General features: G+C 50.7%; 3 protein-coding genes across 9 annotated transcripts in view; 2 read left to right on the plus strand and 1 right to left on the minus strand.

The window, feature by feature from the left end:
• The window catches only part of Tchp (trichoplein keratin filament binding), a 14,062-nt gene extending 4,726 nt beyond the window's left edge, over positions 1-9,336 (plus strand). The window contains exons 6-13 of the mRNA XM_028765445.1: positions 897-1,070; positions 1,853-1,965; positions 2,142-2,208; positions 4,104-4,276; positions 5,069-5,150; positions 6,343-6,528; positions 7,188-7,331; positions 8,169-9,336. Coding sequence (XP_028621278.1) covers positions 897-1,070; positions 1,853-1,965; positions 2,142-2,208; positions 4,104-4,276; positions 5,069-5,150; positions 6,343-6,528; positions 7,188-7,331; positions 8,169-8,201 — 972 coding nt within the window. The 3' untranslated portion in view covers positions 8,202-9,336. The remainder of the gene's footprint in view (positions 1-896; positions 1,071-1,852; positions 1,966-2,141; positions 2,209-4,103; positions 4,277-5,068; positions 5,151-6,342; positions 6,529-7,187; positions 7,332-8,168) is intronic.
• Positions 9,337-14,506: 5,170 nt separating this feature from the next.
• Git2 (GIT ArfGAP 2) lies at positions 14,507-60,327 on the minus strand. 6 transcript variants are annotated; one of them, XM_028765453.1, is made up of 20 exons: positions 60,133-60,306; positions 56,504-56,637; positions 54,353-54,465; positions 53,747-53,852; positions 51,952-52,038; positions 51,717-51,847; positions 49,013-49,107; positions 40,136-40,181; positions 39,122-39,173; positions 36,398-36,470; positions 36,050-36,147; positions 35,017-35,128; positions 32,184-32,326; positions 30,456-30,605; positions 25,920-26,168; positions 24,174-24,263; positions 20,805-20,887; positions 20,142-20,330; positions 18,006-18,069; positions 14,507-17,364 (listed from the first exon to the last, which is right to left on the minus strand). In XM_028765453.1, the coding sequence occupies exons 1-20, from the start codon at positions 60,182-60,184 to the stop codon at positions 17,152-17,154; spliced, it is 2,280 nt and encodes a 759-aa protein (XP_028621286.1). In that variant the 5' UTR covers positions 60,185-60,306; the 3' UTR covers positions 14,507-17,151. The 6 variants fall into 6 exon arrangements, with proteins under 6 accessions (XP_028621286.1, XP_028621287.1, XP_028621290.1 ...); XM_028765454.1 differs by having other exon boundaries at positions 39,122-39,170; positions 60,133-60,271; XM_028765457.1 differs by lacking the exon at positions 30,456-30,605 and having other exon boundaries at positions 39,122-39,170; positions 60,133-60,327.
• Positions 60,328-61,896: 1,569 nt separating this feature from the next.
• The window catches only part of Ankrd13a (ankyrin repeat domain 13A), a 33,170-nt gene continuing 25,670 nt past the window's right edge, over positions 61,897-69,396 (plus strand). Inside the window, exon 1 of one of the 2 annotated variants that reach the window (XM_028765380.1) lies at positions 61,897-62,101. In XM_028765380.1, coding sequence (XP_028621213.1) covers positions 62,006-62,101 — 96 coding nt within the window. In that variant the 5' untranslated portion in view covers positions 61,897-62,005. The remainder of the gene's footprint in view (positions 62,102-69,396) is intronic. The other variant, XM_028765379.1, reaches the window with a different exon arrangement.

Here is a 69,396-nt window from a genome sequence, read left to right on the forward strand (position 1 = left end):
ATGTGTGTGTGTGTGTGTGTGTGCGCATGTGTGTATTCACATGTGTAGGTGTGTGCACGTGTCTGTAGGTGATATTTCCTAGGAGCTAGCCGTCTTTTCTTGACAGATGGTCTTTCAGAAGTCTTTAACTTTCCCAAGTAGACTTCCGAGGACCTACAGGGACCCATCAGTTCCCATTTCCCTGAGACTAAGGCTACAAGCATAGAATCTTTTGCCAGCTTTTTTAAATTAAAAAGCAATTTAAAATTTATTTTCTGTGTATGAGTATATTCCCTGCCTGTATGTCTGTGTATTTCAAGCATGCCTGGTACCTTTGGAGAACAGAATAGGGTGTTGAATCCTCCGGAACTAGAGTTATGGACAGCTGTGAGCCGCCATGTAGGTGCTGGGAATTGAACCCGGGTCCTCTGGAAGGGCAGCCACAGTCAGTGCCTTAACCATGGAACCATCGCTCCAGCCTCAGGTTTTTATTTTTTTATTTTATTTATGTGTTTGAGTGTGTGTGTACCACGTGTGCTGGTAACTGAGAGGCAAGGTGAGGGCATCAGATCACTCGGAGGAGGATTTAGAATGTCTGTTAGCCGACTGATCTGGGTACCAGGAACGGAACTCGGCTCATGCTCGGAAGAGCAATGTGAGCCCTTAACTGCCAAGCCACCTCCCGCCCAGCATCATAAGCCTGCATCCCACACACTGGGCCCTGGCTTACTAAGTGCAGCACCTCTGGGGTTGAGTCCACAAGATGCATGCGACATTTCGTGTCTAGGTTCATCGAGTTATCTTGTGGCGGGAGGGAGAAACCTGGCGTGGCTGAGGCCTGGGGCTTCCAGGCCGAGCTTACCTGGGCTCTGCCGGCCAGCTGAATGGCCGCATGTTGACACACTGTTCCCTTATAGCAAGAAGCCACTGAGAAGCAGGAGAACAAGAGGGTTGAGAACGAGTATGCCGCAGCCCGCAGGGAAGCCGAGGCGAGGATGAAAGCCGAGGAGGAGAGGAGGCAGCTAGAGGGGCGCCTGCAGGCCGAGGCGCTGTGCCAGCAGATGGAGGAGCTGAAGCAGAAGGAGATGGAGGTGAGGGGGACCTTCCTAGCGCTGCCCAGCCACTCACCATGCTGATACCCGGGAATGGGGGCATTTAAAAGGCCATTCTGAACAGACCCCAGCAGGGATAAGGGTTCTGTGAACCAGATCCAGCCTGTGTGTGTTCTTCTCATGTGTGCACCTCACTCATGGTTCTGCTGAGACGCTTCACAGTGTGCCTCAGACTTTGGAACATTATGGTCTAAGACATACCTGTCCACTCGGGTGACACACCTCGTCAGGGCCTTTTCAGATCAGGGTTTTTCTAGTGGGACATGCTAGCATACAACATACAGCGTTCCACTAGTAACAGGTTTGGGTCTCAGTATGTAAGTCATGAGAGAGTTTGGTCCTGCCTTTGAGGACACTGTGGTCTCCTGAGAGAGCTGAGTCTTCTGTTCAGATGGAGGGAGGTCTCTCTTTGTTGGTCTTGCTGTTTCCCTTTCCCTGACCCCATTGTTTTAGTAACTAGAAATGTGGCGCCTCCTCATTCGAGATGTAGAGATAGCGCCCAAGCCAGGACTTGCTCCCCTCTGGCCTCACACGGCTGCTGTGCTGGCCAAGGAGACCGAAGCTAGGTTACTAAGTGTGGGCCAGCACAGGAAGTCTCTCCGGCTGGGCCAGCCTTGTAGGAATGGCTTAGTTGAGGAGGGACTCAAGAGTCACAGTGAGGGGGCCATGAGCATCAGGGTACCTGCCAGACCTGGAGCTGTGCGCCAGGACAGTCTGATTGCCCCCCACCCCCTTACTTGGGTTTACCGTTGTAACCATAGGCAACCAAACTGAAGAAGGAGCAGGAGAACCTGTTGAAGCAGCGCTGGGAGCTGGAAAGGCTGGAGGAAGAGAGGAGGCAGATGGCAGCCCTCCGGCGCAAGACCGAGCTAGGGTGTGTGCGGGAGCCGGGGCTCTTCCCAGCAGGGCGGGCCCCTTGCCTTCTCAGACTTCCCTGGGGTCCCCTGAGACCCAAAGGGGGTGTGGCCTGCGGGGAGGTGTGGCCTGCGGGGTGTGGCCTTAGGGAGTAGCTGTTAATTGGGACTGAAGCTGCTCGACTCCCATCTTTAGGAGCTTCTTGAGACGGCAGTACAACGCGCAGCTCAACAGACGCACCCAGGAGATCCAGGAGGAGCTGGTGAGTGAGCCGCTGTGTGGAGTTGCCGCCGTGCCGGTAGGCTTTCTCCGTCCTCTGGGAACAGCACTGCCACTGTGTAGGCAGGGCCTGAGTGCACCCTCGCATTGCTTCCCAGATGGGCGCAGAGCAGTGCTGGTGGACGGTGCAGAGAGGAAGAGAGCTTGCAGCATGGGTCCCTCGACAACTCTACCAATGCCGTCTGTACCTGAGCGAGGCGGCTCCCTGCGGCCATGGTGGACCGCATTGTTTTGGGTTTTTGTTTGTTTGTTCTTGTTTTTTTTTTGTTTTGTTTTTAAATTTATATGAGTACACTGTAGCTATCTACAGACACACCAGGAGAGGGCATCAGATCCCATTACAGATGGTTGTGAACTCAGGACCTCTGGAAGAAGTCAGTGCTCTTAACCATTGAGTCATCTCTCCAGCCCTGTTTATGTGTGTTTTTGAGACAGGGTCTCACAGTGTACCCTTGGCTGGCTAGGAACATGCTATGTAGACTAGACTGGCCTTAAACTCACAGAAATGCATCTGTGTCTGCTTCCCAAGTGCTAGGATCAAAGGCATGTGCCACCATACCTGATTCATAGGTATTCATTTAAAATAAATACGTAAATGAAGGAAGGAAGGTGGGGAATGGAGAGACAGCTCGGTGGTTACGATCACTTGCTGCTCCTGCAGAGATTTGGTTCCCAGCACCCACATGGTGCTACAAGGCTCGTAACCCTCCGAAACCCTAGTTCCAAGAACCTAATGCCCCTTTGCAGGCATCGGGTATACGTGTGCACATGCATCCAGTCAAAACCCATAAACAGACACTGAAATGTTATTACTCGGAGTGTGGGGGAGGCGTGCATGTGCTACCCACCGTGCACACGTGAAGGTCAGAGGAGAACCTCGAGGAGGAAGTCCCTTCCTTCTTCCAGGCTCTCGGGTCTGTTTGGCAAGGGCTTTGACCTGCTGAGCCATCTTGCCGGCTCAGTCCGGCTCAGTCCTCAGGTAGTCATGGGAAAAATAGTGGAGAGACGCAGATGTTAATTGGTTTAACTCGAAGTCACCTCGCAGAGTGGGTCCGGCCTGTTCCAGTCTGGTTTGATCTGTTCCAGTCTGTTTCTGGTGAGGCACAAAGCAAGGTTCTCCTTGCTTGCCTCGGTGTCTGTAGCGTGCCTGCCTCGGTGTCCTTCCTGTCTGCAGTGATGCCTGCTTCCGGGCAGATTCTCCTGGTCTTGTTTACCTCACACCCACAGAGGCAGTTCCTTCTGAGCATGTTTCCCAGGGCCGGTTCAGTTACATTTTGCTCACAACTTTTTAGCAGGAAAGGGAAGCAAGTGTACGCTGGTTGGGCTTTGTAAGGTAGCTGCTTGGTGTTCCTGTCACGAACAGTTTCCTGACCGTCTGCCTCCTCTGATCAGATGTGGGTGTCCTGTCACACTGTTCTGTTCCACCCCAGAATCCCCCCTGCTTGTGCTGCAGTGTAGAGTTGTGTAGACGTGGGTGACAGGGCACTCCCTGCCAGTGAGCATTCTGTGATTTCTGGGTCTCCCCATTTACTGTAAAGTTGCGGTGAGCCGTTTGTGCCTGTGTCTGTTCGAGTTCTGCTGTAACTTCTAAAATGGCTTCTTGCCACATACTGTTCTAAAGTGTGCTGTCATGCATGTCCAGGGGCGTATGCCTGTTGTGGTACAGGTACTAGAAGGGGTCACTCCTTTTACTGGCAAGCGGATGGTGTGGTTATCAGAAGCACTCCAGCCCCTTCCCGTCTGCCTGAGAAGGTGTCAGACCATGCATGGCTGGGTAGAAGGGGCTGGGTGGGAAGGCGGGCCCACTGTGCTGGGCCAGGGCTCTGACCAGCCCACCCACAGGCCACGCCCACCCACAGGCTCCACTCCTTCATCTAGGAGGCTGATGGGCGGATCCTGCAGGCACTCCTGGAGAAGGAAGATGAGCTGCAGCGGGTGGAACTGGTCAGGCGGGAGCGAGCCCAGGCCGATGCAGCCTGGATGAAGCAGGTCATCGAGGAGCAGCTGCAGCTGGAGAAAGCTCGGGAGGCGGAGCTGCAGCAGCTGCTGAGGTGAGGGGACAGTGCTGGGCCGGAGGCTCTGTGAGATGCCCGCGGTCCCTGGGCGGGCGGGCCACTTTTGTTTTGAGATTTCTGTCCTTGTAACTCACTCACCACCCCCAGGGAATATGTCTTTGCTAGTGGCTTCGGTAGTGACCTGGTGTTCTTCAGGGTGGGAATCTATATGGTTCTGAGTAACAATGTGTTCATGTCAAGTCTCAAGACAGCATGAGGAGATTGCTTCCAGTGTGGAAATGTTTAACGCTGCTTAGCTCTGTAACAATTGGTCTGGATCCTAACACGCTCCTGATGATAGTGCCGCCATGGTACCTTGGCTGGTCAGTACCTCTTCAGTGATCTCCTTAGCGACCCGGGACTGGGACTGCTGGCCTGTGTGCCCAGCTTTGGGGCCTAAAAGTCCAACCCATAGATGGAAATAGCCCAATGATAGGCAGTCTACACCGACGTCCAGACACCCTTATTGGCTCCTGACATGCAGTCAAGCGGTGGGTATGTGGTCATGGAGACCAGAGGAGGTTGCTAGCTGCCTGGAGGTAAACCAGTAGTAATCCCGGGAGTGTGGTGACCGGGCTCAGGCACAGGCAATACCCTCCTCCTGTCTCTGGCTTGATGGTTTTATTACCTCAGTGCTAAATCATGACCTAAAATACTTCAGCCGTGTCCTTAACTGTCATTGTCGTAGGAAAGCTGGTGTGGATGCGCTTGGCGGCTGCGTGTGCCCTCCTATCCATCAGCCTTTGGTGACGGTGTGGGGCCTCTCTTGTTCCTTTTGTGTTTGTCCAGGGAGGAGGCCAAGGAGATGTGGGAGAGGAGAGAGGCAGAGTGGGCTCGAGAGCAGACGGCGCGGGACAGACTGATGAGTGAGGTAATTCCAAAAATCACTCTTCCCCACCCCGATCATGGATTTGATTTGGAACATTCTCACCAGCATGTCTCTCAGCACCCACAGCCTCGGCGTGCTCCTCCACCCTCGAACGGCCTCCCTAGGGGCAGCAACTAGCAGTGGAGCAGCGTCTGTGAGGACTGTAGGGACCTAGCTGCCAAGTCCTTGTCACGCATGCACTGCAAGCTGTGTCAGAGTGGGCAGGGACAATCACTTCTGCATGTGGACACCGGCCACGGCTGGTGGTGCTCGTTTTTGCATAAGGCAGCCTGTGGCTTTCCTCTTCCTCACTTCAGTGACCCCTGCTGGTGGCCACAGTTATTGTCCCCTCCTTACAGGACACGTGTTGGCAGGTCTGGTGGCTTCTTGGTTCCTGGGCTGGGGCTGGACATCACAGTGCTCTGGGTCAGGGTTCAAGTTCCAAACAGCAGCAGGTGTCTGCTGCTTGGAGCAGTGGAGGGGTGCGTGGCTCCATCCCGGCGGCGACCTGTGTGGCTCGCCACTGCTGGGCTGATCTCACTGTGTTTCTCTGAAGCTCTCCCTGCCTGTGGAGAGAGCTCCCCAGAATTTTACTGTCTTCCCCAAAGCCCTGCTGTGCCCTGTAGGTTGGTATCTTTCAGGGTTTCTATCGTGATAGGCTAAAGCAACTTGAGAGGAAAGGGTTTATTTTGGCTTACAGCTCTCAGGTCACAGTCTGTCACTGAGGGAAGCCAGGAATAGACACAGAGGCCGTGGAGGAGTGCTGCTCGCTGGCTTGCTCCTCAGGACTGGCTCAGCTTGCTTCCTCATACAGCCTGGGGCTCCATGCCCAAGTGTGGTACCATCCATGGTGGGCTGGGTCCTTTACATCAGTCATTAACCAAGAAAGTTCCCTATTGACGGCCTGTAGGCCGCCCGATCGATGGAGGCATTCTCTCACTGAGATTCTTCTCAGATGACTCCAGTGTGTGGATGGAGAGGTAGAAAAACAAATGAAACTAAACAGTAGAAAACTGGCCAGGACAGCTGGGATGGGGGGAAAGAGCAGTGGGCCATACTGGGCCTGTGGCTCAGGCCTGGTGTCTCCGCATTAGGGCGGGTTAGGCTGGGTGGGTATGGATGCTGCTGTAGTCAGGGTTAGGCTTGGAGCAGATGTTTTAGACCGAAATCCAAGCCTTCTCTCCCTCTTGGCCAGGTTCTGACCGGGAGGCAGAAGCAGATCCAAGAGAAGATTGAACAGAACCGGCGAGCGCAAGAGGAGACCCTGAAACACAGGGAGAAACTCCTCAGGAGTCTCGAGGAGGGGAAGCAGTTAGCTCAGCGAGCAAAGGAAGAGAGTGAAGCGCTCAAGTCTGCCAGGAAGCAGGAGCTAGAAGCCCAGGTGGGGCCCAAGGGCAAGGGGAGCCCCTACAGGACAGGACCCTGGAGGCAGCTGGCTCTGCAGGGTTCTCAGGACACTGCAGGGCGGAGCACTGCGGGGCGGAGCTCCGAGTCCCTTGATTCCGTCCCATTGCGTGCACAGCTCCACATCCCTTTTGGCTTCTGTAGCAGCCCTGACGTTTTAAAAGAATTCTCTGTGTGCGCGTGTGTGAGCGTGCGTGCGTGCGTGCGTGCATGCGTGCGTGCGTGCGTGTGTGTGTGTCTGAATTTGGGTCTGTGCATTTGTGTGCGGTGTCCAAGGCGGCCAGTAGGAGGCACTGGATCTCCTGGAGCTAAGTCAGAAGCAGGTGAAAGCCACTCCCCTGTGGTTGCTGGGAACTGAACTGTTTCTCTGTGAGAGCAGTTTGGCCTGACCACTGAGCCGTGGCTCTGTGGTGCAGGCTTCATTCGGGTTCCTTAGTCTGCGGAAACCAGGCTGATGTCACTGTCCCTTTTCTTCTGCATTCAGTGTTGTGACACGGTTCACAGTACCATCTGCATGGCCTTTCCCAGTCCTCAGGTTCTCGTCCTGGCTGCTAGCGCTTGTCGTCAGTGTCCTTGCCTGGAGGAGGGCTGTGCCCTATAGGCCCTGTCTCTGGTGACTCTGTTCTTGGTGTCCAGGTTGCGGAGCGCCAGGTCCAGGAATGGGAAGCGGCCCGGCAGGAGGAGGAGGAGGAGGAGGAGGCCAAGCAGGCAGAAGAGCTCTCCGATGCTCTGCTGCAGCAGGAGGCGAAGACCATGGCGGAGGAGGGCTACCGGCCCAAGGTGGGTACCTGCCATGCGGTGAGCCACCATGGCCCCATCCTGAGCTCTTCTTACCTCCTCCCTGTCCGTTTGTCCCCACTGGTCATCGGCTCTGTTCAAAGGCTGCCATTCCTTGACTGGACCTCAGATGGTCCAAGAGTTCTGCTGTGGTCCCTCCTGCTTCAGCCTTTGCAGAGACCAAGAGGCTGACTGCTGATCGTGTGCCTGCCCACTCTGTTGCGGGGCAAAGTGCAATCCAGAAGAGCCATGGCCGTAGCTGGTGAGAGGTGACAGTGGGATCAGATCCCCGCTGTCCAGTGAAGCTGGGTGACCAAGAGGTCTATGCCTGTCTCCCCCTTTTCCTCTGCTCTGTCTCTTTCTGAGCATCTTTATGTGTGAGCACCGAGCAGGGCACCCTGGAGCACGGAGGAGCAAAGGCTGTCATGCCTGTCGTGAGGGACTCGCTGACTAGGCTCTGGAGCTAGGGCCACCTGGCCCTGGAATTCTGAGGGGTGTATGCTTCAGAGAGAGCATTCTTTGCTTCAGAACCAGAGGCCAGGGTAGTGAGACTGGAGTAGGTCTTCCATTTGCTGTAGAGCCTCAAACCCCTGTAGAGAGACGGCTCCAAGCACAGGGAACAGCATTTCCAAAGTCACCCGAGCATGCATCGTGTCTCGGGATGTGCTTCACAGAGCACACATGAGTGTCTCGGCACTCTCAAAGAGCCTCATTTATGGCTCAGAGTCCAGGCTTTCTCAGCGGTCCGTGAGATCTCACTTGTCGGCTCCTGATAAAGGGAGTCTGTTCCCGGGGCTCCCGACTGCTGGCCTGACTAAATGTTCTACTTTCTCTCCTCAGCCTCACGGACACCACAGAATTGCCTGGGACTGACGCTGAGCACAGAGAAGCAAGCCGACTTGATACTGCTCCAGACAGTTATACAGCGTTGGTTCTGGCCAGGGCTCAGGGTGCTGCTGGCTACTTAAGCCAGGCCTGTCAGGCACATCATGGTCCATAGACGCCAGGATGCCGTGCTCACCCAGACAGGCCCTGCAGACTCGTGTACAGTGCCGCCAGAGGTCGTGCAGTGCTTTATAAGTAGATATTAGAGTTACTCTAAGAAGTCATAGTCCATGACAGGATACGTAGGTCTCTCTCTCTCGTCTCACCTGTAGCTGTCAGTTCAGAGAGGACCAGCCAGAGGGAAGCGGGAGCTGTTTAGGTTTTAAAATTGCTGTTTAGACATCATTCTATTGAAGGCTCATAGGTCTTGGTGGAGTTATTTCCCGTTATGAGCTGTGTAGTCCCCCAGGGACCACTTGTGTATCGTGGAAAAGCTGTCAGTCTAGAAAGACAGTGACAAAGGAGCCCTTGTGTGGAAGTGTTGTGAGCCACCCCTAGGGGCTGGGGTGCTTAGTGTGGGGTACTTAACCTTTAACCTGTGTGGGCCTTGCCCCAGCTCTACGCCATCAAGAAGAAAAGAATCCTGTACAGCACTTGAGCCCAACACGTCCCACCCCTGAAGAGTCCTCAAGGTCACTTGGTTGGTTAACCTGGTAAAGGCAGGGCCTCCACTAGGGACCTCCTGAGTCTGGGCAAGGCCTGTGTGCAGCCCCCATGGGAATTAAGTGCCCAGAGGAACAAATGGCCCTGGAGAAATGGCAGGAGACTCAGAATCGCAGATGAGCACGTCCCCACTGTTAGATCCCAGCTCACCTCTGCAAGCCGCCGTGGGTCCTTGTAGTGACAGTTGCATCGTTACAACTTGTATCTTTGTATTCAAGATTCTGCACCTCTGGCTGACTGTAGGGTGTTTTCCCTGGTTATGGGAACCCAGAATCACTTAGAGAGCCGGGGTTTGAAGGCTGCGACACTTTCCTTCCACCACGGACCCGGTTCTTAGTCTGTTTCACTTCCCGCCACGGTTCTCGGCTGTGGCCATGCACTGTTTAACAGCACACACTTGCGAGTATTCGCTCTTTTCATATGCTCACTAATCGTGAAGTAAAGCTTGCCTCAGGTGTCACTGCTGCTTTCCATCGCGGTAGGCCGGATGGCGCTGGGTGTTGCTGGCATGTCATTATGTAGGGCAGGACCCCCGTCTGACTCAGTTCCTCTAAGGAGTATTCTGTATAGAGATGGGATGCGGTTGCTATGGCCAAGGAATGATGGACGCTCTGTGCAGACAGCCTGTCCTCCAGGCTGCTCCCATCCATCTCCCTAGGGGAGCTGGGCCTTAGCCACAGACACACAGACGAGATGGCACGGCATGAGACAGACCGTGCTGCCACAGGAAGTCAACACAGCCCTGTTCCTGCTGCCTGGGTTTTCGGAGCTTTCTGTTGATGAACCAAAGCAGGCTGCGACGTTCTCCATGACCTGGCCTGGGTCAGCCATGTGGAGTCTGACACCTCGTCTTTATTTGAGGAAGGGGACCTTTATGGTCACCAGGACACAGTCACGCTTCTGCGAGCAGTCCTCACACCGTTGCTTCCTTACTCACTTTCCTTCAGTTCCACCTTTCTCTATTGAAATTGGCTTTTCTAAAGCTCCTTGCAGGACTCCAGATGATCTGCACATCTGCAGCCTTCAGAGTCCGGAAGACACAAGGCTGCCTGTGTGCCGCCCCACAGTGCTCATCCTCGGATTAGCACACCAGCCCGCCACTCCCGTGTTCCTTTCCCCAGTCACTGCAGGCATGGCATTCGTGAGAGTCCTCCCGCCATGCATGCCTGAGCCCTGACTCCCAAGACAGCGCCGAGCACTTAGACCTAACCAGCCGCGCCACCTGCTTCTCCCTGCCAGCCCAGAGTTATTTCTGAACCCCTGGGCTGTGGATGGAAATTAGTTTCTCAAGATGGCTTAAGGGTTAGAAGCACTTTGTCACAAAGCCTGATGTGTTCAGCACTTGAGACCCATATGGTGGACGGAGAACAGACACTTGTGAATAGATACATGTGTGTGCGTGCATGCACACGCGTGTACACACACACACGCTGTAGCTGGTCTTTGCTACTTTGCAGGTTCTTTTTCCACCTTCATCCCCACCACACCCGTTTCTCTCCCAATATTAACTAGTAAGGGAAGAGGAGAGAGAGATCCTGAAGCTTGTTGCTTTTGTTTCTTCTTTGGACACAACTACTAACAAACCACAACCAGCCTCCCTGAGTGACCACCAACCACACCTCCCAGGGTGGTAGCGTTTACACACCCTCTGAGTAGTTCCCAGAATCCCAAACATCACACAATCAACAGAAACTCTGCAGCTGGCAAAACCACGCCTCTGCTAGAGCACGAGGCAAATCAGTGAGCTGGGAAGACAGTCAAAAGCAGTCCCACACCCCCACACCTGCGATTAAAATGAAAGCACATTCTTACGTTTTTTCTGTGTTTTTTAAAGAAATCAAAGTTCCAGAATTATCATGATGCACACAGACCCACAGAGCAAGTGAGTTCCTCTGAGCTTAACTGCAGTGACGCTGGCCTCTTCAGACATAACCTCAGGAGGGTTCACCACCTGAGGGTTCAGATCCTGACACCTCCCAGGCCTTTCAGGGTGACATGAGGCAGGCCTCTGGTTTTCAGTCGCCTCCACATGGGTACTTCACGGGACCGCAGGCTTTCTCCCACTCTCACACCATCACTCTGGAGCCTCGGTCTCATGCTAGGCAGTCATCAGATGAGTCCAGACTCCATCACAAGCCAGAATTCCGTCTGCTCTGTGTCCTCCGCTAAGTTGATGCCATCTGTCCTGGCACCAGCCCAGAGCCCAAGTTTCTCCCACCTCATCCTTATTGATGGAGATGTGCACTCCCCCTCACCCCATCTTTTCCTCAGGCTGTAGTCAGCCCTTTTACAAACTCAAACCTGCAGTGACAGTCACCGGCCTGCAGTAGCCTCCCAGAAGCCCTCCTGGGCCACGCCACCCTGCATCCTGCCCCAGGAAACAGGAAACAGCCTGGGACCAAGTTACCATGCAGGCCCTGTGAGCACCCATTCACTAAAGGTGCCCACCCACTCAAACAGCAGAACGCTCCCAAGCCAAGCTCTAGAGACACAGTCCTGTCTGGGTAGCTTAAAAAGTTGCTCAAAGAGCCGGGCAGTGGTGGTGCACGCCTTTAATCTCAGCACTTGGGAGGCAGAGGCAGGCGGATTTCTGAGTTTGAGGCTAGCCTGGTCTACAGAGTGAGTTCCAGGACAGCCAAGGCTACACAGAGAAACCCTGTCTCGAAAAAAACCAAAAAAAAAAAAAAAAAAAAACCCAAAGTTGCTCAAAGCAATCACAGAATCCCAGTTTTTAAGGAAACAAATCTGCATTACGGTGGTTTCTAACAGGATAAATGGTATTTTTCATTCCGGCCCGTGCTGCCCAGGCTGGTTTGTATGGTTTGCTGGAGATGGAATCCTGCCAGGGCTTTGTACATGCCTGGCAAGCACTCTGCCTACTGAGCTGCTTCTCCATCCTCTTTTTTTTTTTTTTTCATTTTGTGTATTTGCCTATACTTTTCCACAGAAAAAGAACAGCTGTAGCCTTTGAAGTGAAAGAAAATGTAATTTAAGAAACAAAACGGCTCTTGAGATGGCTTAGCATCTAATCTGAGCCTGATTGCTGAGCTCAATCTCTGGTTCCCTCTTGTCCCGCTCCATGGACAGAGACAGACAGACAACTGGCTGGTTCTGTATCAACTTGACACAAGCTGGAGTTATCAGAGAAAAAGGAGCCGCAGTTGAGAAAAAATGCCTCCACGAGATCCAGCTGTAAGACATTTTCTCAATTAGTGATCAATAAGAGAGGACCCCCCCCTTGTGGGTGGAGCCATCCCTGGGGGTGGTGGTTCTGGGTTCTATAAGAAAGCAGGCTGAGCAAGCCAGTAAGCAGCACTCCTCCACGGCCTCTGCATCAGCTCCTGCCTCCAGGTTCCTGTCCTGCGTGAGTTCCTGTCCTGACTTCCTCCAGTGATGGACTATGATCTGGAAGTGTAAGCCAAATAAACCTTTTCCTCTTCAACTTCCTTTTGGGTCATGATGTTTTTCTTTTCTTTTTTTAAAAAAAAAAGATTTATTTTATGTATATGAGTACACTGTCACTGTCTTCAGACACACCAGAAGAGGGGCATCAGATTCTGTTGTAGATGGTCTTAAGCCACATCTGTGGGAGATGCAGGATGGGGAGCAAGAGCCAGGTGATCACGGGGGGGTTGGATGTGAGGGTGCTGTCGAGATCACACCTATGTCTCCGGAGCCCTGCCCCACGACTACTGTCAGCATATGGAAATCGGGTGTGAGGACTTGCAATGCTTGCACAACACCGATCCAAAGTATAAAGCTCAGCTGCCCTTTCTGTTGGCTTCAGCTGACACCAGGCAGTCCTGGCGCACCGGCCTGAGAGCTCAGCCCAGACCCTGCTGGGGAGGCCCCAGGCTGATAGCTGAGAGCCTCAGAGGGGCCCCAGCCATGGCATTGAGGCTTCCAGAGGTGCTGTCAGTGGCTTCTTTGCCTCAGTTATATCAACTGTCAGATTCCTCACCTTCCCCAGGCTGGGGGAAGTTTGCCTCCTTGTGTGCTGGCTTCTTCTGTCAAATGGAGACGCACCTTCCTCAGTAAGTTACTGTGAAGACCGCAGAGGTTTATTTTGTGTGCGTCTGTGGGTACATACATGCCACAGTGCACTTGTGGGGTTAGAGGGCAACTCAAAGAAGTTGGTTTTTCTCTACCATGTAGGTTCTGGGGATCAAACTCAGGTTGTTAGGCTCTGAGGCAAGTGCTATCTCACCGGTACTCCAAAGTCACCCACGTAATGAACTGAGCAGCACCCGACAGTCAACAGCAGCTGGAATTATGATGTCTGATTGAGAGCTGGGGATGTGCCATGAGGTGTGTGGACCCCACAGTGTCTGTCTGATGCAGTACAACGCCTTCTGGTATGGTGTAGACCAGCAGCAGCGGCAGCGGCGGCTCCTGTTTCAGCACCTACACCATGCAGTCAGAGATCGGGGAGTGTGTGTGTGGGGGGGATTTGGGATAGGCTCAGTAGCTCCTCAGGCTTCTTGGGAACCTGAACCTGGCCTAGGAGGCACTCTGGGTGTGGGCTGTTGGCTCTCACCTGAGGGTTGTGGGCCCTCTCTCCTGGCAAGCTGGGCCACATGGACTGTAACATTCCACCTTGCTCAGACCTCATTTGGAGAGGCCCAGGAATGGTTCATTTGTCCCCACCTCCTTACATCTGGAAGTACCAAGTCACTTCTCAAGACACGCCTGTGGGGCTGAGGGTGGCCCCGACAAGCCCAGGTCCACGGCCCCCACACACACCTGTGCAGAGGAACTTTTCCCGAAAGGAAAAGACTGCTGGCCTCATTCTATTGCCCGACTGCCTATGCAGAAGGGGTGACGGGGGTAGGCAAGCGTACCAGGTAAGATGGACACACGGGCGAGGAGCTGGGCATGGTGGCGCATGTTTGTAATTCCAGCACTCAGGAAACAGAGGCAGGGGGATGACAAAGGCAAGACCCTATGTCAAATACAAAACAAACAGACTGTAGAGAGCACAGGAAGGAGTCTAAGCTGGGTGTCCCAGGGAATGAGACTTAAAACACCGCGTCTCCTTTCAGATACAGGGACATGGGAGCTTGCCCCCACTGTTTGAGAAAGTATTTAATCTTGGTTTCTACCCCGCCTTTGTCATTTAAGTTCCTGGATGAAAGACACACCTTCATATGCACAATAAGCCTTAAGCAGTATAAAAGCTGGGCAGCTGTCCACCCTCTGTGCTGTTAGAATCTATTCCCTATCAACAACCCCGAGTTATCACTATGTTTCACCTGGGCTGCTCTAATTCCATTTGGCCAACCCCCAGAGTCACGTTTTCTTTACTCCTACCCCATGGCTGCTCCTCCGCCCTCCTTCTGCCTTCTTCTTTTCCTCATGGCTCTCCTCTAACCCCAAACCCTCGAAACCTAAACCCCACCTATGTCTCTTCTGCCCAGCTACTGGCTGTTGGCATCTTTATTCACCAATCAGAACTAATTTGGGGGCAGGGTCACTTAGTGCCTTCAGTGGGAACTCTCTCTTCTCTGGGACAACGAGGTCTTGGGGCCTGCACTTAGCATTACAACAGATAACAAAAGACCAAACCTCAACACCCCCCACCCCCAGTCTAGAAATACCCACCAGCTGGAGGGAAGCACATGACCACACACTTAAAGAGACGATTTATTGCAAAGCTGGTGGGCACAGATTCCAGAAGGATTTTACAGGAGAGGATAGTAGCTTCAGAACCAGGATGCTGACTGAGAAGCTACCACAGGAGGATGAGCGAGAAGTTAACACCGGGTAAGCAATGTGTCTTCTTTTCTCTATGCGGCACGTTGTAAGAGTGTGGGTTATATCAAACTGGGACACGGAAGGGAAGGAAACTGGACTGCGAGCCCACGGAAGCCGCGGAGGATGAAAACATGCTACTTTCAGGCAGGGTTCTGCGACGGAGGTCACTGCAGGCAGGGTAGAGCCCCCACACTGTGCAATCAGAGTCCCGACTGTACACAACACTGGACTTAGTCTTTGGCAAGTAAGAACCATGGTGCTGAGGCCACAGTGGCTTCTGAGAATGGAGCTCGGGGCAGGGCCTGTTCCATTAATTGTATTTTCATCCTCTCTTAGAAAGCAGGGTACACAGGTGGGAAGGCAGAATCCCAGAGAGGGGACAGAGCAGCCTGATGGGATGCAGAGCTCACTCCTGCGAGGCGATGGGACCCACATGCAAAAGACGGCCAGGGTAAGCGTTGAGACAAAATGCATTTGCCTATAGGAGCAGTCTATTCTAACCCAGGTCTGTGGGCTGTGGGGCCCTCCTGCTGTCTCCTCAGGCCTCTACTTGGGAGCTTCAGCCTGAGAAGAACATGGGACTGACTGAACTCTGGTGTTCTTGAGAGCATCTGCAAACGCTGTATGTACTGACCCCATGCTCCTTGATTTCCCATGGGCAGTGTTCTCTGTGGCAGGTCTTTGCGTTTTAACGGGAAGACACTGCTCTACCTCTAACAGAGGCCTGTTCTCCCTGGGGATGGTGGGAACTAGCTCAGGATTGGAACCAGCTCCAGGGAGCCCGCCAGGAAGAGCGGTAGTCCTTGAAGCACAGAAAAGCTTGTCAGAGACGATGCCCGAGCTCAGACTGGCAAGCCCCTTTCTAAAGGCCCCCTTGACATCCCACAGCCAAGTGGCATTTAGGGTTGTAGTATCGATGGGTGGGCAGGGCTCTGGAGTGCTGACCCCTTCCCGTGCCACATAGTGTGGGTGAGCTGTGCTGTGGGCCTGACTTTGTGGTGATGCTGTTTCCGGGACAATTTGGTCATGCTGAGATGGGGATTTATGAGTCAGGCTCAGCACAGTGAGGTCACCTCGCTCCGGTCGTTCTATGGGAGACTGATGGATGCCTTCCAGGGCTGGCTCATCCAGGGCTGGCTCACAGGTGCACTCATGTGCAGGTTACAGACCCTGGTAGAGGCTGTGAGAGGCAGCGAGACGCTACAACTCATGTCTGGATTGACTGGCCACATTTCTAATTAGAAAAATGTCAAAAAACAACCCAAATTTTTGGTACCTTAAAAAGCCAAAGTGCTGGCAGTCATAGGTCTATGTTCCACATCAGCATGAGGGGCATGAGTGGGAGAAGCTGCTGTCCTCACAGGCTGGGGAAGTCCCCAGCTGCTCTCAGCTGTGCAGCTGGCTGGCATCATGGCCTCTGCCTGCTCCCTCAGGTCAGGGCCTGAGCTCCACCGGGACAGAAGAGCTGCAGTAACTGAAACGGCCCAGGCTCTAATAGTCAGAACAACAAGGTGCCTTCAGCACAGCAAATGCCAGTGCTGCCGTGGCCTGGGTGTCAATTTCTGCCCTTGTGGAGCTTTGGGAGAGTGGCCACCAGCCACCAGCCACCAGCTAGGGCTCACAGGGAACTCTTCCTGCAGTGCCATAGGATTTCTAGTTGTGATATACCCGTGAGGGGATGGGTAAACTGAGGCCCCGCATGTCTTACCTGGGAAGACATCCTTCCAGAGGAGACAAGCGGAGGATGCCAGCAGGCCTGAGGCTGACCCGCGGCTCTCTGCCTTAGGTTCTCAGTGAGCTGTCTGGCTTGGAGGGGAAGGTAGGCTCCCGACAATGGGTGCCCCTGCTCTGAATGTGGCCGACTGGAACCTGACGTAAAGGGTGGACTCGTAACTACTTTTTTGGACATTATGGAGACTTCAGCATGATGGCAAAATCTTTATAGATAGAAAATCAAGATAAAAATATTAAATAAGACAACACTTAACATGATACAAAAGTTAGAGACGGGTCAGCTCCTTGTCACTCCCAAGAGATGTGCTTTCTCCAGGAAGTGGCGAGGCCCTGTGCTCCACGCAGACCTGGAGACGCCCCAAACTCAGGATGGAACGCTGACTTATTGCACGATGCTTGTGAGGAACAGATGCTGCTGATTTTTTTTAAAACTTGACTTTCTTATCCCTTAAGAAAATGTTTTACTAAAAATATCAAGTATAGTTTTAGGCATGGCTACACTTTATATGATGGGAGAGTTGTAACAAACTCTGAACCATTCCTTTTAGACACACGGGGCTGTGACCTAAGCACTTGGTGACGATCCGACGGGACAGAACTAAGTTGCAAACAGGAACAAATGAGGCAAGGGTTAAATTACAGTCAAAAATCTGTTAGAAAACATGCAAAAATAATACTGAGTTTTCTTTTAAAAAGTTTGAAAGCATCATTAAACGTTCTGTAAAAACCTGAAGAGTTCATGTCTACACCACAGCTGACTTTCCAGACAACAGGTGGACAGCGCCACTCAGCTGGTGTTCTCTTTGGTGGTGATTGTGACCAGCTGTTTGGCGGCCTTGGCGATGTCATAGGCACATTGGATGACCTGCTGGGTGACCAGCTGCACATCTGTGGGCAAGCCCGAGTCTCCTGGGGAAGCCTTTCTGCACTCCGACTGGAGCCGGTAGGCACTGGACGTGAGTAAGCGGAGGGAAGTCCTCACTGTGTCAGACTTGGGTTTCTGAAATGAAAAGTGTAGCTGTTCGCTGGGGACTGCAGGGTTGGTAGCCAGCAACACGGAGTGAGCCTGCTCCCAAGAGCAACCTGAGCTGCTCCAGAAAGTCCAACTGCTTTCAGTTGGGTATTTTATTTTATTGGTTTCTTTGAGACAGGGTTTCTTTGTGTAGCCCTGGCTGTCCTGGAACTCACTCTGCAGACCAGGCTGGCCTTGAACTCAGAAATCCGCCTGCCTCTGCCTCCCAAGTGCTGGGATTAAAGGCATGTGCCACCACCACCCAGTTAGTTGGGCATTTAAAACAGTCTCGGCTTTTACAACTCATGGCCTACTGAGAGAGGAGAAGCTATTTCAAGGTATTTTAACAACCAATCATCTAGGTGATATATCCTAAACTCCAGTGCGCTGCCTTGTAGCACCTGATTTAAACACCGATGCCTTATCCACGCATACTGAAAACATCTGAAAGCCCTTAAGACGACATATTTAAAAACAATGTGCCACAGAAACCTAAGCCAAAGGTTACGGGCTGTAAAGCTTGGTGGTCCAGTGCTGCCTAGTGCGCACAGGGCTCAGTTCCTCACTACAGAACAGAAAGAAAGCCGTGCCGAGAAGCTCATTGGAAGAGTAAACAGGAAGCGACTTACTTTGGGGAACAGGGCTGCCATCTCGGTCACAGCGACATGTATCCGCTCTGAGCAGGGAGTATAGCTGTAAGACATCGGGGAGGCTGTTAAAACGCAGCTCAAACACGTCAGAGGAAGCGAGTCCGCAGAGGCGGGACAGGCTCCGTCTCTACTCAGTGAATGAAGGCAGGACGGTTTGCCTGCCCTGTGTGCTGGACAGTAGGCACATGGCTACAAGCAGGCTCCCCGTCCTGTCACGAACACGCATTGGCCCTGAGGCCAACAGTCTGAAATCTGCAGTATGTGACAGGGCAACAAGCTGAGACAGCCACAGCTTAGTTACCCCTCGAGTCTACCTGCAGATGTCCGGAAGAGGAGCAAGGGTCTGTGTCACTGTCCATGAAGGTGACGAATAAAGGGCTGGAAACATTCCCTTAAATTCCAGCTGGCACCTACACATCACCGTCATGTGCCGCTGGCCAATCAGCCCACACAGTTCCGTCCATTCAGATGCTCACAGCAGCAAGGAGGCGTCTCCTCATCTCTGCCTCTTTCCCCAGCGTGGCGGCTGCCGGGTGGTGAGAACAGGCTTAGGAGGCCTCTTTCTCTTTAGCACCTGACAGAGCACCTGATGGCTGACTCACTGAAACCCACCATACAGGTCTGCAGCCTGAGGACTGACTATGTGCCACAGGACGCAGAGGGACAAACATAAGCTGACGGGCCTGAGGGCAAGTTCTTACTGCAACACTGCCACCGAGCCGGGGCTTTGTGTGCAGGCCTGCCCACTGCCCGGGAAGGACATGGGCACGGGGAAGCAGAGCACTTTTGGAGGCACTTTCTGCAAGGAAACATCAGCAAGACTGGAGCAGGTCTGGCCTGACAAAGCTGTTTCTAACCATCACAGACTCAGGGCCTCAAGGAACATTCTTTCCCTGTTTTTTTAAATCATAAAACTGACTTCTGGTAAAGTCTATTAAAAAGCATCTCTATTTGTAATTTTATATTAATGTGTGTGTGTTGGCGAGATGACAGACCCGTGACCCTGACAAGTGAGGCTGCAGGACAGCTGAGGGGCAGTGAGGGGACTTCCTGGACTCAGTTAGCTAGAACCAAGAGGGAGGTGCAGGCGCACCTCAGCGAGCTTCAGCGACATCTGTGAGAAAGGACGCAGAGGGGTGAAGCCGCCCCAGCTCACACCACGTCCACGGAAAGCACACAGCGCCAAATCATTAATAAGGGCAAATCCTCTCGGCCACTTCTAGCTTCCGAAGCAGAAGCCAAGGATTTTGAGATCACTGTTTGCTCCTGATCTTTAGAACAAAGGAGATCAAATCGTCAAAGGTGCTGACGGGTTTCCAGGTAAGAAGTCTTCTCACATTGAAGCAAATGCCACATTGCCATCTCTGAAGGCTGATATGGCCGCAGGCACACGTGGACATTTCTGACAGCATCAGGGAGCGATCAGTTTAGTGCAGTTTGTGACACAGCGGGGTTCCTAACTGGGTAAGGAATCAAGCACTGTACAGGCTCCGACATGACATGACATGACACACGCGGAGCCCAGGGAGTCCTGGGAGCAGCAGTGGCCAGAAGACTGACCTGCTAGTTGGGTAGTTTTGTTTCTTTTTTTTTTTTTTTTTTTAAAGATTTATTTATTTATTATATATGAATACATTGTAGCTGTCTTCAGACACACCAGAAGAGGGCATCAGATCTCATTACAGATGGTTGTGAGCCACCATGTGGTTGCTGGGATTTGAACTCAGGACCTCTGGAAGTGCAGTCAGTGCTCTTAACCACTGAGCCATCTCTCCAGCCTGGTAGTTTTGTTTCTATTTGTATTTGTTTTCAGATTTCCTTTTTTTTGTTTTGTTTTTGTTTTTTGAGACAGGGTTTTTCTGTGTAGCCCTGGCTATCCTGGAACTCACTGTGTAGACCAGGCTGGCCTTGAACTCAGAAATCCACCTGCCTCTGCCTCCCAAGTGCTGGGACTAAAGGCGTGCGCCACCACTGCCCGGCTCAGATTACTTTGTAAGATGATGAAAGGAATAAAAGTACCACACTGACATGGTGCTTACGTTTGCAGCCACCCTGAGGGGGAGCGGCACTCAGAGGCCCCTGGCACGCTCTCCCAGAGCACTGTGGCATCCGTACCTGTCATGCTTGTTCTCCTGGGCTGCTCTTAGGAGCTCCTGGATGTTTTTGGTGATCTGTTCAGTCTTCCGGATGACATCCTCTGTGCTGGGGAGGGCGGGGCTGGGGACCAGGCGGGGCTCTGCTGTGTCCGGCAATGAGCCATCACCTTGCCAGAGCGTACTCCGCTGCCGTCCCTTCCGGTTTGACCTGTGGATGGTGAAGAATGGCTCAGCATGACAAGCACTCACTAGCAGTCTCTGCTTCAGTGACTCACACCTCTGGCACTCCAGCAGGCTGGACCTGTGGTCTCCTTCCTCCTGTTTAGCAGGAGGCCCCTAAGCTCTGCTTAACAGCTGGCTCCTAGAGCCACACTGAGCCCTTCCCACTCTGTCCTGGGCTGGAGGTTAGGGCTGCTGTAGACAGGGTGAGGGAGTTGGAGGGACTAGCTGCTGCAGGGGCACAGCTACACCCGGTCACCCCTGCAGGCAGTGCCTTGGAGACCGGTGTGGACAGCACTGACAGCAGAGCAGAAGGCTCTGCATGTCGGCAAAGGGCAAACAGCTCGGTGGTCGTGTGAGCACAGAGACATAGGTTATGACCGAATGACCACAAACACAGGCCGTGAGGTGCAGGCCTGCCGTGTGTGCACTAACAGCCCACCCCTGCGCTCTCGGCACGTACGCCGTGTCGTCTGGCTCAGGGTCATAGGCAGTGTTGTCGTAATCGCTCTCCGGGGTGCTGTTCTGTTTCTCCAGCCTGGAGGCCTAAAAAGAGAAGGGAGCCCATTAGTTTCGGGCATCATGGCCTCCCTCAGTCCGCCAGGCCATGTCACCGTCACACCCAGAGCTCATTCGGGACAAGAACCAGCCCTTTACTGGAAATCTAGTAAAGATGAGTGAACAGTAGGTACAAAAAGTGGCTTTTCAACTTATGCACCATGTCTTCTTGATTCAATAGCAAGTCCTAAAGAGATCCCGGTACAGCCAACAGTCTGACAGCCTCATGCAGACACATGCACACCCACGTCGTGCAGTCACCCCGGTACAGCCAACAGACTGACAGCCTCACGCAGACACATGGACACCCACGTCGTGCAGTCAGTAACAAACACACTTATCTGAATACACACTTCAAAGCCGGGCGCTAACTCTAATGACCTGGTTTAACACCAGATGAGAAAAGGACCAGACTAAGCTAGCTGGCCACCTGCAGGCAGTCTGCAGGAGGAGAGGACAGGAGGCCTCTGAGGGCCCCTCTGTCACCACAGGCTTGGGAAGCCTCATGGCCGCTGCTAAAGCTGACTGGAGGGAGGGCTTTCACGAGCGCTCAAGAAAGCCAGCCCTGGGCTGCCTGGGAACCAAATGGATCAGCCCTGTACAGCCTTAGTTCCAAACGCTTTCCTTGTTTCTCAGAATATTTACCCCTGAAAATACAGAGATTAGGTCTAACTGTGGAGATTATAATGGGCTGTGTTTTCCCAGCAGGACTCTCTTAAGACCTTTCAATGAGAGGGCTGTGACGAGGACGGCATCCTCTGGAGAAGTCTGGCCTGGAGCGTGCGAAGAACCCATTTCTCAGTGTTCATCTCCCTGTGTGACAACCCCTCATCCAGGCGTTGGCATAAGCCGATGAAAACCTTAAACTGATTACTGATTAGCTATTTCCAGCCGTGTAGCCTGCATGTAGGCTAGGTGGTCTACCTGGTGCAGGGGAGGGGCAGAGGCTGCCAAGGTAGAGGCTTTGCTAAATCACAGGAGACGGGTAGCCTTATCCAGAAAAATGGCTGCCAGAGGAAGTTGGTCGGTCGGGCAGTCTGCGTGAGGCCTGTGGCTCAGGCAGCTCTGAGGGGTGGTGCCTGAGACCTGCCACACTTTGCCCCCTCCACCCCTGCTGAGGCCCTTCACAGTCCCTCCCGGACTTCCTCTTTCCCACTCTATGGCGGGCACTGGGGTTGGCCTCCTGAAATCTACCATGAACGTTTTCACCACTGCAGGTCGTCCAGCAGGGGACTAAGCGTGGGCTTGGAGCTTTAGGAGATTATCAAGCGAAGTTTGTAAATTCCTGCTCCATGGCTAAGTCAGTGGGTACCTGACACTAGAGGCCCTGGCAACAGAAACAGAGGACACCATATTCGTGCAGGGGCAGTAAAATCAGGATCTGGTGGTGCTGAGCTCAGAACCCCACCTCCCTAAGACCTTTCTTACCTGTAAAGGAATGTTTGACTAATCATTACTTAAAAAAAAAAATTCAAACATACATGCACACACACAAACTGAAATTTAACTATGTTGGACAGTTCATTGAAACTGCTCCAATGGGGAGAAAAATCTAGAAGACAGTATTAATACCCTCCACAACATACATTTTGGGTTTTGAGCCATGTTACTATGTAGGCCAGGTTTGGCTTAAATTTGCAAATCCTTTCGCCTCCTGAATCCCGGATCTCTGTAACAGATGCTGCTGCTTTTCCTGATATCTCGATGACAGTTAGAGACTGAATACATTACCCAGAGTGGTCAGCAGTGCCAGGGTCTGTTTGAGAATCTCAGAAGAGTGACACACACCCACTAACGGCATTCAGAAAACGCTCTTCCAGTGCAGTGTGCAATTACTTACGGACTGAGTCCTCCGTCAAAGCACACGGGAGTTCAGTGAGCCAGCATTTACGATTGTAAGTTACAGTGAGCATGCAGGGCCAGGAGTGTTAAAGTGCTGCTCTCTCAGAGCGGTTAACAGAAAAGTTCCCTTGTAGCTGCTGCTGGGTCAGTGATTTAACAACTTGCCATTTCTCTACACAGACAAACCACAGACACCTAAACCAGGACAAAGCTGCCAGGAGCTGATCCCGGGTGACTTCACTGCTCACTGCGCACACGACCACTTCAGAGACCGGTCCCTTTGAAAGCTACCGCCACGGCACAAATGAAAGAAAACTACAAAACTGTATGGTAAGCCAGGCCTACCTGACTCTCATTAACATAATGACTAACAAAATGGGGGATTTCCTTATTACTCTGCTGTTCCTTAACCAGCATTTGGGCCAGAAACTACAGTGCACTCCAGGGCTGCTCAGAACACTAGATGTGCCAGCTGCAAGAATTTGTCTGACTTCACTACTTCACAAGGGCTGTAAGGAAACTCCAAGGGGCCTGGCTAGCCAGTGGCCCTGGCAGTAGTGGACAGGGGTCCTTAGCACTCTGAGGGGTGGAGGCACGCGGAGGCTTGCTGGGGAAGGTGGTCGGTCTCTTGCTCGCTGTTCCCATCCTTCTTTTCACCCTTGCTACAGACAGACGGAGCTGGAAGCCGAAGGGCAGGCTTCCAGCCCCCGGGCTCTCCCCGGTCTTCCACAGGAAAAACCGGTATGCTCTCTGTGCACGTGAAAACATTTCTCTTTTCACACAATGTCCCTTTGGGACCATGTCACTTAAATCCTTTGCACACTTTAGCTGCCTTTCTTAAAGGTGGGTGTCAGGGAGGCCCCTGGAATGTGAGTCACACATCAACATTAGGGTCCGGTCTACCATTCCAAGTGGACAACTTTAAGCCTGTCACCACCTCACCTATGTACTGCTGACATGACAGCACCAACTGAGGGTGGGGCTTGTCAGATAGGATGGTGCTAACAAAGTAAGTCAGCAGTTAAAAAAAAAAGCTATGATACTTTTGTGCTAACTCAAATATACTTTTAATAACTGTAGCTCAAAACACCTGGGTGGATTGCCATTCTATGTAACCAGTAGCTAACTAAAGTTTTGTTTGCTTAACAAGACAGTGTGCTTGGAATGTGTGCTCTAGGTGATTGGTGAGGTGGTTAGACAGGTGAGAAGAGGCAGCGTGGGGTCGCACAGTGTGAGGCAGAGGGAGGCCAGCTCTCCCCAGATCGGATGTGCATAGCTGCACGTGTCTGCTGCCGTGAGAACCAGGAGCCAAGCTGCTTCATGCAGGACAGAGGGCAGTTAGCAGGGGTGGGGGCACCAGGGCCAGCACCCAAGCACAAAGCCAAGGCGCACTGCCCCTCCTGCAGGGCGGACCATCCAGAGTGTACTTAACCCTTCGGGTGCTTTCGTCCCTGGACCAGGAAAGTGTGGAGGGGAAGGAAGGCAGAGACGAAGAGGAGGTCACAAGTGCACTCCTCCCAATCTGGAAGTGGAGAGAGAAACAGGCTTGGGAAAACATAAAACAAACGAGTCCCCCTCCCACCCACAGCTCACCCAGGTCCCACAGCTCGGGGACAGCTGTGGCACAGGGATCCCTAAGGAGGAAAGCGCCTGCTGGAAACCGCTCTGCACTTAAGAGGCCACTTGTCCTTACGGAAAAGAGTCCATGCCATCGCAGCCACATGTGGCATGGCTGTTAAACCGGCTAATGCCTACAGTGCCGCTTGCTCTCCGTTGAGAGGGACAGCACTACACAGCGCTATGGACGACTCTGAACTGGTGTGCATATCACCCCGGTCCTCACACTTAGGATCAAGTACACTGCATAAGCTACCAAGACGAGGTTGTCTAAGTTTTGTTTTCAGTTTTATAAAACTCAGGTTCTTTTTACTTAGTTTGGTGGCAACTACACCAGGTCAATGAATGGTCTTCAAGCGCTGAACCCAAATAAAGAGAAGCTGAGAAAACAGACTCCTGCACACCCGGTCCTCAGGTACGTGACCGTGCTAAGGTCTCACGGGATTCCAATTGGTTTCATCCATTAGATCGTACTGTCCCCTTCACATCACCCCAGGAATCTGACTGAAGCGCTCCGTGTGCTCTGGAGAACTCATTTTGACACTCCAAAGGAGAATACCACACTCTGAAGGAAGAACTACGAAAGTTTATCCCTGCAGCATTCTGTGCAAACAGACACCTTCACGATACATCACTCCAGAAGACAGGACAGTTTCATGTTTGAGAACCTGGCATCCCCACGCGTGCCTGCACAGAGCGGCTTTGACCGACACTTGTCGGTGGGCAGACACTTTCCATTAGTTACTTATTTCCTTCATGCTTCTTTAAAGGTTTTGGAGATAAGATCTTATATGGTCCAGGCAATCCTCCTGCTGCAGCTCCCTGAGTGTGCTGGCATAATGGCTGCTGACACTGCATCTTTCTGAGATGACAAGCCATGCTACTAGGCTCTGGAGGTCAGTAACCAGGTTGCTGAAGGTCCGACTCTCTCAACTCCATGTGCCCAGTCACAGGGCCCAGAAGAGCACCCTGGGGCCTGAGAGTTCCAGCTCATGAAGGGGCGTGTCTCTGCCTACTTACGTATGAGTGCTGACTGCCCGTCTGTGTGCCACAGGCATGCAGAACCCTGGAGGGCCAGAGGAACTGTTAAATCCCCTAAAACTAGACTTGCAGCTAGGTGGGAGTGGGCTATGTGCTGTGTGGGTGCTGGGAACTTAACCCACGTCCTCGGCAAGAGCGGCCAGTGTGCTCAGCCATTGAGTCATGTCTCCAGACCCAACCTCTGCCTATTACAGAGACAGACATTTCTGTTAGTGACCTTTACAATTGGCTTTTGTTTGCGGAACTCAGGAAGGAAGCTTTACACAAAACATGCCAACAGAGGCTGCCTGGGATTCCATCATGGAAACAGGAGCTGAAGGGGAGGAGCTGAGCAAGAGCCAGAATACCCAACTTCAGCCAAGCCCTCAGTCCCCAAGCCCACAGGACCAGGAGCGTCTTCGGACACAGTCACTCAGCAAACACAAGGGACCTGTCAGAGTCCAGAGATCTTCAGGGTCACAAGAGGGAACACACAATCAGATTGCACAGCAGAAATGGGACACACAGCGGTGCTACTCACATGAGTGGGGAAGGGTTGAAGCCTCGTCCGGCTTTCTTCAGGGTGGTTGGCTTCTCCCATTGGGAGGTATGGTTTCTGGCCTGATCCAGTCTCATACATGGACATGGGTCTACTGCCCCGGGCAGATGGCCGGCGCTTTAGGGAGGCGTGGCTCACAGTGTCTTTGTGGTCAGAGCCAGTCTGCACCGGACAGGTGCTGGCTGTGGCTTGTCTTCTGAGGCTGGAGTTCTCAGTCTGTAGAGTCTGAAGCTGAAAGAGAAGGTTGGCAGTGGCCTGTGTGTCTGCACACCAGGCAGACATAGCAAGTGTCAACTACACCAACAGAACGTGACCTCATTAGAGCATAAAGCTAGCTGGGCCACACGGGGAAGCCATGACAGCTGCTCCTCCTTCCGGAACAGCCCACTGTTTCCACCTCACAGGCTCATGAGAAACTCAATTCTAACCACCTAAAGAGTTGTCATGGTGGGGCCAGAAAACATGTGCAGACAAGCACATGTTATTCTGGGTTATTCTAAGGCCATCTCGAGGAAGAGGTTCAGAACATTAACTGTGACTTTCTTTCCATGGCCCTGAGTGACCTGCAAACGAGAAAGTGACAGGAGACACCACGGAAGCTGCACAAAGATCATCAGTTGCTGTGCCAAGCAAGAGAAGGTGAGGTTCAGCCCAGAAAAAATTTCAGTGTCTATTGCCTTCTAAAAAGCCAACAACAAAACTTGGGAAAATTCTTATTGCATAGCACTTTTGATATTGTAAACAATTCAAGCATATCTCCAAACCATGATAAATTTGCTAACTTAACGTATCACGAGAACCTGGCAACCTCTCGGACTACGTTAGCGTCCTCAAGCGGAGGGCACTCCGTGAGGCACCCTGGCTCCTCTCTGGAGATCAGTCCTTCTCTGTAGGGCTGTTACCTGGCCTCTCTCTGGTTTGGCTCTGTTACCCCAAAACCATGCAGTTAGTGATGTTTTTAAGTGGGCCGGGCTGCCTGGTGCCACCTCATTTAGGTCAGACACTGACACCTGGAGACCCGGAGCCTGTGTGGCACCTCCATGTCACTACAGATGCTGGAGAGAGGATGAGTTCTGCCTACTCTGACAGAATGGACGCTCTGACCGCGCTGTCCTCTAGCGCCAAGGATTAAGTCCGTAAGCCACCATGTCTGCACCAGGGGGTCCTAATGTTCCAAAAGCAAGTTCATGCAGTATTGGGAGTTAACTTTCAATTTTTATTTAGAAAGCACTGATCTGTGGAAAATATATCAACAGTGGCCGGTGCTCTTCAGTAATTAGCACTGTTTCCAAGCAACTGTTCAATGTGAAAAATTGGATATAAATCACACTGCTTTGCCAACTCTATTAAAAACTATCAAGCTTTGAAATAAAAACAGCACACCCTTTGCTATGTGAGCAGGCCCCACGTCTCTGTCTGCAGTGCCCGCTTCTGCAGAAGCATGGCCTCCCAGCCTGCAGGCCCCACGTCTCTGTCTGCAGTGCCCGCTTCTGCAGAAGCATGGCTTCCTTGTCTGTATTTGTAACCTCCTCTTCAAAGAGGAGAGCCCCTAGACATTCTTGCACTCCAGGACACAGACAAGTGTGAGAGGCCTGTCAGGATATGAATGGGGAATTGGGTGGGGCCCAGAGAGAGAGACAGAGACAGAGACAGAGACAGAGAGAGAGAGAGAGAGAGAGAGAGAGAGAGAGAGAGAGAAGTGTAAGTGACTACCTCCCTAGATGCAGGGCTCATGTGTCTGCCTAAGCTAAAAGCTCTCTGTGGTTATTCAGAGCGCACTGTAAAATTATAACACCTTCAATGCTGTTGCTGCCTCTGAAACATCCAGTCTGGATTTTGGCCAGCTGTCTTGAGACGAGCACAGATCCTGGTTTCAATCGCCTCAGCCCCTCCATTCACAAAGGAAATTTAATCCAGGTCCTCAACCACAGAGGCACGTGGTCTACCAGTGCCTCGCCCCTGGTACACCATGCCCAGAAGATGAGACAGGGTCCAAGTTACTTAGGCTGGCCTTGAACTAGTTCTTAGCCCAAGAAGGGCTGGAACTTGTGATTCTTCTGCCTTAGCCTCCAAAGTAGCTGGGATTACAGGGAGGTGTCCAGTTTAAAAAATTAATGACTCTGCATTTACAAAACTGTCCTAAGATAGGTTTTAATGATGTTTATAAGAACCAGGCTATGCTCTGGAAAAAGTATGGCAGTAAATAAAAACGTTACAGATAATTTAATAGTTCAGAAATCACAGGCATCTGTACGATAATAATGGACAATGGTTCTGCTCGTCTACATGCTTATCTGAGTGTGCGCGCGCACGTGTGTGTGTGTGTGTGTGTGTGTGTGTGTGTGTGTGTGTGTCTGAGTGTGTATCTGGGTGAGTGCACACCACGGCTCTCGTGTGGAGGTCAGGGAGTCTGGGGACGTGAGCTCAGGTCAGCAGGCTTGGTGCACGTCTCTTACCCACTCAATCTCTCCGCAGTCTTTGCTCTACAGTTCTTAGAGAAACTCAGAGACCTGCTTCAGAGACTTGAGTTGTCGCTAGCAATTAAAATAAAAACAAAGGATGACAGTGACTGCGTGTGTACGGTGTCTGCGTGTGTATCGTGACTGCATGTGTACCGTGACTGCATGTGGTGGTCAGAGGACAACTCTGTGGACAACTCTCTTCTCCGGCTTTCTGTGGGCTCCTGGACTTGAAGTCTAGCTGTCAGCTTCTGCAGTAAGTTCCTTTACCTGCTGAGCCATGTCTTCAGCCAACACTGAGTTTTCCTTACTAATCTTTTGCATATACGTGTGTGCACATGTGTGCTGGGGAGGCTGCAGTCACTCTCCTGCATACACGGAGACAGGAGTCTCACTGAACCCGGGGCGCTCGTCTGGCTAGCACCTTGCTCTGGAGACTCCGTCCCTGCTCCTGCTGCTCGGGCACTGCAGGGGACCACTGTGCCCAACTGGTTTTTGACATGGGTTCTGGGGGTCTGCACTTCAGTCCTCTGCTTGCCTTTCCCTGAGCCATCTCCACAGCACACGGCCTCTATGAACACTGAGGGAGAAGCATGGGTAAGAAGGTGAAGCCCGGCAGGCCGACTATCAAAGGCAAGTTTCAGAAAAGCAAATCGCCCAAGAAGCTGGGAAGGACGGTGACGGCATTAACTACCACATCTGTGGATCCTGCTCAGAAACGGGGGAGATGGAGTCCCCTGCTGCAGCAAAGGGCTCTCGGCCTCCTGCTCGCAGCTGTGCACTAGCCTACATGGAGCTGCGAGCGAGGCAGGACGGGGCACCGGTCCACAAGAGCTCCGCATCTCACCCTCTGCACGGCAGCACGAGAGCTGCTGGCTGCACAGGGCTCACGGCCTCGCTCCTCAGCTCGCACTTGGGAAGCTCCTTCTCTGGCTTTCCTTTAGAAGATGCACCTTGTGACCGGGTCTTACAACATTCTGAGTCTGAAATAGCATTCCTCAACAACAGCATAAAACCAGTCTGGTCTGGTCTGCACGGGGTGCACAGAGAGCTTCTCTCAAGACAGTCAGTGATGACCGTGGTGCCCACACTCTAGGGCACCGCCGGTACTTTCCAGTCCGCTGCTCTCACCCATCATCCTCCCCGAGCATGGGCCTTTCCACTACCGACCTCTCCTCCAGGAGAATTCACTCATGCAGTTCGAGGGCCGGGAGCAGGGGTTCTCACCCTTCCTAACACTGTGACCCCCAACCATAAAATTGTTTTATTGCTACTTCATAACTGTAATTCTGTGTTTTCCGATGGTCTTAGGTGACCCCTGTAAAAAGGCCGATTGATGTCCCCAAAGGTTGAGAATGGCTGCCCTAGGGGACTGGCTAGGATAGTGCGTGTACATGGATTGTCTCTCCTTGCTAGTACAGGCAAAATATGTGGCAGTGTCCTGTGTGTCAAGCCTTGCTCTAAGGGGTGACAGCAGGCTGAGAAGCTGGAGACGGTTGCCAGGGTAGCCGTCAGAGTCAGTGCTGACAGAGAAAGCATCGCAGTAGTGTATGCTGGACACGCTGACGAGCTTTTGCCTGCTCTGTCTGCATGGTGTGATTCATCTTAAGAATCAGCAGCAGGTATAGAAAATCACATCCAAGCAGTAGCTTCCAGATTCCAGAGAAGCCCAGGATAGGGCAAAGCTACGTTGTCTCACACGAACACTGGGCTGCTAGGTCTCTCCTAGTGGAGTTTACTCTGAATGTATTTTAAGATGCAAACCCAAGGCCTTGTGTCCATATGTACACTGAACTAGAATCCCAGCCAAGCACAGACCCTGGCCCAGGGCCTTCTGCATGCTAGGCAGACGCACCACATTGGGCTAGAGTCCCTGTCCTACTCTAAACACATTTCTCATCAAAGCACTGCATTTCAAACATTGACACACAGCCTGCTTTCGAGAGGACGGCTTGGCCCCAGTACATCTAGGTCTGTTACAATGTTTTCTTCCCTCTGACCACAAGCATGGTGGCTGGGATCAACGAGTCAACCATCCTGGCATTTATTAATGTGTTACCTTTTTCTGCATAATTCTCAGCTCGTCACTCAAGTTGTTATTCACCTTCGTTAGCTGCTGTCTCTTGGCCTCAGAAGCCACTAGGGCGCTTTTGACCTCCATAAATTCCTGCACAGTGACTGGTCCATCTGACAAATCTGAATCTAGGCTCTAAAAATAAACCGGGAAAATGTTCACAATCTGAGATGATAATGTTAAAGACTACAGCTAAAGAATGTCAATCTCTGGCCACGCCCGCTGAACTGTAAAGGTAAACCAAATGCAAGGCAGGGCACGACAGGACCGTGACACTGCGGCAGAGTATCCTAAAGGAGCAGGCAGGGCGCTGCAAACCTGTGTAGACACTGGCTGTCTAATCTCTGCCCTGACCTGCATGCATTGTCCGTGCTAATTTAAAGAACTCATTCTTCCAGGAATTCATTCATTCCACACTACCTACTAGGTAGTTTCAGGTGGGCTATAACAGAGGAGAGACTGCTGCGACCATGGCGTTCACATTCCAGTAGCAGGACAGAGGGAGTGACTGACATGCTATACAGCAGGGGGAGCTGGGAGGCGTGCCGGGGGAGCCGGGGGGGCTGGGGGAGCTGGGAGGCGTGCCTGGGGAGCCGGGGGCTTCCGTGAGAGTGCTGGAGGAGGAGGTTCCAACCACCAGCAGAGCTCAGCTAGAGTCAAGGGACTGTGGGAGCCTAGTCAATCAGGGGAGGGTCTATCCTGAGGGCCTGGTAATGGTCTTGGCTGTCACTGAATGGACTGGCACTGGGCAGTCCAGGCAGAGGTGTCCCTTCTGCCAATGTAAAACAGCAAATGCTAGACACATCTAAGTCTATCTCCCTGCTTCAAACATGCAACCTTGCCAGCCTAGCTTCTTGTTTAGTTCTTACTCAGTGTCTGTGGAATGCCGTCTGGGTCAGTCCTGGGGATTCAGACCACAGTGGGGTTGGCCCTCTCCCCTGTTCCCTGAACAGTGACTTGGTCTCTCTCCCTGGGCCCCCCTGGCCGAAGCCCTGAGGCAGCTCTGCACTGCCCTCGAGAACTAAGTTCTTCACTGTGGTGACCTGAATCTCTGCACTGTTTGGGACTCTTTTAGGCAGTTACTACTCATGATCAGGCTTGTCCAGAGGCCATGGCCGTTCCTTCGAACTGCCCAGACTTTGTTGTCTACTTTCTAGACTGGGCGCAGGCCAGCACGTCCTGCCATCTCAGAGCCCTGCACTGTCAGGAGCCTCCTCCCTTGATGTTCTCTTCCAACTCCCTCACTTCCAGCCTGTCTGGCCTTGTGATGCGCACCCCCTGTGCAGTGTATGTTCTACTGTCTCCTCTTCCCGATCAGTGACGTCGAAGGACGGGCAGGAGCTGAGTACACTAGGAGGATGACACAGAGAAGCCACTCAACAAATACTCGAGTGCATAAAAGCCTGAGGTCCTGACCACAGCCAGAGTCACAGCTGACCCCTCACCTGCTCAGGGACAAAGGGCCTTTTAAGAGCATTTACTTTTTATCTTTGCTAGGCTTGAGTCAGCAGTGAGCCCAACTTCACGGCTCTCCCAGCACCTTCCAAGGCCTAATCCTTAGCACGTTTTATTTCTTCTGCCATGTGTATGTGTGCTGGGAACTAAACTCAGGCCTCGTCCACGCGCAGCGAGCAGTCCGCAGTCCAGCCATAGCCCCAGGCAAGAACAAGTCCTACGAGGAGCATGTCAGTCCCGTGAGGTGTGTCCTCTCACCTTCTGCCGGTTTGCCTTGCTTGTTCTGGTCTCCACGTCTGTGTCTTCATCTGAGGCCACGCTGTCATAGTCTGGCTGGTCGTTGTCTTGGCTCTCAGTGCTGTGCTGGTTACTGACTGTTCTCAATATGAGTTCCACATTGTCTGTTCACAAAGAAGGAAACTTTTCAGACTTAAAATATTTTTTTTTCCTTCTAAAAAACTACAAGATGACTTTCTGGTTCAGCCATTTCAAGGGTGAAGAAAAGAACAAGAAGAGAAACGCTGCACTCACGCTCACAGAGGCTTAACAGCCAGCCACACAGAGCGGCTTCCACACAAAGTGCTTCCCATTCACCTGCCAAGCTCAGACACCCCTTACACTGCCAGACTGAGGGGGGAGGTCCCAGGTTTGTGTATATGGGGCATTGCTTCAACTGTAAAAACTGTAAGTAAATAAGGCAACTGGATTGTGACATGCACACAGAGGAGGGCAAGTTAAACAGGAAGCAGCTGGGCAGGAAGACACTTGCCTTTAATTCCAGCATTGGGAAGAGGCAGGTGATTTCTATAGTTTAGTGGCCAGCCTCTACATAGTGTGCTCCAGGACAGCCAATGTTATATAGAGAAACCATGGCTCAAAACCAAACAAAACCCCAGAAAGCACACAGCCTAGAAATCAGTGCAAAGACTAGGAAGAGCAGAAGTCAGTCGTCTGCGTCCAGGCTAGAGACAGACAAGATGACACTGGACCACATAGACACACATGTGTACATGATCATAGTGTCCATTCCACAGACGGGGAGCAACGACTTACACGCACTGGCATTTAGAATAAGTGTTCAGAAGCATCTAAAGAGTCTTGGTTTACTGGGGACAACTCAGGTCATGCTCCAATTTCCAAGGGTGTCTTACAGCTTCATCTGAGCAGTAAATTCTGATTTCTTTTTCTTCTTCTTTTTTTTTTTTTTTTTTTTTTTTTGGTTTTTTCGAGACAGGGTTTCTCTGTGTAGCCCTGGCTGTCCTGGAACTCACTCTGTAGACCAGGCTGGCCTCGAACTCAGAAATCCGCCTGCCTCTGCCTCCCAAGTGCTGGGACTAAAGGCGTGCACCACCACTGCCTGGCTAAAATTCTGATTTCTTAACACATACTGGTCCTACTTTAACTTTCACAATGAATTTTTAAGATACAGCACCATGCCAATACAGTAAGAAAGACTGAATACAGAGGCTATAACCACTCGTGAGGACGGTGGAGACCACCCAGTCTGTGACATGCTGGCCTGTTTCTCTCTAGTCATTGTTCTAAGCATATATGCACACATAAGGTCTTGTTGTCGTCAGTGAATATAGTCTAGAAGCTGGGCACTGAGGTTCTTAGAGGAGACAGAGGTCTACAGTCCTGAGAGCTGCCAGTCACAGCCTTTTCCTGAGCCAATCAACACACAACCTTGATGTACACGCTTCTGTTTAAGGACACCCTACATAACACACACCGTGGATTCATGACCACAGTTTGAGGCCAACAGGACTTCAAGTCATGCCAGGAAGCCGCTCACTGACCACACACAGCTCCCACAAGCCTCTTCTTACCCTCCCTGCACTCGGGGACATCGTTCAACACGTCCCCTTGTGCTCAGAGCCATTTTAAAGCAGTCACCTCACCAACAAAAAGTGTGAGAACACGGACAAACATGGCACTGAGCAGTCTGTGTGCAGCCACTGACACTGTATGAAACCGACGCATGCAGGAAGTGCCAGCCTCAACCTCAGCCAGAAATGCAGACATGTGCTCTGGACGAGTGTCAGATCTGCTGGCGAGGAGGAGCAACTCCACGTGCATATTCACATGCGTAAGGCACCGTCCCCTGTACAGCTGCTTATATAAATACACGTATGTTACAAACCAGAGACTACACCAAGCCTTTAAAACTGTATTATGCTACTTCACATCACTGAGTATTCTGGGAGATGTCTGTATACTAATCATGTGACTGTTTCTCTTAGAATTTATTATTTAGTTGCTTCTAATGTTTTTGACATTGTACACAAAATGAAACATCTGATTATTTCTCTTTTAGAGTGGGCATATTTTGAGGTTTCAAATTTATACAGAATCTCTCCAGACTGTACCTTCACTAATTTTTAGTGCACCTTTTCAGAACATCTTGACTCTTGGTTGAATTAATAGAACCAAATTCCTTAACAAGCAAGAGGAAACACAAATTACTGTTAGTTAACGACTCCTGCCTCAGGGGAGTGTGGTGTTGACTGCATCCTTCATTCTTATGTATAAACATCTTATTCAAGCACCTCAAAATAAAATGGCATAGCTCCTGTGTCTGTAAGAGAAGAACAAGCGTACAGCAGGCTGGCTATGAGGGAGTGGGCCCTGTGTCTGCAGACAGGACCCTGAGCCACTCTGGAGCAGGTGCTCAGCGGGCGTCCCAGTGCTTCTTGCTACAGACATTTAAGGTTTACAGCAGTAGACGGTAATTACTCAGAGGCTGAGGGTCTGAACTAAGTGACAGCGGGAAATACAGCTGTGACCAAGCATCTTCATCTCCCTATTTATGTCCTTTGTAAAATATAAGTGAGGCTTTTGGGTTAATTTCAAGGTGCCAATTTTATGGGAAAATAAGTGACCAGGAAACAAATATGTATAAGATAAATCTGAATAATAGTAATTTTGAAGCCTTATTCTTCAGGGCTCCAACAGGTACCTTTCTGTCATAATAGATCACTGAGGAAACTCTCAGGATGGCTGTCCTTACGTCTGCCCTAGCACCTCCAGCTCTGGACTGAACAGCATGTCCTGGAAGGCCCCAGGCATACTCTCAGGGCTCGACACTTGCCTTTTGACCTGGAGAGAGGACTGCCCTGCTGTCTCCTCTTGGCATCACTGAGGATGTCGATGACCAGCGTAGCAAATTCGTGGGCATTAAACCGAGCTAATTTCTGTCTGCCCTAGGGTGAGAAGAAAATGGGAGATATTACCCAGTGAGTGTAAGCGTGAAGAGCGGCAGCGAGTGCCCAGGACCGCAGCTTACCCAAGGGGCTCCCAGCTCAGCCCCACAACTCAGCACCATCACTCTCTACACAACACTAACGGTTCCCATGGCAGCCGCTCCAAACCACTGACTTCAGAGAACTTAACAATTACATGTTTACAGCACGCGTGACTGTTATGACTTAACACGGTTCTGTTGGATGTGTAGCTCATCGGTGGGACACTTGACAAGCTAATATAAGGTGTTGGCTTCAATCCTCAGAGCTGCCAGAACAGAAAATGTACTTCTAGTATCAACGGTTTAATCTGAAGTGAGAAGTGAATCTGGAGAGAGCTCTGCTTGAGGGATGAGGCAGCAGACTGGATGTGGGTCTGCTCTCACAGGCAGCTATTGGTCAGAGGCTAAACCCTCCCCTCATTCCCTCCCTCCTGTGAGAGGCTGAGGCTCCCTTCAATGTTTTATTGTTATAGACACACACTGGTGTAAACCACGTGTACAAACCTGGCTTAATTTTATTGGAAATATTCTTAAATGAGGACTCCTTTGTACAAGGAAGGATTTACTTAAATCTGAGGCTTCTGATCAACAACAAATTCTCTCCCTTTGTTCTCTCCACTTCCCTCCCACCATCTCTGTCATGGTCTTGCTATATAGCCCAGGCTAGCTTCCAGCTTAAGGTCCCCCTGTGCCACCTTCCTGAGTACTGGGATGCTACCAGAAGCCAACATTGACCATTTCTTCTCATGTTTGTATGTTGTTTGTACTTCTCTTAACAATTCTCTAATTGTCTGTTTACGGGCATGTAGATACTAAATACCATGACATCAGTCATTCCCCAAACAGCGTTCTTAGCAGCTTTTCACACGGAGCCACTTGCCTGGTTTCGTGTTGAAGAGTACTCAGGGTTGACCGGAAGAAAGGGAACGACAGTCGTCTCGGTTACCAAGGTGCTGTGGTTTTGCGTGGCAAGCCAGACTAGCCGGAAGAAAAGAGCCAAGAGACAGAATCTCACCACAGCTGCGGTGCCATGGCTCTGCTGGGGCACGGCTCATGCACTGCGAGGGAGACTTGGGGAAAGCACACTCGGAAGCCAACACGTGCAAAAGTACATGTCTACACATGGGTTATGAGGACAGTAGCAACCGGGCAAGAAAAAAACAGGCCGTCAGCTGGCCACCGCCCACTGGGAGCAGAAGCTTAGTAGGTAGGCCGCATGTTACGTCACCTGCATCCGTCTCTCGCCTGTCAACCTCATCGTACACATCCATGGCAAGTTCTTCAAACAAGTGGTTACTCAGCTGAAAGTAAAAATATCAGGAACACAAGGGACAACAATTAACACCCGGAGGATGCCTGTGACGTCCTCACCCTTTATCTCCAGTGTCCTACTCAAAGCCATTGCTACAACAACAGTGTTTCTCAGGCCCTGCTCATTGACACACAGGCTACTGCCACGGAGAACCAAGAGCGTCTGTTACAAACCCTCTCAAACAAGTGCCCACCCTGCTTCCTGTGTTAGCCAGCACCCTAGAAGTCTCTGCTGTCCTGCGAACTTCTGTCTGCTCTACAAGAGGAAGGGGTCCTATACCCCTGGCAGAGAAAGAAGAAAACCCTCAAGTGGGGATGGCGACAGAGCTCACTGTCAGGATGTCTGCCATGCTGTGCAAGGCCCTGGATTAGATGGCCACACTGCTGGGGTGGGTAAGGATGCTGGTGTGGGACACACATCTCAGGAAGGCTTCCTGTCAAGCACAGCACAACGTGGCTCCCCAGTATGGTTTGGGGTCCAGCTTACAGCACAGCCACACAGACCAAACTCCCACCCGGCCGCCAGGTCTCCCCACTGAGACGAGCTCCAGTCCCAGCCACGGGTTCTCGTGCTTCTGTCTCATGAGCTCATCCTGCCGCTCAACAGCTGTGGTCTCTCTATTGCTTTGCGCCCTGTGTCCTTACTGACTGCCTCGGGCCACGTGTAAAGAAGCAGGGGATGAAATCCTGTCACCGCAGTTTGGAGAAAGAACAAGGTGACTGAGGACGGTCCCATCTCCTTTCCAGTTCCCTAGTGTCCTCCAACTAACTAATCCTTCAAAATAAACCCCGCAAGAAGGTGCCTGCATATGCTGAGAACCCTCCAGTTTCTACCTCCAAGGGTTTGGACTGAAAGCTGTTTCGTTGTCACTAACGGCAACATGGCCACACTGCTGAGGGCCAGTGGCATCTTAGACATGGTGCTAAAGATAGAATTTAAAGCCAGCAGTGAGGACAGAATAGAATTTACTATTACTTTACAGACAAGGAAACCGAGGAATGGACATTATTAGCCTTAAGACTTTCAGAATATTAACATTTCATAACTGAAGAATACATTGTTTTTTGTTGTTATATTTCTCTCAGTTTTTTACTAGGGAGGAAGGAGAGAATATGAGACAGACTCAGGAAGGGAAGGAATGAAAACAGGAGAGAGAAAGAGAAGGATGGAAGAGGACGGAGCAGGGGATGAGTGCTGCCCTGCAGTGCTCAGAGCAGCCACCTATGAGGAGACCCTGGGACGCCCAATGGGGATCCCTGCCTATGAGAAGGAGGCTCTGGATGCCCAACAGGGCAGACAGTGCCTTCTGCCCAGCACTCCTGTTGAAAGACTGTGCTTTCGAGACTGATGTGAGCTGGGCCAGCCTGACACACAGCCTAAGGTCTTAAGGGCATAGGAAATTATGCCCAAGGTATATATTTAATGCCTGTCCCATGTTAGGTATTACAGATACAACCTCAGGTTTCATGTGGTATCCAGCCCAGCCAGCAGACAGAGTAAAATGGAGTTTGATGTTATTTTATGTATAACAAGTTTGCTTACAGACTACCAATAACTAAAAGGAAAGCGCACACTCTTGCACTGCCTTTACAGCCTGGCATCTGTCTTACTATGTAGCTTCCTTAACGTAAGAAAGGCATAACACACTCAAACACACAACTAAAGATACAGAACACAGAGACACCAAACAAATTGCATAAAACATTTATTGCACAGTATAATTAAATACTAGTAAGGATAAATTCACTTTATGTGATAGTGGTATCACACAAGGCTCTAAAGATGTCTGTGAAAGGGAAGGAGGGAAAGGCACAGAGCAGGAAACCGGCTTTCCCTGCACATGGAAGCACTCACACTCTAAGTCTAAGAGGAGTCAGAACCAGGAAAGGCAGATGCAGCAGGCGTCCTGGAGCAGGGCTCCAAGGCGGTGACTTTTGCCCTCAGAGAGCTGATTCACAGAGCTGCCCCAACTACGCACAGACACCTAGCCAGAGGGGAAGTGAGCTGGTGCCTAAGGGTCTTTAAAGGCTCTTAGTTCTGAGGCAGGGACAGCTGAAACAGGTAAGGAGTGAAATCTCACAAGGTGAGCAGGACCCTGGTGAGGCTCCTGGGAAAGACGTACACAAGGAAAACACTCTCCCAGGGATTAAAGTGATCTTACGACCCACAGGCCTGGGCAAACTCTCAGCACACACAATGGTTCACACAAGCTTTCAGCAGCATCAATGTAAACAGCTCGAGGACAGCATACGAGGGCAGGAGAGTCACAGCACTGCAGTGGATGGAGAGCCAGACTCAGTGCCCTACCAGCAGCTACTGTTAGTCCTCAGTATCCCACGTGAGTAATGCAACAAATGCCAAGGAAGGGCACCCCACACACCCCAGGACCCTGAGACATACCCACAACTTTGGCGGAAAACAATTCTCTACCATCACAGGCAAAGGCTGCATTTTTAACCTAACAGAAAAGATGGTGGGTTGTTTGAAGCAGTCAGCAGACTGGATATACTAAAGTGCTTTGGCCTTCACTGCTACACACAGACCCTATGACAGCACGTGTCTAATCTAGCTACTGTGATGCAACAGGGTGCTCTGACTGACATCAGGGACCAACAGGGCTCCTAGGGAAGAGATACTCACAGATTGAAGTTTCTTCTTGGCAGCTTTTGCCAACTCAGACAAATCCAGGCTGCTAAGAAAATGCACAAACCCATTAAACAAATACATAGAAGCGTACTGTGACCTCACTAGAAAATTAAGACACCCAAGGGACGAGACATTACTGTTTATGGAACAATTCTGTAGCCAAAGAGTCACTGAAGACTTCAACAATTTGGTCAGGACTCCTAGAACCCCAATAGTCAGGTACAGAGCAAACTGCCCACAGCCGGTGACAAAAGCTGCTGTTCAGTCTATCTCTAGGCCTGAGGTGTGGCTCAGTGGGAAAGTGCCTGTCCAACGTGTGAGCCACTGAGCTCCATCCATAGCACAAAGAAAAAGAAAAGGCAAGGCAAAACGGAGAGCAAGCAGAAAAGGCAGACAGACGAGCTCACGGCTAGAACAGCAGTGAGACCTTGTCAACTCTGGTAGTGCTGGCCCAGCAGGGCTTCAGGGTTCGCTGCGGTGGTAACCGTCCCTGTACATGACAGCAGCTACGGGCTGTTTTGCTCAGCTATGAACTAAGGGTGGCTTTTATGTTTTTAAACATTTTGAGTAGAGAAGGAAAAAGAACATTCATTTCTCAAAATTTAAAAATTCACTCAGCCTGTAACGCTAAGAGCCCACTGACACTCTAGGGGACACTCGGAGCAGCCATGACAGGCTGACAGCTCCCAGATTAGTGTAAAGAGTGCCAGCGCCTGTCAAAGGCAAAGCATACCATGTCCTGACACAGAAACACCTGTGGCTATAACCTATAGACACACAACAGCAGGACAAGTGGACAAACAGTGGAGGAGTCCCTGGCTATGCCTCCGCATCAGGGCCTCTGTCCTGTGCTCTTTCCGAGTTCAGCTCCCCACGCTGGTTTACTTACAGCCGTCTTATTTCCAAAGTGTATAGCCATAAAAGAGAAAAATGCATGCGCTCTGTTAAACACACTTAAATGCTACAAACCGAGGCGGTACTGGGCAGATAAACTAAACCAGTCCTTACCTGTCTGCCATCTGAGGGATTATAAAGTGCTGTCCGTTTTTATGATCTGAAACAGAAACCAGTTTTGCTCAGATCAATTTTGAGATCACCATTTTCTTTTCTTTTCTTTTCTTTTCTTTTGGCTTTTTCGAGACAGGGTTTCTCTGTGTGTGGTCCTGGCTGTCCTGGAACTCACTCTGTAGACCAGGCTGGCCTCAAACTCAGAAATCCACCTGCCTCTGCCTCCCAAGTGCTGGGATCAAAGGCGTGCGTCACCACTGCCCGGCAAGATCACCATTTTCTTTTCAGTTTAAGTTTTCCAATTAGCCATTTTCCATAAACATGTACCACGTGGGAGAACAGAAAGCATTCTGAGACAGGCTACAACTTCCCTGAAACCTGCCCAGTCCCAGATCTTATGGGTGGTGTCATGAGTGATGTCATGAGTGATGTCAAAAATGCTGAGATGTGCCAGGCAGTGGTGGCGCACGCCTTTAATCTTTGTGCTTTAGAGGCAGAGGCAGACGGATTTCTATGTTCGAGGCCAGCCTGGTCTACAGAGTGAGTTCCAGGACAGCCAGGGCTACAGAGAAACCTTGTCTCGAAAAACCAAAAAACAAAACGAAACGAAAAACAACAACAAAAAAATGCTGAGACGCATTTTAGCTCAAAGCAGGCTGTCAGCTCACGGCGGGCAGCGGGCAGCAGATGGCAGCACCGCACTAAGCCTGGGAGAGGTTCAATCAAACAATGAGTGGAAAGCAGCCAGGGCTGAGCAGGTGTGCTCTGTGTGTAGCTCTGGAGGGATTCGACCTTGCCATCTGCTGAGTGCTGTGCCCTTACCTAGCCTTTAAAGCACGGATTTACATTCCAATGACAAAATCACTCCGAGCACCTAATGTGGGTTTTTGTGGACACTCAGTGTACACATTCCCTAGGGAATGCCTGGGACAGGAGCACATGGAACGTGTGTGTCTGTTTTGTTAGCAGCTCTGCTGTCCTGTGTTCTGAACAGCAAGCTGAGTGCAGAGACCCATGCCTGCATTCACAGCACAAGAGAGGCTCAGGGAGGGAGACTGAGCTATACAGCAAGACCCTGTCCCCTGAAACAAACACTAAAAGCAGCCCTGCCCCCCGTCCCCAGTGTTCTCTGCACAACAGTGTGAGACTCACACCTCGCCTAACTATACTCCTGGTTCCAGGGCAGCATTGAAGTGTGGGTTTGTGTTTCTGAATGATGTGTGTGTGGGTTTTTTTGTTTTGTTTTTTTGTTTTGAGATGGTCTTGAACTCCAGGGCATAGGAAATGAACCAGAGTCTGGGGAGATGGCTCAATGGGCAAAACCTCTGGCTGCAGAAGTCAGCTGTGGTGGCAAACACCTGCATCCCAGCATTCCTGCGGGGAGATGAAAGGTGGAGGCAAGAGACTGCCTATCATGGGCCAGCTAGGCAAGAGTACAGTGCAGAGACAAGACTCAAGCTAAAGAAAATGGAGAGAACTGACTTCAGAATGTTGTTGCACTCGCATGCGCATGCACACACACACACAGACACACACACAGACACACACACACACTTGGTATTTATTGAATGCCAATAATCCTGACACTTAGGTGGATGATCCAAGCTCAAGGTCATCAACACACACACAGCAAATTCGGAGACCAGCCTAGATTGCACGAAATCCTCTTTCATTTCTTCTTCTTTAAAAAAAAAATGTTTTTATGTATATGCATTGTTTCCCTGCATGCATGTCTGCACAGCACACACGTGCTTTGTGCCCACAGAGGCCTAAGGGCAACAGCTCTTGGAACTGGAGCTGAAGGCAGTCTTGAGCCAACACGTGAGTGCTGGGAACAGAATCAGGGTCCTCTCCAAGAGCAGCAAGTGCTCCCAGTTACCGAGCCATCTCTTCAGACCCCACACACCACCCTGTTTTAGATGGGCTTCTCTGTGGAGCTCTGGCTGCTGGGCCTCCCGGCTCTGCCTCCCAAGTGGTGAGATTAACGGCATATACTTCCTCCAGACTTCCCTTTCCACCCTCGTTAGTTCCTTAGAGCAGGAGCCTGGGGCTTTGAAGCTGGGCTGATGCTGCACGCCTCTAATCCAGACTTGGAGGGCGGAGCACGGAGGGCCGCAGGAGTGTGAAGTCAGCAGAGTACAGCAGAGTGTACAGCAGAGTAAGCAGCTCACAAAAACAGTGAGCGCACGAGAGCAAGTGCTTTTGACAAAGCACAAAATACTAATTTAACAAAACATATCTAAGAACTTTAATCCAAGATCGTGAGCCCCTCCTTAGTTTACAGCTTTAGCTTTTGTAATTATCTTCTTGAAATTATTATCTGGGTATTTTGCCTTTTAGTTCATTAATATCCTGGACTACATTATCTAATTTTCTTTAAAAACATTTTAGGTGTTATGTGTGGTTTGCCTGTATGTATGTGTGCCATGTATGTACCTAGATGCCCAAAGTCAGAAGACAGTGTCACATCCCCTGAAACTAGAATTACAGATGGCTGTGAGCCAACTTGTGGGTGCTGGGAACTGAACCTGGGTCCTCTGTAAGTGCAGCAGGTCTCTGACCCACCGGGCCTTCTCTGCAGTCACATTAACTGACCTCGGTTAGTTCTGTTCCAGTGGTTATGCTGTATTTCTCCGTTTTATATATTGCTGGATTTACTGTGTGCTGAGGATTTTTGTGTCTGTTATGGGGATCCTCCATGCCCACCTTTTCTTTCTCCCCTCTTTTTAGGTTTGGTATCCCAGTAACCCACTCGCATGAAACCACAAGTATTCTCTCTGTTCTTATTCCTTCCTGAAGAGATTTATTTTTATTTTATGTGAGTCTTTTGCTTGCACACATCTCTGTGCCATTATCTGCCTGGTGCCCACAGAGGACAGAAAAGAAGGCAGACTCCTTCGAAACTGGCTGCCATGGACGGGTGCCAAGGCATCTCCCCCGCCCCTCTTATTTCTTTTTTTTTTTTGAGTTATCTATTTTCATTGCATGTGCACTGGTGTTTTGCCTGCGTGTGCCTGTGTGAGGGGGGTCTGATTCCCTGGAACTGGAGTTACCATGTAGTCTGCCATGTGGGTGGGTGCTGGGAACTGAACTCAGGGCCTCTGGAAGAGCAGCTTGTGCTCTTAACTGTTGAGCCATCTTTCCAGCTCCTCTTCCTACTTCTTGAACCTGACATTTTCTTTAATGGGATGTGTTGAGGTACAAATTCAAATTCTTGAAAAATATAGTTTTCCAGGGCTGAGAACTCAGCCCAGTAGTAGAATGTTTACAGCACACACGAAGCCTGATGCCCTGGGCTGGGTTCCTAGCACTGTCAAAGGGGCTGGGGAGGAAATGTGTGTAAGTCTAATGTGTGTAAATGAACATGCATATTGGATTGTATCTGGGGCTGGAGAGACGGCTCAGAGGTTAAAGAACACTGACCGCTCTTCTAGAGGGCCTGAGTTTAATTTCCAGCATCCACATGGTGGCTCACAACCATCTGTAATGTGATCTGATGCCCTCCTCTTCTGGCATGTGGGTGCACATGCAGAAAGAGCATCACACATAAAACTTCCTGCAAACATTGTGTTACATACACCCCATAAACAGCCCGGCCCAGCCCTTTCTGTTTCTGAGACACGGTCTCACTACGTAGCCCTGGTTGGCCTGGATCACACTATGGACACTAGACTGGCTTTGAAATTCACAGGCATCCCGAGTACTGGGACTGACGGTATGCACCACCAGGCCCAGCGGATCAGACACGTTTTGATACTGTACTTTCATGTAGTTGACAATACCTCTGATCCAGGCATGGTAATTTACACGTGTAACTCCAGCACTTGAGAGGCTGAGAAAGGCCTGGTGATTGGAGGTCTGGTGAGCTGGTCAGCCGGGGCGACAGCGTGCTGTCCTTTCAGAACAATGCTCCAGCCCCATGGACATAACACGGATGTTCCCTTGAGATTTTCTTGGAGACCCATTATGACTTAAAAATGTATTGCTCAGTGCTTGAAAATTTTGATTTTGATTTTTATAAATTTCTAGCTTAATTCTATTATGGTCAGAGAATAAACTTTGTAGAACTTTAAATTCTTCGGAGTCTCGAAGGTTTAGCATTCAGAATGTGGCTCACCTTGCTAAAGGTGAACTTATGACGCCATGTGTGGAGTCTACGTTAAGAACTGCGGTTCTGACCTTCCTTTCAGCTCAACAAGGGTTCATGTACTTTGGGCATGTGTACACGTGAACACATGTGTGTCAAGGTGTGCACATGCAAGGCGGAGGACAACTTCCAGGAATCACTTCTCCTTCCACCGGGTGGGTCCTGGGGCTCAAACTCAGGGAGTCAGGTGCCCCTGCCTGCTGCCACCTTGGCGGCTTGCCTTTGGGTCTGGGGACACTTGAGTTATGTGACCCTGTGTGCTGCCACTGTCTATGCAGATGCTTCAACTTCCGTTTTCTGGGTACAAGCCAATGCTCTGTCACTGTCTCATGTCCTTCTCTGACTTTGCTCTGAGGTCTGCTCTGATCCATGCAGGTCACACCTGCTTCATGCAGGATGGCGTGGCCACAGGCACAGCCTGCTGTTCTCACAGCTCGTTAGCCTGGATGTCTGCACAGCCAACCGTTTTCTGTCTTTTGGTGCTGACGGAGTCATGGTTTCTTGTACACAGTGCACAGCTCAGCTCTTGTTCTGTATCGCTTTCCTGACACCACTGCTTTAAATGGTGTCCTTAGATCATTAACAGTTCATGCAAACACAGTTTTGGATTTGTGTTTGGATTTATGTCATTTTATTGCTTTCTGTTTAAGATTCAGGTTTCTTCTTTTTTGTTCTGTTTTTGAATATTTTCAAAAGCGATCTCTCGATTATTTGAGTACTGCATAACTGTGTTTTGTAAATTTATCTCTAGGTTTTCGATAGCACGTTTCTGTCGCTGTCTTCTGGTGGCTAAGGGTCACACGGTGCATACCCTGCATACCTGGAACATCACCTCCCTGCTTCAAGCAAAACGTAGGAATGCTGTCCTGCTTCGCTCACTCCTTCTTTCTCCGTGCTGCCCTGTACACTGACTCTGCTGCAAACACGCACGTCAGAGCCCCTGCTGTCAGCTGCCACGCACAACTGCAGCCCGGGCTGCTCTGCTTCTGCGCACTTCTTGCTGGGGCTGCTCTGCCATCCTTCTGTGACGTCCTGAGGTCCACGGTGACCTGGGGAACCTTCTCTAGTTCTGCTGTTAGAGCTTCCAAGTCTTTTGTTTTTCTTCAATTTCCCAATGTGTTTAATTTGCTTTCATGCTAAAGGTTTTACTGGATATGGAACCTTTGGCCAGCAATTCTTCTCTTTGGCCACCTGAATTATCATGCCTTTTAATTTAAATTCAATTCCACGTAATTTCCTTTCCTCTCAGTGACAACTGAGAAGCACCAGGGCAACGGTGGGACGCTCAGGAAGTTGGTGCTTCAGACTTCTGCATCAGAAGTACAGCAAATATTCCAAAATATTTTTTTTAGTAAAAATATGACACTTGAAAAACATTTCTAGTCCTGGCATTTCAGATAAAGGATATTCAAAAGTTTGATGTGTGAAACACCATCCTAGGTGTTTGTAAACAATGTTAGTTCTCAGTAGTTTGACTCTGATGTGTCTCAAGTATTGCTTTCTTTGGTATTCATCTTCTTCGGGGTGGTAACATTTCCCGTGTGAGCATGCAGAGGCCAGACACTGACACGGTATGCCTTCCTGACTGAGTCACTTTTCTACCCTGTAACTCTTCTTTTATAAAATAGTTATTTTATTATGCGTACATGTATGTTTTGCCTGCACATAGATACAAGCACTAATTGTGGTCGGGGCCTGCGAGGCCAGGAGAGGGCTCTGAATCTCCTAGAACTTGAGTTACAGACGGTTGCGAGCCACCATGTGGGTGTTGAAAACCAACCCTGATCTTCTACAAGAGCGTCCAGTGCTCTTACCTGCTGAGCCGGCTCTCCAGCCCTCTACCCTGGCTGGCCTGGAATTCAGAGATCCCCCTGCCTCTACCTCCAAGTGCTGAGATTTAAAGGTATGAACCCCACTTTCCACTGCTTTAAAAAAAATAATTTTGAGATTATAATTACACCATTTTCCACTTCTTTCTCTCCCACAAGCCCTCAGACATCCCTCCTTGCTCTTTCAAATTCATAGCCTCTTTTTATCATTAATTGCTGTTGTATGCGGGTATGTATGTACCACACCACTGGTATTTGAGACAGGGTTTCTTACTAAAACCTTAAAGTTATTGACTGATTAGACTCACTGGCCAGGAAGCCCCAGATCCTAGATTCTCTGCTTCCCCAGTGGTAGGACTTACAGGCATGTGTCCCACATCTGGTTCCTTACATAGGTGCTGAACCAAGCACAGGTCTTAGGCTTGCAGAGCAAGTCCTTTCTCGGTGGAGTGTCCCCGCCCCATCTTTCTAATGCTTCCCCACAGGTCCCAAGGCTGCCACTGCTGGCTTTCTCTTATGCTGGGGAGTGGACCTTCCCACATGCCAGGTAACCACTCTACCATGAGCTATATCACCACCGAGGTGTCTATTTGCAATTTATGTTTTAAATATTTCTAGCCCTCTATTAAACCTACTAATCTGGAGTTAATATTTTAGGTACTGTAATTTATTTTATTTTACTTTTTGGTTTTTTGACAAGTTTTCTCTATGTAGCTCTGGCTGTCCTCTGCCTCTGCAACCAAAGGTGTGCACCGCCACTGCCTCGCTGTAGTGCCCATCTCCGACATCCCCACTAGGTTATTCTATGTGCCTTTTTCTTTTTTTTAAAAAAAGGATGTTTGCCAGGTGGTGGTGGCGCACGCCTTTGATCCCAGCACTTGGGAGGCAGAGGCAGGCAGATTTCTGAGTTTCAGGCCAGCCTGGTCTACAGAGTGAGTTCCAGGACAGCCAGGGCTACACGGAGAAACCTTGCCTCAAGAAATCAAAAAAAAAAAAAGAAAAAGGATGTTCATTGTTCTTCAGATCATGGTCTTGTTGGCTGGTTAAAATGTTTCTGACAATTCCAACAGGACAACTCATGGGGGCTGGCTCTCTATCATGTGCGTCACAGGGTCACTCAGGTCACCGGGTGGCCCCTTCTCTTTACCTGCTGGCCACCAGCTGGCCCCAGGCCTAGCGTCTGCTTTCTCCAGGCAGCCCGGGAGGTTTTCCTGGCTCTTTCCCCACTGCGTTACTGTGGACGGACGGAAACTGGGATACTCTAAACGCTGCATTGTGAGACTCGTAGCTTCTTCCTGATCTACATACAGTGTTATTTCTGTTTTTAGCAGCCACACAGCCGGCTGGGCTCTGCCTGCTGAGCAGGCAGCAGGAGAACCACAGCCCATATACTTTCATGCTAGTGGCCAGACACTTAGACACTATATTCTATATACAGCCATTACTGTTGCCACCCACCCATAGTCCTGTTAGGAAAAACCGGGAAGATAAAACAAAACCATCAAGAGGAACCTTCTTCCTGTCTGTCTGCTTTCAGTCTCATCTCTCAAGTCGGAACGAGAAGGTTCTTTGTGGCTGTTCTGCAATCCAGAACATAGGCCACCAGGCTGATGGGACTTCAGGTCTTATTATTCATAGCTAGGAGTAACTTTTCAAAGCTGACCATTCTGTCGACAGTTTTTGGTTCCATTCAGAAGGAGAGATGGGCTAGCGTATGCTTGCCCTCCCTTGCCCCCAGATGGCTCCTAATCCTCTTGCACAAGCAGAGTAAGGAGCCTCTGCACACATCCTGTGGGCACTGTGCATCAGGAGCCGGCAAACCCAGAGTCCATGAGATGGCTCCGAATTTAAAGTACTCACTGCCACTTCTGACAACCTAAGTGTGACCCCCAGACCACATGGTAGGAGAGGACTCCTGCATGTTGAATCCTGCCCTGTGTGTGAGCACACACACAAGCACGTGAGCACACACACAAGCACATGTGCACACACACACACCCCACAATTTTTTTTTAACGGGTTGGCAACATCTCCGTGTGGGGCTGAAGAGACAACGCTTCAGGCCCCGCGTCATCTGCTGCAGCTGTGAAGTTTGCTCAGCTCTGCGAGTGCTCTGTGACAGCAATAGCAGGCACGGTCACCTTTCAGCAACATGTTACTTAATAAAACTGGTCACAGGCTGGACTGGGTTCAGACTGTAGTGTACAGACTCCTGTTCCAGATCACAAACAGGGCCAGGTAAAGGCCAAGCTCACTGTGACAAACTGTTCTGCGACAAGTGAACAATTTATAAAGCCAGAGGTTCCGAAATATTGTACAGACTCCCTTTGTAAGTGGTGCCACACTCGAGTGGCGCTCTTTCCTTTATTAGTGTGGAATACTTCAGATCTGCAGACTTGTGAGAGGGATAAAGACTAACTCCATTTAGTGAGGCGAAGAGAGAATGACTAACCGGCCGGAAGACTCTAGAGCCAAAGAGGCCGGCGGCCCTGTCCTCAGCACTCTCTAGTAATGAAGGCTCGGCTCTGGCTCTGCTCTGCCTCTGCATGCTGTGTGGTACGTAGGAGGGTTTGGAGGCAGAAAGGGCAGGGGAAATGATATAATTATAGTATCTCAAAAAAATTATGTAGAAAAAGTTTAAAACCAGCTGAAGGGTACACACAAGTTCCAGGCCAAGCTGGGATACATTAGGAGAGGCTATCTAAAATGCCAAACAAAAACAAACATAAAAATCCTGCAGTTATCCTTCCAAATCCAAACCCAACTGACAATCTTCTACCTCTTTGCTTTGAAGTAAGGATGTTGTCCTGACTTGCTCCTCCCCTCTCTCTCCTCTCTCACTCTCTCTCTCTCTCTCTCTCTCTCTCTCTCTCTCTCTCTCTCTCTCTCTCTCTCACTCACCTGGTTTCCGGCCGCAGAGGTAGAAGGCCAGTCTGTCTGTCAGCTCGTACTGTATCTCTACGAGGCGCTCTGCCAGCTCATGGTGCCCTCCTTGCCTACCAAGAGAACAAAGTTCCATTGACACAGCTCAGCGTCCGGCCGAGTCAGAGAGCACAAAGCTGCTCTGAGACACCTGAGCAGCAGCTCCTCAAACATGGCTGACTGTCACCATGTCCCACTCTCAGTCCCTCTAAAAGCTGGGGCTCCTACCCGAGGTACCTGCTTCCCTTATGAATGTGTAAGAGAGTGCATTTTATGCACATAAAGACTTATGACATGGATAAAACTGACTCTATGTAACGAGGTAATGGGAGAGGTTCTCAATAGCTAACTCGAGTGTTCCCTGAGTCAGTCAGGACAGGATGGCCCCAGGCGCCCCACGTTCCTCATGCACGCAGTCAGCTGGCCTCGGGTCAGTCTAGAGATCAGAGATCCCTTCCAGGGACTCCAGGCAGGCTGACCTGCTGCAGAGCTCATCCCTGTGGCTACTTCGGCCTCTACACCAACAGGAAACAGCGCCTGCCCTTCTTAGCTCAGAGCCGAGCTGCTGGATCCTTTTAGAATAGAAGTAAACTGCTAAGCTGAGACACTACTCCATCAAAGTGTCCATGAGAAGCTGAGGTAAATGATAAAGTGTCTGCTGTGGATTCTGGTTATCTTCAAAGATCAATCTAGCTTTAGCCAGTTTCCCTCTCCACATAATACTTCCTGTCCTACTACACACACGAGTCCACGGACAGCTTCTCAGTTTGCGTTGAAGCGCACACCCAGAGCTCTCTCTCAGCAGCATGGTGGGACCTCAGTGCTGACGAAGCACTGTGCTCCTCTCAGGCCCCACACCTCACTGTCTCCAGTCCCATCTCCGCAGAGAGGAACACCCTGCCTGTTCCTGCCTTCCGCCGACTCTGCCTTTCCTCTGGAAGATACTTTAGCTCCTCCTTCACAGGTTCAGAACCATCACTGGGGCCACCACAAAGAAAGCTTGCATATGTTCGTTCATTTTCTGCACATGTGGGCCCACATGTGTGTGGATGCACAGGTATATGGAGGCTCAAGGCTTCCAGCAGCCATCTTCCTTGACTGCTTCCTATCACTGAGGCAGGGTCTTGACTGAAGCAGAACTTGATGGTGCTGCTAGTCTTGCTGGTCAGCTAGCTACAGGGATCCTGTCTCTGCCTCCTCCATCTGGAATAGAGTAGTCCCCACTCTCCCATGGCATGTATGTGTTCTGAGGATCTGAACTCTGACCTCCATGCTTGCACAGCAAGTATTTGATTAGTGGGCTGTCCCCACAGCTCCCTAGCATGTGATCTTTAGAATTTATTATGTGTGTGACTGAGTGTGTATCACGGCACGGATGTAGCTCAGGGGACGACTTCTGGGAGTGGGTTCTTGCTTTCCATCTTACTGATGGAAGCAGTGCTTCCTGTCATGCTGCGCAGGCCAGGATAGCGGCTCACACTCTGTGGCTCAACCCCTCTCTGCCTCTCATCTGGCTGGGTTACAGAGGTTGAGACCACGCCTGGCTCTTCCAGTGGACTCTGGGGACCACACTCAGGTTGTTAAGGGCTTTCCTGACTGAAGCATAAGTGTGCTCTTGTAAGAGACACTGTCAGTCGTACACGTATGATCAGAATATGCGGAGGGCGGGCAGCACAGGCAGGAAGAGCATTGTGAATCCAAAGCCAGCCTGCGTTAGAGTCGTACCCCCTCTTAAAAAAAAAAAAAAAAAAAAAAAACACAACAAACATGGCTGACCATTTCGACAACAACTCATATATAATCTTGCCTCAATTTTTTTCAAGTATTTCTGAATCATCTCTTCCAGAGAAGTAAATGCTAGGACTCTAGGACAGACTTCTGTTATTTTCTGTCGCATTCTTTATGAAGTAGAACATGATCCTTCATAGTTGATAAAATAACAGGAAAAAGAAGGAAAGCTATCCACCTTCCATCACTTAAATCTGCAGGTTTTAACACTGAGTAGGCCCGTGACGTCCCCTCATGCTCCAGCATACAGAGGGGGCAGGACACGGTGGGGGGCCGCAGCCCCAGATACTTAGGAGACACATTAGCAGGTTTGTCTAAGATCTGCCTGTCATACACTTGTGCTCAGATGACAGGCCAGGGCTCCGGCACGGTGCTGTTTCCAGCCTAGTTTTGTTCCTCATGCTTATAGGAACACATATCACCTGCTTCCCTAGCCTTCTCTAAGTCTTTAACCTCTAAAATGAACGTGTATGGATTTTTATGTATATAATGTTCTGCCTGCACGTGAGTACACCATGTGTGTGCCTGGTACCCCTGGAGGCCAGACAGAGTGTTGGAGCTCATGAAGTTGGAGGTACAGATGAGGCACCACGGTGCTGGACACTGAACCCTGGACCCCAGGGTGCAAGAGCAGATGGCAATCTGAACCACTGAGGCCACTCTCCAGCCATCTCCACTGCCAGTCCTTGATTGTTCACTACGACCTGAAAACCACTGTGTTATGAAGAGTGGATGTTAACCACACCAGCTAGGACTTTGCAATCCTCTCATCTTGCCTGCCTTCATCAACAGAATAATAGAATATAAATCTTTAAAGGGGCTGAACACAAGCCATACCCACTGTGGATGCTTAGCAAGGAAGCATGCAGAGTAGAGAGAACCTCAGCCGCTATACCTTGCATAGTCAACAGGAGTCTTCCCACTGGAGTCTTGTGTGCCTGGGTCAGCACCGTACACGGCCAGTAACTCAGCCTGTAAGATCTGTCCGGCTTTGGAGGCGACGTGGAGTGGCGTGCTTCCTTTTTCCTAATTATGATTAATAGACAGACAAACAGAGCAAACTAAGCAGACCTGGACTATGCAACATAACTCAGCCTCAGGGTAATATCTGAATAATTGGCATTTCATACAGGATGGAAGAAGTTGGCTTGGGCTCCTAACGACAGCAGCCTCAGACAGGTCTCAAGATTCCCCGTTCTCACACTTGAATGGAGTTGCTGAAAAACAAACAGAAACAGAGCACTTGTCAAAGTGTCAGGAGGGAGAGGCCAGAGCTGCTGGCCACCTATGTTAACACTTTACAACAGTAACAGGTCTTTACTGGGCTCAGGAAGATGCGGGGCGGGGAGCGTGTTGTTCTTTGCTGTTCACGACGGCAGCATGAGAGTCTGGCAATTTTACCAACAAGGAGCTTGAACTGCAAAGGCCAGTCTGCCTAAATGCAGGACTTGCCAGTAAGAGGTACAAACATAAATCAAGCAAGAAGCACTTGAAAAGGAGGCGGTTTGGGGGAATGGATTTCAAGGTCTACTGCCTTCTAGCTGTGTGTTCTGAGAAAAACTCTAAGCAGTGGAACCTGGGTGCTCCAGTGCCCCTGCCAGCAGGGTTATGGTGTGGACTGAATGACATGGGGAATGATTCAAAACTCAGACACCGCTACACTCTTCCTCTCTGGCTGCTGCCACAGCGCTGATCCAGGGTCCAGCCGCCCGCTGACAGGCTATCCATCGCGCTTTCGCCAGGTTGTTCTTGGTGGGAAACGGGCCTGTGCACACTAAATTCCATATCATCACAGAAATGCTTTTAAACTCCCAGAGAACAAACCGCTCTCCTTCTGGGCTACTCGAGAACTGTCCTGACTGGCTCACGGGGCGGAGAAGCTCACTGGAACCAGTCTTTTTTTAAATTTTATTTTATTTTTAATTATATGTACATGTATACATCAAGTACACACTAGGTGCAGGTGCCAACAGAGGCCAGAGGGGGCGCAGGTCCCCGGGGGCTGGAGTTGTACGTGGTTGTAAGTCATCTGAGAGGACAGCTGCAGTGACAGCAGGTGTTCTTCACCACTGATCCATCTCTCCTGCCTAAGTCGATGCTGTCTTCTTCTTTTTACTATTCTTATTATTTTTACACACACACACTTTTATACTCACTGTAGCTGATCTGGAATTCACTATACAGACCAAGCTGGCTGAGAATTTACAGCTTTCCGCCTGTCTCCACCTTCTGAATGCTGGGAACTAAAAAGATGTGTGCCATCACACCTAGCTATGTTTTCTATTTGGTAGTTAAAACTATTTAATTAGCAGGAAAATTACTTACACACACACATACGTCTATGCAGAATTAGTATTCTGAACTGTGCACACTCTCTATTGAGTGAGCATCTAGTTCAAAGCCCTGCTCCCAAAACCGTGCTTGGTGTGTACTTCTATGGCATCTCTTACAAACATCCAAGGCCCACAGAGAACGCACTGGCTCAGTGTACAGACACTGCCGGGTACAGCCCTAGACTCGCTTTGTCTTCTTAGGATCCCTCTAGCCTTGAACCTGGAAAGCGGAAGCAGCTGGCTCCCCCGCCCCCCCCCGCCCCCCCACTGTTCTGGTCTCTTTTAGATCCTAGGACCTCTAGAAATACTCCTTTGAAATGGCTAGTATTTCCAAGTAAAGAACTTACCATGTGAAAACTGGACTGAAAAAGTACAAATTAATTATTCAATTAAATGAAAATAAAAGAGGAAAAACACTACAGTTTCTTAGACACACACTTTGCCTTTGTCTAGTGTGCCTGAGAGGAGGATGGAATGCCATTTAAAAGAGAAAAGCCAGCCATTTAAAGGCACAAATGGATGTTTCCTCCTAATACTGCTTTAAGGGAAGCAGCCTGTCTCATCAGGCCCCACAGACGGCAGAGCAGCCCACCTTACTGAGATCTTTGGCAGTCACGCTGTCGTCCTCACGGCAGGGCAATCGGTGGACAAATGCTAACATCTGATACTTGGCTCTGATGAATTCTGCTTTATTGGGGCTGGTTTGAAAACAAAAAAAAGAAGACAGTTCACTTAGAGCTCTGACACATTTCTTTCTTTGTACTGTAAGAGGAGGAAGTGACCCCCCCCCACTCGAGAGAAAGATGAGCAAAGCTGGAATCTGTGACAACACATACAGAATGCCTTCACTTACAGTACCTTGCTTCCCTTTACCTTTCTCAAGTGGGCACCTCGAGGAAGCAGCATTTAACCCTGTGCTACAGGGCAGACACTGTCAGAATGCAACCAGAAGCCAGACTTCTTGGCTTCATCTATCTGATCACACCGAGTCCCCAAGCCCTGGTCTCCACTGGAGAAATCATTAGCTCCAACTGGGTAAGCAACCAAAGTCATGGTCCCCCTGCCTCCCTCTGCTCTCCCAACAGCAAATGCCCCAGGCACAGCCCACAACCCCTTTGGAGGCTGATCAAAATAGCCACATTCCTTTGTACACGGCCATTCGTTGTGAAGAGGCAGAAGTTCCAGACAGTCCACTCACTGGACTTTGTCCTGTGGACTGGCTTTCCGTCTCCCACTCGTGACAGAAGCAGGGTCCAGCAGAGAGTGTTCCCATATAGAGTTAGCGCCGTTGTTGTACAAGGTCTCAACCATCTGGAAACAACAGGTACGAAACGACATTTCATTTCCACAGATACTCAAAACCAATCAGTAACAAAAGTGAAAAAACCGTGCTACATTAAAAGCACCCATGTCTGACACCGCCCTGCCACCGCTTCTGATGGCACAGCGGGACTGGGGACCAGGCCATCACTGCTCTTGACTGACAGGGAGATTGAGGAGCTCCACATGGGAACCAGCTTGGCTCCTTGGCACATACTTGCAAACCGAAGGGAAAGTAACGGGAGCTTTAGGGTGGCATTCCCCTGCCTCAACACACGCTGTTCACCACTGTATACACCATCCACTTAGTACTGCTCATTACATTCACCTACTTAAGAGATTGTGTTAATAATTATGTTAGTTTCCGTATACACGATTAAATAAAGTAACGCAATACACACATATCTGAGTGCCAAGCTCTTACACACCCCACTGTGGTTCATGACCACCCCTCCCCATTTAGAGTCTGATGTTTTAAGGTCAACCCTAGCATTTTCAGTTATTCATCTCTGGACCATTTGTAAATTCTAAAATTGTAAACAAAGACAGACACGGGCGGAGCACACTAACCCTTTAGGAGAGAATGGGCCTCTGGACACTTGTAACTGAACTCCTGTATTTCTGGTTGTGAGCCTAGCTTTAAAGGCTGAGCCATCTCTGCACCCCCTAAGTAGAACCTTTAATAAACATCTCTCAACTTCCTTTCCAAACAGGACTCCTGGAGACGCGGGGTGGGTGGCTAGTGTAGCTCTAGGGGCTTCTCACCAGTAACCGGAACCACTTGCTTTGGTGCCTTGGTTTGAAGGAGTTCAAGTGACTGCTGTGCAGCTGTTACAGATTTAGTGAGATGTGTGTAAGACAAGTATCACAAACACAGGCTTAATCCTGAGTTCCAGGAGAACTGAAGAGTGTATATCTCAAACAGAAGTACAGGGAACATGACACTGGATCCCAGGTAAGGCAAAGACCCCCGACAAGTGTTTTTAAGAAAACTTCAGATGTTGAAGAGATTTCTGAGGGACCCCACTCTATGCTCCTATCAAAGCAGGAAGAGAATGTTCTAAAAATATGGGCAGGTACTTAGGAATTTGCCTGTTAATGAAAATTTTCTGAATCTTTTTTTCAGTAATTGATAAGAAAGAAATAATTTTAAAAAATAATTTCTGAGAGCTGCAGAGATGGCTCAGTGTTGTAAACCAAGCACCTGTTACTCCGGTAGAGGACCCGAGTTTGAGTCCCAGCACACGCGTGGTGGGTCACAACTATGTGTAATTCCAGTTCCAGGAAATCTAATGCCCTCTTCTGGCCTCTGAGGGCACATATACAAACACTTATAAAAGAAATAATTTTTTTTTAGATTTATTTATTTAATTTAATTTAAGACACTGTAGCTGTCTTCAGACACACCAGAAGAGGGCATCAGATCTCATTACGGATGGTTGTGAGCCACCATGTGGTTGTTGGGAATTGAACTCAGGACCTCTGGAAGAGCAGTCAGTGCTCTTAACCGCTGAGCCATCTCTCCAGCCCAAGAAATAAATTTTTAAAAAAATTAAAAAATAAAAATGATTTCTGAAGTTGGGCATGGTAGCATATACCTTTAATCCTAGTACTTAAGAATCAGAGGCAGGTGGATCTCTGTGAGCTCAAGGCCAGCTAGAGTTACATAGTGAGACTCTGTCTCAAACAGAACAAAATAAAACACAATAATTTCCGGTGATGATCTAGAAAGCCAACAGTGAAAACACACTAGGAAATTTAAGCTTTTATTGGCACCGTCTATTGATGTATCTGTCCGAGCATAACTGAGATGGGGGACAAGATTATGTGAGGTGAGCAGAGAGCGAACGGGTAGTGATTTCAACACAGAACACTGTATACTATACACAGCAATGATGGAACAATATTTAATTATAATCAAAGTCAACTTTTGTAAGATTTAAGACCTATATTAGACAGTATTTTAGTTGCTAAGCAACGATCCCTACAGCATAGTTTCCCAATCATGAGGCCTCCTCCTGTCACTCACCTGGAGCAGGGTGGGAGGCCATGGCGTGTGTCTGAGGTGCCTCACTTGGGAGATGTGGCGCCCTAGGCTCCGATGAACACTGCAGCACTCGTCACATAGGAACGTCCCCCTGTTCACAGACGCCCAGGAAGGATCTGGAAAAAGAACGACACCTCAGTGGCAGGGGCACCAGTTGGTTACTATGTAGAGGGATGGTGAAAGATGATGTTTGTTTTTTAAGAAAAACAGAACCTGATTTTGTTGTTTCATATGCTCCTCAGTAGGAAGCTGACGATCTCCCCACCCTGACGGATCACTCTGCTAACTAGACTGGCAGCCTCACACAGGAGTCACCTTCCTGTGCAGGCCACAGTCTGCAGCCTGGATGTGGGTGCACACCACAGACACGTGCTCTCAGGGAACAGAGCAGCAGATTGAGGGAACAGGCAGGGACCACTCCACTGTCTGCTTGCAGTGCTGGAGACTGAGCCTGAGCCTTGTCGGTGCTAGGCAAGCACTCTACCGCTGACACCAGCTGGATGACCGTGTTGAGTCCCTTTTTGTGACTAACAGAGCTATGTGACCTGACAGTGGACTGATTGTCTGCGTGACAGTATTTAAGGTCAATGGTGAACTTACTGCTGCCCAGAGCAGGAAGTTCAGACCCATGTGCTAACAGAAGTCACACGAGAACTGCAAAAGTGCCCGCCCCCTGTCTGGGGGCAAGCAAGAGTGGCCCACTCTGCTCAGACAGTGCTCTACGACAGCACCCTTGTTTAGACTACCTGTTGGATCCAGTCCTGCGGCTGATCTGAAGTAATGTTCTTCAAACGAACAGACGTAAAACAAAAATGAATGGCACTTTTGGTTGAGCATAATACCCTTTTCCTTCAAAATCCCACAAAACTTCAGACAACCTGTCATACAAGGAATAATTCACACTAGGTGGGCAGGATGGATCTGGGTGAGTAAACTGAGCCGTAGAAACCACAAACAGACATGCCTTTCCCCACTCTATCACACTCACAATGAGGTGACATCAGGTGCTACTCCAGCTGCCTGGCCTAAGGGTTACATTCTAAAATTCTTCAATGTCCACAAAATCTCTGAAATGCACACAAATCGTCTTTACATTTTTGTATTTATTCAACCCTTTCAAACCATATAACGAAAAGCTATGGGATGTCAATCAAGGATAAACCCTGGGAGCCAGAGTGTACAGTGGTTAAGAGGGTGGGAATCCCAACCCTGCCGCCACCTCTCGTGCAATAATCTGAGGCAAGCTGCTTCCTTGAGTATCCTCACTGTGGACCAAATTGGAACAGTGACACATCTCACAGGAGGTACAATGTAAAGAATAAAATAAAGTGTCTGTCATTCCCACACAGGACCAGTGCTTTTAAAATGAACTAGATTCATTAAAAACAAACGAGAAATCAGGGCTGAGGGTGTGGCTCTCCTAGCAATTGTGAGGGCCTGGCTTTGATCCCCAGCACACAAAGGCAAACAGACGTAATCACAGTGAAGCTTCTCCTCCAAAACGAAACAGAAAAGGTTTCAGCCAGCTTTGCCGTAGGTGCATCCAGCCATTCTAAGGAGCGAGGGTGGGAAACGCAAGGTATTAATACAAAGTCTGGAAGCAGGGCATTGCTTTTCATTATCAGAGGTCCACAGGGAAAGAACAGCAATGTTTTAACACACGTCACACAATGGTCTCCGTTAATCACTTAAACACCATGGATCAGAATCCCAAGGAGAGAATACGGATGACACATAAAATAAGATTTACGCTTTTAGCTGGGCGGTGGTGGCACACGCCTTCAGTCCCAGCACTTGGGAGGCAGAGGCAGGCGGGTTTCTGAGTTCAAGGCCAGCCTGGTCTACAGAGTGAGTTCCAGGACAGCCCGGACTATAAAGAGAAACGGTGTCTTGAAAAACCAAAAAAAAAAAAAAAAAAAAAAGATTTACGCTTTTATGAGTGAGGTTGGGTGAAGCCCTTCTAGTTTATCTGGAAGGCAGGATTCTTTAACTAGGCTCCATGGACATCACAAATGCATTTCAAAAGTATCTGTGCCCCCACCTGTCTTATGCAAACATTGTCCAGGAGAGTTAAGGAGTAGAGCATCTTCTGAGAAGGCCTTAGCATGAGGTTTTCAGAGGAGCCCTACTTCTACAGGTAACCAACCCTTCACCTGAGCTGTGCACAAAAGGCAGCACACATCCCTAGCTGTTCCTCACGCTTCAAGGTAGCTTCATTCTATTCAAAACAGGAAGGAAGTGACTCAAGCCTTTCTAGATTTGGGCATTCACGACTTCTAAATGAAACAACAGAAAAACGTCCCAAAACACCACAAACGGACAAGACGGTATTCGGGCTGGCAAGGGGAGGCAATCTGCCTCTGCCATGTACCGTCCCAAGAGGAAGTTTTCAGTTAGACATGAATCAACGGAACACAGGCAAGAAAAGAAGGAAGCGGAACAAACAGCGTCGTTAGAGAAATAATAGTTTGTATAAACCTGGCTTTCAGATAAATCACCTCTTTTAAAACTGCCCCCCTCCCGCCGCCAACTGTCTCTCCACCTGTTAACCTGTAGGACCCAGGGTCATGAAATAACCAGTACAGATTACCACAGTGCCACTTAAAACCAGTCTCTGCTTCCAAATGAAAAACCAGTTGCAAGCCGCTGATGTTCAGTGGCTTAATTAAGGCTGTTAATTGAACACTGCCACACCAGGAAAGTCATCTGATATTTGACTCCAAACCTGAAATGTCCAAGGCCCAAAACAAGCGCGCGCGCGTGCGCGCACACACGCACGCACACACACACACACACACACACACACACACACACGCACACACACAAATCTGAACCGTGACCTGTCAGCTAGGTTCCAACTACAAAGCCAGAGCCAATCTTCCAATCTGCAGTGAGAAACGGTTTTGGCGGTTCGAAGTCGCCGAGTTTACACTTCGAGCGACAGTGTGTTAGCCTGGTACGACTCTGAAAGCCAAACTGTAGCTGAAAGAACGACAAGGGTTTTCAACTGAGTTAACATCCTACAAAAGAGACGATCCCCGAGGGATATCCACTGACCACTGCGCACTGCGCTGGCGATAGTTTCCATCGGACAAAAACAAAACCGAGGAAATCAAGGTTTGAACATGAGAAGTCATCAATTCAAAGGTCATGTAGAGGCAAAAATCTAGTGGGAACTCGGATCCTCAAACTTGAGCTCCCGACCTGGGGTTGTCTGAACCCCAGGAGCTGCCGCCCGGAGCAGGGCAGTCCTCCACCCGTGGCCCGTGGGGCGGCGCAGCGGGCGATCGCGCACTCGCGCGGGGCGGGAGACCGGGAAGGGAAACACCTGCAGCCTCGGGCCGCCCGCGTCTGACTCCTGTCACTGGCCTTCCGGGGCTGCCGAACCCGTCCCGTCCCGTCCGGTCCCCGGCCCTCCGCCTCTGCGCTCGGCCGGGCCGCGGGAGGGAGGGAGCCCCGGGCCGCGCGGGTGACAGGCTCGGGACAGTCTCGCGCCCCGGCGGCCCGGGGGTCGGAGCGACTGGGCCGCAGTCAAGCTCCCGCCCGCGGGGACCGCCCCACCGAGGGGTCCCGACCGGGAGAGCGCGGCGAGCGGGCCCCGCGTCACTCACCAGGCCCGCTGCAGTCGGCGCACACGTCGCTGCTCCGGAGCCGCTTCGACATGGTTCCCGCTTCACCTGCCGGGAACCCCGCGACGGCAGAGGCGGCGGCTGCGCTTCCGCTCTAACGGGTCCCCGGGCGGCGCTGGCGGCGGCTCTCCCCTCACAGCGCCTCGCAGCCCCGGCGCACTGCGCACGCGCGGGGAGACCTCCTGCGGAGCCCTTGTGGGTCATGTGACCGGAAAGGGCACGGTTCCGTATCGCCATCTTGAATGAGGGCAGAGGTCTGTCCAAGCCTCCGGTTCCTGTCTCTATATACTCTCGCAATTGGGATCTCCCTTTTGGGAAGTGATTTCTTGTTCTAGGACTGACTAGAACCAGAAGAAGCAGCAAAACCTTGTGACAAAAACTCTCTATATATAATCTCCCGGAGATTATTTAACAACAGTTAAATTCATTTAGTCATGTCCAGAAGAGGCCTCAGAAGTACGGATCTTGTTTATCTAATGCGATCGACAGTTGCCACGCATTCCTCCGTTAGAGCTTTTAGGTACCAGCCTTATCTTCCTGTATCCTGTATTAGCGTCATTCACTCTTCAAGGACTCCACACCCAAGGAGAATGGACTAGGTCGGTCAGGATTCTTGGACAGCCTTCGCACTCATCTGAAAAGCTGGTTGTGTATCTAAAAAGCCAATAAAGGGTGCTTGCTGGTTGCCGTTGTAAACATCTGGGCGGACACAGCACTTGGCTCTTCATTGTGTCAAAGATATAGCGCCTGAAGTCGTAACCCAAAGGATGAATTTTACTTGTGCCTATTGCGGGCCAACCTGGATAATAATACTAATAAGTCCTTTGGACCACGACCCTAAATCTGAATGGTTAACTTAAAGAGACTGATGCGGGATAAATCTTCACGGCAAGCACTTTGAATAATAGCCGAGTTGGGTATTCAGACAAAACAGTGTTTTTTAACTGGGCGGTTTTTCTCCTCCAGGGGAACAACTGTCTCTGTCTGGAGACAGTTTGGGGGGATAGTGAATACTGATGGCATTGAACGCCATCCTAACTTACAAAGCATCGGATGACTTCCGCGCACAGAACCACCCAGTTCAAACATTAGAAAGTTTAAAAGCCCACAGACACAACTATCCCGCTATCATGAGGGTATCTGGTGCCACCTGTCCAGGTTCCAGTTCGCCGGTGAAAACGATTTCCTGTTGCCCACTTCCAAAATGGTTTCTGACCAATCGTGGAAGGCAGCGGAGGGAGGCTCCAGCCGGATGGTTTGGTCCAAGCCTGCGCGTTCACCCCCCGGGCTGCAGAACCGATGGAAGAGGCCCAATTGTGGAGCGCACCACTGGAGGAGGCTGGGCAGGGGGCGATAGTCGGGGGGCACGCATCGTGGGTTTTGCGCGTGGAGATCTCGAGCTTCCCGAGGGCCTTACTGTTCCACAGAACGTTGGTTGTCGTGTATCTCCGCGTGGAGGCGCGACGGGGCGACATGGAGCTGGGCTCGGGCCGATCGAGGGGCCACGTCCCCCGCCGCGGCGCGCGATGGAACGCCCCGCGCACTTCCCTGTTCGGAGCGGTTCGGCCGGCAGCAGTCGGTTCCCGAGCTGTCAGCGCGGGCGCGAGCGCGCGGGGCGCGGGGTGGGCGCGGCCGAGCGGGTCCCCGAGCCGGTCCCCAGCCCGGCCCGCGACCCCGGGCCTCCCGCGCTGCCCGCTCCGGACTCGGAGATCCTTGTCGCCCGCTGCGCTCCGCACTCGCCCGCTCGCCGCCCTCCTCCCCTCGCTCCCCAGCCGGTCGGGCGGGCCCCCGAGACCCCATCGGGTCCAGGCTGGTGGCAGGCGGGCGGTCAGGCCCGGGTGGCGGCCTCCTCGCCATGTCCTCGGCCCGCGACACCAGCAGTCGCTTCCCGTTGCACCTCCTGGTCTGGAACAACGACTACCGGCAGCTGGAGAAGGAGCTGCGGGGCCAGGTGAGGTGCGCCGCGCGGAGTCGGGGTCCGTTCGCCTCCCGAACCCCGGGATCCATCGAGCGCTTACCGTAGACCGGGCCCGGTGCCGGAGGCTTTTGGTCCATCCTTCCTTTTCTGATATCACTAGGAATGAGTGCTTATTATTCCATTTCACAGGGAAGGAAACTGAGACCCCGAAGCCTACTTGCCTTGCGCAAAACGCAAGGCCACCGGGCTAATGAGGACCACGTTGGGATCTTTTATCCCAGGCCGGCTGATCCCAGAATTCACCTTTAAGCTTTATGGCCTCGAAGACGGAAGAGCGACACACATACACACACACACCCCTTACTCCACCCGCCCTGGTGCTGGGGAAGAGCTTGGTTGGCTTCGGTAGCTCGGTTCTAACTCTCTTGTGACCTTGGGCAAAGCAGTTATGTTCCGGGGCCCACTTTTCCTTACCCATAGAATGAGGATGTAGGCAGTGACGACGGAAAACCCAGGACTTGTCTAAACTGATGGGCCTGGGCCTGGGCCTCGGCCTTGGTATCAATGTTTTAACGAGCTCCCCGGGGTGGTTGGTTTAAGTTTGATAATCTCCGTTGATCAGACGCCTTAGGACCTCCCCGTTCTGAAACGCTGAGGTTTGTTTGTTTGTTTTGTTTTTAAATATTGACACCTCTCTAAATCAGTGGTTCTCAACTGGAGATGATAGTGAACACTTGGCAGTGCAAGGAGATGTTTTTGAGTTGTCGTGACTTGGGAGGTGGGTGCAAGCCAGGCAGTGGTGGCCTACGCCTTTAATCCCAGCACTTGGGAGGCAGAGGCAGGCAGATTTCTGAGTTCGAGGCCAGCCTGGTCTACAGAGTGAGTTCCAGGACAGCTCGGGCTATAAAGAGAAACCCTGTCTCGAAAAACCAAAAAAAAAAAAAAAAAAAAAGAAGTGGGTGCTGTTGGGTGGAGGCCAGGGACACCCCCCCACCACTGTGCCCTACAGTGTTCAAGGCAGCCACCCAACCACCCACAGCAGGGTGTCTGACTCCAAATGCTCGTAGGGCCTTGGTTGAGAATCTTTGCGTTATGTGTTTGTGTGGGCTTCTTGGTTTTTCTTTGTTTTTGCTTGAGACAGGGTGTCACTGTGTAGCCCCTCTGAGCCTGGAATTCACTATGTAGCCCAGGCTGGCTCCCTAACTTGGGGGAGAGGTAGCCTCCTGAAGGCGGAGCCACCCACCTGGACTGAGACACCTGGCACTAATGGCACTGTGGTCATTTCATTAGGCACGGGCACCCCGAGTTGCTCTCTAACCTGTAGCAAATGAGATAAGGATATGTAATTACTCCCGAAATCCGCCATAATTGTTAACTGTTGGCTTCATTCATCTTAGCCAGAGTGTCAGCGACTTGCTTTTGAATGATTCAAGGCTGACTCAGTAACTGTTGAGAACCCTTGGTTCTTTTGATTGATAAACGTTGGGCCAGCTCCATGTTGCACTGTTGGGACAGTTCAACTCAGTGTTGGTTTGCAGCTTGCCATATGTACTTTTAGTTGTACAGGCACCATGGGGAGTCAGAAATCACATTTTAAAAAAGGATTCCACTGGGCGGTGGTGGCGCACGCCTTTGATCTCAGCACTTGGGAGGCAGAGGCAGGTGGATTTCTGAGTTCGAGGCCACCCTGGTCTACAGAGTGAGTTCCGGGACAGCCAGGGCTACACAGAGAAACCCTGTCTCGAAAAACCAAAAAAAAAAAAAAGATTCCATAGTGGGCATGGCGGTGTACACCAGTGACCCAAGGCACCCAGGAAGTTGAAGCAGGAAGATTGGGAGTTGTAGGCTAGCCTGGTCAACTTGGCGAGCATCTGTCTGAAAATAAATACGAAAAGGGTGAGACTGTGTGCGGCTCAGCAGCCCAACACTTGTCTGTTGTGTGGGAGACCCTGGGTTTCATCCTCAGGTATGTGTGTGTGGGGGTCCAGACAGAAGAAGGTTTTGTAAGAGTTGTTGTTTTTAGTGAGATGACACAGTAACTACTTAGGATTTAAAGAGGTATGACACATGCCTCCAGAGAGGATGATTCACTGCCAGCCATCCCAGCGTACCTGCTGATAGAACTCTTTCTATCACACACAGCTCAGAGGCCTTCTCTAGAATTTGGGAAGTAAGCTCTTGTGCCTATCCCCAAGCCCCATTCTGGACATTTCAAGAAGTAACCGGTTTTGACTGGATGTGGTAGCCCACACCTGTCATCCAGGCTGAGGCAGGAGAATGACAAGTTCAAGACCAGTCTGGGCAAGTTTGACTCTGTCTCAAAATAAAAATTAAAAAAAAATGCAGAAAAAGGAGTTGAAGAATGTATACAGCTCAGGGCTAGGATGCGGAAGGGCTCCGGGCTCCGGGCTCTGGGCTCGGTGCCGATTCTGCTATAGACAGTGGTTCGAAGCTCATACACTGTTGAAAGTACAGAGAGTGGCGAGATTAAATCCCATTGGATAGGAAGGTTTGTTATCATCAAACCACGGGCTTCAGGCCTGAGTTTTGAAAGCAGCCTTTCTCCTCACTGAGGAGGGAAGAGCTGTCTTCAAAAGTAAGAGGCACGGGCCGGGCGGTGGTGGCGCACGCCTTTAATCCCAGCACTTGGGAGGCAGAGGCAGGCGGATTTCTGAGTTCGAGAGTTCGAGGCTAGCCTGGTCTACACAGTGAGTTCCAGGACAGCCAGGGCTACTCAGAGAAACCCTGTCTCGAAAAACCAAAAAAAAAAAAAAAAGTAAGAGGCACGTGTTGGTCACGATCTTCAGCTGTGAGCGAGTCACCATTTCCTGAACATCGGGATAAAGGTACCCATGGACGTCCTGTCTTTTGACCCCGACAAACCTTAAGGACGTTTGGAATTAAAATTTGGGAATGAAAATCTTTTATTTTGGTTTTGAGACAGGGTGTCACTGGGTCGATCTAGGTGGCCTGAAAGTCATCTGTGTAGCCCAGGCTGGCCTCAAGTCCTCTCAGTGGTCCTCCGTTCTCAGCCTCCCCTGTCGTGGGCTCACAGGCCTAGCAGGGCTTGGGAATTAAGGCCTTGCAGCAGGTTATTCTATGGGAGAAAAACGTAAGGTCATTGCTGCCCTTGACTTCAAGGCTGAGAGAGAATGCTCGCTCGCCCTTGCCGGTCCTCTCTGGTCCTCTGGTTTTTGACACTGCCCTAATTTAACACAATGGGTCCCTTGACAGTGTAGCACTTGTGTCTAGAGAGGAGACCTTGACGCGGACATCTTGGCAGTCGTAACCACACAGTCAAACTTCAGCAGGGACGGAGCAGCTGCGTAGGGCCTCCTTCTGTGCTGCCCCGGTTATGAAACTGTTCACTGTTCTGAATAAGGGGGCATCTTGGACTTTCATTTTGTACGAGTCCCTTTAAATCACACGACCGGTTTAGGGGGGACAAGATAATTTATTGCTAGAACACCCTTAAGAAGCACGCAGGAAGTGTGTGCTCATCCAGATAACCTATTGGTTAAGAAGTAACCTGCTTCCTCTTGGACCAGGAGGCAGTGGGGTCTAATGGTCAGCGCTAGTGCTGGCTAAGCTGTGTGTCTGGGCATGTGACTTGCCCTTGGTTGAAGGATTACCTGTGAATGTGGGTGGTCTGGAACTTAACTATGTAGTCTAGGCCGGGCTTGAACTCATGGCTTTCCTCCCGCCTCGGTCAGTCTTCTGAATGCTGGAATTAAAAGACGGTATGGCCAGCTTCTGCTAAATATTTTTTCTTATGAAATCTTAGGGTTTGTTTGTTTGTTTGTTTAGATTTAAATTGTGCATGTGTGTGTGCGTGTACGTGTGTGTGTGTGTGAGTGTGACAGTCCATCTCATGGGTCTCTGAGATCTTTGATTTGGTTCTGCTAACTCTCTGAGGTAGGTGCCGTTGTGCTTCCTGTCCTAGAGATCTGAGGAGCAGCTCACTCGTATGCTTAGCTTGGGCCTGAGCCATTCTTTGAAACTGGAAAAGAGCTTCATGCTCTGTCTGAATCTTGTCTCTTCTCTCCTTCCTTCTCTCCTCATCTCCCCTCCTCTCTCTGGAGAGAAAGACAAATAGAAGAGAAATAAAAAGCAAAATTTTGTACTTTCATTTATTTTTTTCTTGGTATGCGTTTGTGTTTGTGTGTGTGTGGTTGTGTTCGTGGTTGTGCTTGGCTGTGAGGATGCAGGGGAGACCAGGGGTTGATGTTGGGGGGTGTCTCCCTCAGTCATTTCTCTACCTTATTTTTTCAGACAAGGTTTATCAAGCTGGGCGGTGGTGGCGCACACCTTTAATCCCAGCACTTGGGAGGCAGAGGCAGGCGGATTTCTGAGTTGGAGGCCAGCCTGGTCTACAGAGTGAGTTCCAGGACAGCCAGGGCTACACAGAGAAACCCTGTCTCGAAAAACCAAAAAAAAAAAAAAAAAAGAGAGAGACAAGGTTTATCACTGGACCTGGAGCTCACGCTTGCCCCTAGAGTAGCCGGCCATCTCACCCCCAGGATGCTCCTGTCTCTGTGTCCCTAGTGCTGGGGTGACAGGTGAGCGTCATGACTGGCTTTTAACATGGGCACTGGGCGTCTGACTTCCGTGGCTGGTGCAAGCACACTAAGGCCCCTTCCCGGCCCCTGCTTTGTGTGTGGTCTTATTTTGAGATAAGCTTTCAACGGGTAGCCCCTGCTGCCGTCCGCAGAAGGAGTGTGCCACCACTCTTGGCTAGGAATTAAAACCAGCTGTCCCAGGCTAGCCTCAGACCTGTCTTCTTAGCCTCTCCTCATCATTCAGAGAGCCTCTACTTCAGGGGAGCGAAGGACCGCTGTAGACCGAGCTTCTGGCCTACAGCAAATGGACGAAATGCCGCCAGGCAGCGTGAGCGCTCCCGAACCCGGGGATTTAGCCGTTTTACTCATCACCTGGTATTTCTACAGGAGTTGGGAGTTGGCTGCAAAATTAGAAACGAAGAATCCCTCCCTGCCTTCTCAACAGTAAAGCCACCTTTGGCCTTGCTGTGTCTTTGCCACTGAGTGTCGGCCGCCGGCCCCTCAGTCTTCCCATCTCACGAGTGGGCGCGCTAGGATTCTGTTTTGTTCCTGGACCGATTGCAGAGTTTATCCAGACCACGACACTCAACCCTTGTCAGCTTCAAGTGTGCCTGGGAGCCGTCGGTGGTGTGACTTGGCCGACTGTGGGAGTGTTTCAGCCACTTACTGGATGGAGTGCCTCTTAACCCACGGCTCTGATGTTCAGTGGGGCTTTGAAGTTGAAGGTGTCCGCGTTCCCGTTGTCATCTGGCCAACGCCATTGGCCTCACACTGACACTGGGGAGTGAATGAACTCTTACGGAGAAGACGGGCAACCAGTGGGTCTGAGCATAAGGAGTGCTGGGACCTGTGGGGGGGAGGGGTGGCAGGCAGGGAGCACTGGGACAGGTGGGGGTAGCAGGCAGGGAACACTGGATTGGTGGGCGTGGCAGGCAGGGAGCACTGGATTGATGGAGGATGGTAGACAGGGAGCACTGTGACTGGGGGTGGCAGGCAGGGAGCACTGGGAGCAGTGGAGGGTGACAATCCACTCTTTCCTGAAGCCAGCAGTGCAAGCACAGCAGCCAGGAAGGAGAGAGAACGTCCCACACTGCAGGAGCCCCTGGAGCCTGAAGGAAGCCTGCAGCAGGCAGGAGAGGTCTCTGGGCACACATTTTAGTCAGTGCCCTTTGCCTGAAGGCCTGTGGTGAGCCATCCGAGATGAAGCCCCTGGAGGCTCTCTCTGGTGCTCCTCCTTGGTCATCAGGAAGTCAAGCTCACAAAGCCACCTAGGGTTTTCCTGTCTGACCTGAGGCAGAAGCCACAGTCCCAGAGGCCCAGGGCTGTCTGATCGAGGAGGAGAGAAGACAGTGGGTGTCTTCCATCCTTCTATCGAAGGCCTCAGAGGGAGCGATTGCCATGTGCTAGGGCCTTACGAATTTGTGGAAGCTACTGAGGAAGCTGGAGTCAGCCAGCGCTCAGGTTGTCTGCAGCCTGCCCCTCAAAGACCGGCTCTGGAAGGTGGCAGGGTGGTAAAGAAGGCCTTTGTGCAAGAGCAGCGGAGTTAGCAAGCAGGAAGGAGGTGCGTGCAGTCTTACCCCCTGGCTTCGTTCGAGACTCCAACGGGGAAGAGGCACTTTTAACGTGATCCAGCTCCTCGTGGCAGAGGAATCGGGAGTCAAGCTAGCAAGGATCGGGGTTCGTTGAATTCTGAGGTCCTGTGCTTTCCGAGCTCTGTTAGCTGGCAGTGCCGAGCCCGCCCGCAACTCGCGGAGTTGTGCAAACCTCTCAGGAAGAGCGACGGCTCGGAGCCTGCACCCCGTGGGCGGATGCTCACCGAGGCGGATGCTCACCGGCGCCAGGTGAGGCCCTTCCCCTATGAGGAGGGTGACTGCAGTGCTCATTTTTTCAGGCGAGCAAACCCAAGCCCAGGAGAACTGAAGCAACGGTAAAGCAGTCCATAGATCGCCTACAGACGGTGCTTACGGGAGCTCGCCCCGGCCACCACGACTGGCCGCGATACTGGACCATAACCCGCCGGGAATGTGAACCAAATTAACGCCGTCCTCATTTTAGTTGCTGCTATCACGATATTTTGTCACGGCAACAGAAAGTAGCTAACCCACTCTCCGTTTAAAGTGGCCTAGCCCACGGTGTCAGTACGTCCACTGTCAGTTCCATGCATTTCCATCATCCTAACAAGAGCCTCATTCTGTACTCCCGCCCACCCCCCATCATCTGATGGGGAACTTGCGAAATGCCACACGTCACCTGTGCCACCGTCTCTGCCATCAAGCAGTGGCTTGGTCTGTTTGCCTCAACTTGGCTATTTCTGGCAAGATCCAAAGCTTGGCTTTTGTTCTTAACCTGTTAACACTTGAAATTCGAAGAAAAAAAAGAAAAGAAAAATTTTCAATTTTTTTATATATACACGAGTACATTGTTGCTGTCTTCAAACACACCAGAAGAAGGCATCGGATTCCATTACAAATGAGCCACCATGTGGTTGCTGGGAATTGAACTGAGGACCTCTGGATGAGCAGTCAGTGCTCCTAACCACTGAGCCATCTCTCCAGCCCTCAATCATTTTTAAATAAAGAAGGAAAACATGCCAGCCAGTGGTGGCGCACGCCTTTAATCCCAGCACTTGGGAGGCAGAGGCAGGTGGATTTCTGAGTTCGAGGCCAGCCTGGTCTACAGAGTGAGTTCCAGGACAGCCAGGACTACACAGAGAAACCCTGTCTCAAAAAACTGAAAAAAGAAAGAAAGAAAGAAATGTGGAAAGAATCC

The sequence above is a fragment of the Grammomys surdaster genome, unplaced genomic scaffold (genome assembly GCF_004785775.1).
Source record: "Grammomys surdaster isolate TR1022 unplaced genomic scaffold, NIH_TR_1.0 164, whole genome shotgun sequence".
NCBI lineage: Eukaryota > Metazoa > Chordata > Mammalia > Rodentia > Muridae > Grammomys > Grammomys surdaster.

Excerpts from the sequence above, each read along its gene's own strand:
- Git2 (XM_028765453.1), bottom strand. The coding sequence starts at position 60,184 with ATGTCGAAGCGGCTCCGGAGCAGCGACGTGTGCGCCGACTGCAGCGGG. Across the intron at positions 39,174-40,135 it reads ATCCCTCAGATGGCAGACAG|CAGCCTGGATTTGTCTGAGT; the intron begins GTAAGGACTGGT and ends GCATTTTCTTAG. Across the intron at positions 20,888-24,173 it reads GGGACGAAAGCACCCGAAGG|GCCTCCAGGCTGGAGAAACA; the intron begins GTTAAGTACACT and ends TTCTCTTTTTAG.